The sequence below is a fragment of the Elaeis guineensis genome, chromosome 1 (assembly GCF_000442705.2).
Source record: "Elaeis guineensis isolate ETL-2024a chromosome 1, EG11, whole genome shotgun sequence".
Classification (NCBI taxonomy): Eukaryota; Viridiplantae; Streptophyta; class Magnoliopsida; order Arecales; family Arecaceae; genus Elaeis; species Elaeis guineensis.
In genome coordinates this window covers 107,061,009-107,124,526 of record NC_025993.2, presented here as the reverse complement: position 1 = coordinate 107,124,526, position 63,518 = coordinate 107,061,009, and the positions used below count along the sequence as shown (strand labels likewise).

Sequence of the window (63,518 nt, the reverse complement as noted above, 5' to 3'; positions counted from 1 at the left end):
AACAAACCCCACCCCAAAATAAAAAAGGTTTCTAAATCTACTTCACCCTTCATGTTGTATTTAAGATGAGATGCTTCCTGCAGGAGCAAGTAGTATTTTTTATAGACGATGCCTGAACCTTGGAATCCAACCGTATACTATGCTCAATTTTTACTCATAAGCTTTGTCACAGTTTAATATTCTGCGCAATATGTATCTTATCAATCTGCATTAAGTCTCAGTGACAGTAAAGTAGTTTGGTTGGGAAATCTTTGTATCACTGTATTCCTAATACACATTCTCAATTCCTCCATGTGTAACAGATTTTAATCCCATACTGTGACAAGTTTTATGAAAAAGAAGCACGCATAAATTTTAATTGTCATAAAATTTTAATTCTATTTACTATAGGGTAAAACTATAAGAACAACAATAAAGTTACTTAAATTTCAAATCAATCTATTTAAATACGATCATTCTTCTCCAAAAAGTATTGCCAACATTTCTTATCGGAACAATAAGCCTTCATTAATTCCCTTCAATGACATCAACTCCAATTTAAGGCACAATATCTAGCAAAGCTCAGCTCTCTTGAATCTCCTCTTACATCTTTGTTCCAAACTATCTACAAGTCTTTGTCTTGTGTTTACAGACATGCTTATAATATTCAGCCATTCCCCTTAATAGAATCTCCTTTCAATAATGCTGCACATTTCTATGCCATCTCAGTTACTGCTGCTTCAGTCTCTGTTAATAGGAGCCATAAGCTTTTGAAACCAGATCTTTCCATATTACTGCACATTTACCTCAATATTCTTATATCAATAATGGCTGTTTGGACCATTCTATTATCCAACACTCATCAGTCTACAATAGTTTAGGCCCTCATAGTAGCCTTCTAATATTTTCACCCAAGTTTCCAAGGCACCAAATGCTTAGCAAAACCAAAATGCACCTCTCCACTAAATCAAACCCATTTTGTTTCTGTCAGATATTTCACATCTCATTCTTCTATACATTAGTGTATCCAACATTACAAATACAATCACATGAAGGAATCTTTAGGCTGCAATTTTGATTGTAGCCCAATTATCATCTGTCTGCCAAAATAACAGGGGATATCAGTCCTGCCAGTATTTAGATCTTTATCCTCTGTTCTCCTTCACAATATCAATTTAGCATTCAATGCTAGCATTTTTTTCATTATACATAATCTTATCTCATAACTTCAACAATATTCAACAATGATAAGTGTAAAGGTAGTGCTGTAAGTGAATTTCCGCAAAACTTAATTTGCAGACTGCTACACTGTTTGAACTCATGTCTGCACTTGCATACATGTTCTTAGCTTTTTCATCTTAAATCTCTCTATTACACTTCTCTCCTTAAACCACAAATTACACTCTCTGATCCTTTCCAAGTTAATAACAAAACCCTTGTAGAATTTTTCTTTTCCTAAAATTTTTTCAATAGTCATACAAGGAAGAAAATAGCCTGCACAGTTCACCATAGCATAAACCAAAATTATTTCTATAGATTATTGCTACATGTTCTCTAAGAAATTAGACCTATATTGAAGTTTAATAAAAAAATATCCAAAAAAATCATATAATCTTAGCCAAAGTGACATGTAATGCATGCAATCCATATAGCCAGACAAAACAATGGCTACATAAACAAGGCAAACATAGCCTACCCAACAAGCAACATTACAACAGCGAAGAACACTAAAAGAAAGCCAATTCCTATCGTCTGGAATACCCAACACACTGCTTTAATGCCTTCCACAATAACCCCCCACATATTATGTGCTAAGGTCCGGCAACAAGACAAGCTCCCCATGTCAACATTTTTTGCAAATTGTATCCAAGATTTGTGCACTTTTCTAGGTTTCCACTCTCCCAAATGATTGGAATATGTTCACCTTGTACTTTCTATTTTTTTGGTGTAGGATAATTACCTCACTTTCATAAGCAAATTTTCCAAAGGACCAAAATAGTACAAAATTAATTCATTTTACAACAATGTTCAAATCACTCATTTCCTTGCACTCCTCAAATAGTCCAAAAACTAATATACGGTATAATGATCCCAAAAGATACACCATTAAAAGCCCAATTATTGCCACTCTACATTGTTTTGTCAAACTAGTATCTCACAGTTTTTTTGTGAAGTTTGTCTCGTTTCATTATCTATAATAAAGGATTCACTAATAGACCAAAGCTTTCCTTCAATTTATTCATGATTATCATCAACAAGATATGTAATTTGATCCCATAGACCCTCTAAAAGTTAAACGTACTCCATCCCTTGTCAAGATTTTAACCTTATCAACACACGAATCTAAGAAATGGGTTTTCCAAGACCTTGGAATTATAGTTCTTCTGCACTGCTCCTGTAATCCTCCATAACCATTTCACAATCAAATCCTAAGTCCATCCTCCTACCACTTTGGTCTTAAAGTCCACTTCTCATGATTAGCTTGCACATGTTGCATCATCTAATTGGCCATAACTCTTGATCCTAACTAAATATCCAACTAAGATATTTGGTTAACTGCTCCAAAGTTCCACAGTTTAATTTGATGCCCGTAATAAGAAAACATGAGAAATTTAAATATCACAAGCTGACTCATTGACATGTAGCTTCTTTTTCCTCATTTCACTAGTTCATACATTCAGATTACATGGTCTTCTAGCAAATTAGAACAAGTAAAATTGTTTTCATGTCCAGATAACCACTATGCAGAAGCAAAAAGGAGATGAAGATATCAACAATATCCTAGAGAGAGAGATGTTCTGATTCCTTAGAGAGAAGCCAATATTCAAGTTGAGAGCTCTAGGGTTCTTTTCATGAAACTGTGACAGTCATCATATGAATCTAGAGGTTTACTGGATTCACTGCCTAATTCATCTATTATTTGGTGTATAAAAAGAAATGGTAACACTTGGAGGATAAGCTCTGGAATTCTATTCGGATTCTCATCATTTTCTAGTTAACAATTGATGCTTAATGTTTGCTCATAAAATTGCTTTACAAACTGCATTTATGGCAAGGATGTATCTTTTAGACACTTTATTTCTTTCCCTACCATCTTGATACCATGAACAGGTTCACCCAGGGTTTACTTATGGACCAATTTAACTCAACCTCATCTAAATGGTTTACTTTTACAGGTAATAATGTCTGCACAAATCATTGTCAACTCCCTTTACTAGACTGTATCTACACAGGCTCGTATGCTGTTCTATTAAACCAAATGATTTACAAACTCAAGAAAGCAGTCATTTGGGATTGCAATTACAACCACAAATATAGGATAGCATGAGACAGGAGCATGAATGGCTGAGCAAAATATTGTCACAAACATCAGAACCGCATTACATTGTGATAAGATATGCATCCTGTATAATGAAAATCGCCCATCCTAAGCAGCACATTGATTAATATTTCGGATGCAAAAGTAAACAGATCTGCCCACCTTTTAATCACTTTCCATTTAAACATTTTTATCACATCTTCACTTTTTAGAATTAAAAAATGAAATGCAAGATTCGCAACACAACTCATGCAATACAAAATTTGTCAAGGACATGAAGTACAATTTTTTACAAGGTAAAAGAGCAGTCCTGCAATTGGCTATTTTCATGGAGGATCCAAGAACTCAGAAAATCAATGGAAAATTATATAGGAAAGACAGCAAAGCTAGACATGGCGCCACCAGTAACAGACATTTCAATCCAATCCTTCTTTTCTACAGAACGTATTTGAGGTAAATACACAAGCATTACCTGATTAACTTATTTGGGTGCTGAGACATTTGATCTGTCTCTTCCATCACTTATCCCTCGATGGCCACCCTCTCCGCCTAGCAACTAAACACACCCCATGGAATCCAGAAACAAGAAACGTGATATCTTGATCCCATTCTGAAGGAATCCCGAACTAGGGATTTCACTCAGGATTGTGAGACAAGCAATCAAGCCCCTCAGTTCGGCTGCGTACAATCCTATGGAACACCTCCCTCACCTGGCGTTCCAGGGGGTCCAGCCCTCCCTTCATGGACTCGCAAACCTGGGCCAGCTCCTCCAACCAGTGCCGTATCCCTGCTTCCTTCTCCTCCGTCACTGGAAACTTGATTGCATCCATCAATTCCGTCAGGTGGTGCGTGCACTTCTCAATCTGTTGGATTTCCTTCAATAGACCGCTAGAATTCTTCCGGTCCTTCTTCTTGGACTCCTCAACGATTCGCTCGTGGAGCGACAGGATGGGGGCCGCCCACGGGTAGCTACGGGGGACGGAGAAGTGGATACCAAGGCCACGGTCCTGGCAAGGGATTGCGGCAACAAGCGCCCACATCACGAAGAGGAGCACCGAGCTCATGGTGAAGACACCGACTGCGAGACCGCTGGTGGCCACGACCTCGTGCCCGCGGGGGGCGGCGAGGTTGCCCGCGATGGCCTGGAGCTGACGGGCAGCGGACCATGAACGGGAGACGCTCCAGGACAGGGAGCGGAAGTGGCCACCGGATGAGCGGTGGTGCTGATGGTGGTCGCGGCTGGAGGAGCCGCTGCTGCGGCCGAAGGAGCGGTTACGGTTGGAGAGCACGCAGCCGGCGGCGTCCTTCTCGTCGAGCATGAGGAGGGTGAGGTCGGTGAGGGACTTCCGGGCCCTTCGGAGCTGGCCCTCCCCGAGGGTCCCCCGCCGTTGCTGCCGGGGGTCGGCGAGCGCGACAAGAACGATCTCTAAATGTTTCCTCCATTGCCGGAAATGATCGATCCCGTCACGGATGGCGTTGCAGACGTCGAGTGCCTTGACGCTGCGCTCGAAAAAGTCGGCGATCATCCGGTCGAGCGGCGGCCGGCCAACAGCGGCGCGGTGGTTGAAGAGGATGACGCAGAACTCCTCTTGGCACCCAAGAAAGGTATCCAGGAGCTTCCGGACCCACGAGATGGACAGAAGTTCATCGCCGCCGTCGGAGGCGGCGAGGTCTTGGAAGAGCACGGCGACGCGGCGCTGGAAGGCATCGAGCTCCTGGTCCAGGCCGGCGTCGTAGTGGTGGCCGGTGTCCATGGCGTGGACCTGATCCCGCCGTATGCTCAAGATCGAACGGCCAATCAACGAGTACGGCGCCGACGATCCCTGGTATTCGATGGCGGGCATTGTCACATTCCCACGAGCCCTAGCTCAGTCTCTCCCCCCACCCAGCAAACCACCAATGGAATCCTAAAATTCGCCGGAACCACGGCAATATCGAATACAAAAACCCTTGAACAAAATCGAAACCCTAGAAGCCCAGAATCCGATCGCAATCGAGGAGGAAATGGAAGGAATATGTTGGAGGACCAGAATCCCTAGGCGGAGCAGGATTTAATGGCTCTCGGCCGACCGGCGCTTCGGACAGTGAGAGATGAGAGATTTATACCCTTTTTTACGCAATTAATAAAATGGTAAAAATAAATCTAACTAAACAAGTTTTAATTAGACCGCGGAGTGACCGCGGGAGGAGGGAAAAGGTCTGGGCCGGGCGGACGCGGGCGAGACGCGATGGGGACGCGAGAGGACACGTGGCTGAAGGAGGGAGCGCCCCAGGGCGGCGCACGCCTGCGTGGCGGGAAGAAGAAGTCCCGGAAGCGGGGGTTCACACGTGTACGGGCTAACCCGGGACGGGGAGGTGCAAGAGGACCGGGTCCGGATCGCCGCTCGTGCGTGGAATGTTGAAGGAGTTTATGACGGCAATGCCCCCGCTGGTCCGCCGGCACTGGGGTTTAAAATATCGCCGTTATATTACTGCTGACGAACCGGTGCCATAAGAAAATAATATTACAGAGAGGCCCATACCTCACTGTCTGGCATATAAAATACGGATTCTCTTGTCATACGTGATGTGCCAGCAGTGAGGTAGTCAAAAAAAAAAAAAAAAAAAACTAATATGATTGCATCATGTAAAATTTAATTCTAAAATTTTTTGAAGCAATATAATAATATTAAATTTATAATTATTTTATTATAAAATTAAATTTTATCAAAGTTTTTTCATTCTTGAAAAAGATGCTTTCTGTGTTTGTCCCCTAATGAAAGCTCCAATTTTGGACTATCATCTTGATTGTCTGAAATAACTGCACATCCCAAAGAGTGGATTTCAAGATATATCAATAGTTAATACAATCTCTCACTACTTAAAAAAATATAAAATATTAGATATTTTTTTATTTCTTATAGCTATTGAGGTTTCCATCACGTGATTGAGTTTAGTAGCCAACATAGTGATTAGAGTTAGTCTCAAATTTGGATGTTTCTTGGTATGTATTAACATCACAGTATAGCCAAGCCAACATGCATCTCGAGATAATAATTTTGGTACAAATTGATTGATTAACAAATATTATCAACGGGCACCTAATTAATCTGACTAACCAATATGGGTCATCTTCAACTATGTTACAACAATAGCTTTATAATTTAAATCTGTTTCAGTTTAAAAATATTATATTATCCTGTAAATAGTGACACAAGGATATAGCGGTCAATAAGATATTCTCTGTTCTCGTTTAAACCCAGGAAAACGGGCGTCAAGGGCAGTTTAGGAAGAAAATAATTTGGCTGCCGCGGTTAAGAAGAATGGAGAGCAGTCTACGATACCGTGTTAGCTCGAGGACCGGTGCACAGACCACCGACTGGACCACGCTAAAAGATTGGAGGTGCGGGGGTGCATGTTACTGTGGACGAGATGACGTCAGGCTTCCCGAGACTAAGTTCATCCCCCCCCGGCTCCAACGCTACCGTACCAAAATAGGTAGGTCCACGAGATGACAGGTCACGGGGCCATCCACGTCAGCAACTGGGAATAAAGTAAGAATAAGAGCGGATAACCCGGTGCCACGTGGATTCTCGCAGTTGTGATTATAGGAGATGGATTCTCTGTTCCTCGCTGCCGTCCAGAATCGTTTTTCGAGGGAACCGAAGGGGTCAACGCGGACGGGCTTCCCGGACGTTTTGTCCAGTAGCGGCGACGAGGTGGCGTTTCCTCACGGTATATTAAGATTTATTTGATTTCAAATAATAATAATAATAATAATATTTTTAAAAAAAATATAATATCTAAAAATTTATTTTGATATGTGTAATTGATCATAAAAAAAAAATTATATATTTTAAAATAATCTAATAATCTATTTTTTTAAAAATATTATATAAAATATTTATTATATATGTAATAAAAAAATTTTATCTATTAATTTAAAAAAAATAATTTAAAAAATAAAAATTTATATTCTATATGATTTTTTTCCGTCAAATATAAAAAATTTATGCCCATGATAATTTTCGATCTCTCATATTTAAAAATTTTAATTAATTTTAAAAAAATTATATTTTAAGTATTTTTTCCTTTTCAATTTTCGCCAACTAAATGGGGCTCTCTGACTCCTCGTCTTTCTGACTCTTATTCCCGTCAACCAAATGAGTCGCTGATATTATCGTGGGGAGGAGTTTGAAATATGACAATCGTAGTTATTAGCAGGGGCTTCATCAAGCCCGTTTAAGGGTGACGGGGCGTGCGTTCACATTGGCAGGGCAATGATTGGTGTTTTTCCTTTCAACTTTTTATGAATATAGGTAAACATGATCGTAGAGTCATCAAGAGATGGCGACGTTTTTTCTATTGAAAAAGATATGGGGCCTAATTCTGGTGTGGTACCAAATATTCTCTCCACAATTGGCACGTCATGCGGCGCGATGAGAGTGACATTTGATCTCATGTCCTTCGTCAATCCCCTCACGATCATAAGTTGCGTATTGGAACATTTCTACTTTCTTAAATTATCTTAAATCTGCTTGGTAATTAGCCTTGGTTTAGATCCCCACTTTTGGACTTTCCTTAATTATATCAATCTCAAAAAATGAAAATTAAACTGGCAAAGGAAAAGAAGACTACATGATTTATTTGTCTTGAATTGAAATGAGCAGAAATGAATTGAGGCTCGTCTAGTGTTCACCCACTTGGAGGGTTAGCCTTTAGATTTTTAGATCAATTTATGAATCGTGCAAGTCTAAAAACTTGAAGATGGGGAAGAAAAAAAAAAATAAATCCTATTTGGCACTTATACCATCTACTGTCTGATTTTTCTAGCTAAGTAGAGCGTGAGACCCTTCACATATAAGATCTAGTTTTCAAACTCTCAACAGCAACATATTTCAAAATTTATTTCAGAATAATAAGTTGTGTAAATGTTTTTCTCACAAAATAGTTGGGAAATAAATGAACACCTTGAGCAAGTCATGCAAGCGAAGAGCGATTATTCAAATTGAGTGCGGATCCCTTATAGTGCTGCAGAATGTCGCGTATCCATGGATGCTGTCCATCTTGTGATGGATGGCTATGCATATGCACCGACCATGAAATGCATACTATGTATGTTGTCTACTGGCTGTCCATCCCGTGATGGATGGCATCCATGGGTGCATTATATGCTATAGTGCCACGTGCACACCATAGGGGACCATCCTCAATCAAAATAAATGTTATCATCCATGAAGCCAGATGCAACACACTGATAAGAGTATCCATTTGTGTTATGACTCATAGGAGTCATTACAAGTGCATGAAGCCAAACAAATCATTTGCAGGTCAAATGACATTAACAATGAACAAATAAAAGCTAAAACTTGCACATATAGAAGCATTGCGACTAAGATACGTCTCTTTATTTTGTGGATATTACAATACTTTCTAGAAGCTGATGTTACAAGCATGATTTTTTAAAAAAAATTTCTTGTTTAATTATGTGGACCAATAGGCCGGGATGTCACATAGCAATGCTTGATAAGTCAACAGACACCGGCCACATAATTGCAGACTTTTGTTGCAAGGTGCCATCATTCAGACCATCCACTTCCATCACCACCATGCATCCATCTTCTAAATGATATCGTGGGTCTCAATCCATTTTTCTCCAAAGCAAGTAGGCATCCGTTAGCATCAAGCGCAAGAACGTGCAATCTAGTTCAAGTAAATATCTAGTTGGTTCACTCATGATTCAATGCAATTTGGGCATGGTTCACTATCGGTGGCTCAATTAGATTTGGTCAAATATCTAGTTTGGTTGTGTACCAAAAAAAAATTATCTAGTTTGGTTCACCGACGATTCAATGCAATCTGGTCTCTTCAGAGACGTCCAATAAAATTGGAATAATGGGACAATCCAGTGCAATCTGAGCGCGGTTTGGCATAAGTGGCTTTGATACCATTTAATACAATTTAAGTGTTGTTTCACATGGACATGCACACTTGCAAGTTGCTCTAACACTACAACATTAGTGAAACTATTAGGTCAATATGCAATTTATGGAGTTGGTCCTTTACCATCTCTAACATCACAATGCAAACTTCTCTAAGCCTTAACTAACCGACGGCGAATCCCGTTACCAATACTTTCTTCATTTAAAAATTATGTCCTTCCATCAAGTTCACTCATTAAATAACTATAATAAATAAACAAAATAGTCTGTATATTTTTTTCAAATCCATAATGAGCATCTCAATGGATGGAACTATAACTATCCATCAAATGAGCCTAGAGTAAGCCACCTGATTGGCATGCACCAAGATACATAACCAATAATCACACAAGCTTCTTAAGCCGCATAACTCATCAATAAAGAAGCCCAAAACTTTCCGATTCCCTTGCCAAGTGATCAGAGTTTTGTGTCATCATTCTCATTTAAGAGAAGAATACCCATACTTGTTACTTTCTAGTGAAGTCATGCTGGACCGACAATACAAATATACCATCATATAAAGTCTTTCTTGATCTTGATCAGAAAAATGATGATTTCTTTGAGTCGCCGCCTAAACCTTCGCCTTGAGTTAAAACATCCAATTCAATTAACATTTTGTAGACATCCAATGCTTTTGTAAGTCACCAAAAATGGCTGAAGTGCCTTCTCCATTCCCTAATTGACCTTGCTCCAAAAGTCACATCAGATTATTAATAATGCACAAACTATACACAAGTCCTTACCTTTCTCTTCTGTTTGATCTTATCCATCCATGAACTCCAAGTTGCAGGAAAAAAAATGCTACAACTAAATGCAAGTTGTTGCTGACTTTGATAAGCAAATGGGCACGATCCGTTGAAACATGGAACACTTTTAAAAGGCTAATCAAATTTAATAAGTTGGCTAATCAGTGTTCGTAGACTTTCTCTCTCTGGTTTTTTCTAATGCACATCTAACATCATTGGGGATTGTAACCATGACCTCAGTCACCCATTCCTAGGTCATCCAGATTGTTTGCGGGCGTCAGTCTCAAAGACTGGTGATGCAGGCCATGAGGACTCACCAAAGGATTCCAAGTTGGAAGAGGGAGTTCAGACAATTATATCCACAGCCAGAACTACTGAATTTATTGTGATTGGGCTGCTATTGAGGGACCACCTATACAACCAAATAAATTAGTGTTAATATATCTAGTAGTTGAAGCAAACCATTATAGAAGGCATGAGTTGTCATGAGTATAGTCTGATAAAGAATGCATGAGCTAAACAAAATAGTGAATCAGAAATATATGATACAAACAAGACAAATAAACTGCAGGCTAGAAGCAGGGTGGTCTAGTTTTTAAGCTAGAGCAGTAAATTCAACTACACAAATTGATTTTTGGTGTACTTTTGTGCTAAATTACCTTGGTTTGGATCATTCCCGTCCCATTAGTCATTGCATAATTCCATGCCTGCAGCCACAGCAGAATTTTACTGCATCTGAACAATTGATTGAAAAATCTTTATTTGCTTTACCAACAAATGACCTTTGACCTGATTTATATGTTATTACAGATCCAAAACTGAGAAACCAAGCAACAAACGAACTTTGAATCGCTTTTCGGTTATAAATATTATTGGAATAGGTTGGAAGTGTGAACAGGAATGCTTTAACAAGAATTATGGTGGGGAACAAAGCATTTCCTTAGCTATGCTTTAGTGGACTTAGACAAATGAAATTGAAGGAAATTGAGGGTTTGTACCACTGAAAAATGGATCACCTATGCATGACTAGATCTCAGGAAAAATGCTTGTGAAGAAATGCACTGTATCATGTGCTGTTCCTGGATGGGCCAAGAAAAATGTAAAGGTTCAACAAACAAGCTGTTGAGGTCATCACATACATAACCAATACATCTTGGGCTTAGCTAGAACTTGCAATCTAAGAAAAATATGAATATAGTTGCCTACAAATACCTGAAAATCGATAGTTGAGACCAAATGGTTATGGAAGTTGATCGAAATCAACTAACAATGTTCAACTTCATGGAGTTCAGTTCCATTGAACTGAACAATGGAATTGTCAATGCAACCACAAATCAACCATGAGATTGAACATATGGTTCCAACTTGCAGACCCATGGTTCAAACTCATGAGAACAATAACCCGGTGTCTTGTGATCCATGCAATTCTGACCAACCACTGGACAAAGTATTTCCTAGCCTACAGCCACTCCAGAAAAGCATTAGTTGCCATCATCTAAGTTGGAGAAGCCCCACCAAATAAACACTAAGAAAACCTGCTGAAAGTTTGGTGAATAAGATGTTTAATAATCATTAAAAAGAAAAATGACATCATAAAGATTTGAACGTTTGGATAATGGACTGCTGATTTAAGACCTAATATCAAGAAAAAAATTTCAAAATGGTTATAGTTAGAAGTGTCAAGGAGCAACATGAAAAGCCTTTTGTATTCAGAATGTAAACAAACCGTTTCATTGTCTCGTGAAAAGAATGGATGGGAAATCCCATTTTACCAAGCAAAAAGCATGTGAACAAAGCCCCCCGCCCCCCCCCCCCCCCCCCCCCCCCGCCCCACGTAAACAAAACCAACCAGAAGAAAAAAAAAAAAAAAAAAGGAAAAGAAAAGACAAGAAAAGAAAAGAAAAAAAAAAATCTACTGTCCTTATTTTACCTATTCTTTTTAAAATGGGGAAAATGCCCTGTGAAAGTCATGAATTGTGAGTAACTAAAAGCTTTTCATCTGAATTATCAAAGAAATGTAAATAATTAGTTAATTTTGCCAAAAAAAAAAAAAAACAACCAAACTACCATAATTTATAATTTTAATTTCATAAATAAAGGATATGTGGACTTTGGTGTTAGGAAATGCTTCTTCTGAAACTAAGGTAAAGGGCTTAGAAACATCGTGTAATGGAACATGTTCTTCGGAAACAGAGTTAGTGCCATGACTTTCTTTGTTGTACACGCCCCACGTTATTCACGGTAGTTTTAGGAATGTAGAGGCATCTATAACAATCTAATATATATATATATATAAATAAAAATTGGAAGGAGATGAATTAGTCATTTAGATTGTTCACACAAACAACATATTATCACTTATGATTATCATTTGGATCAAAATCAATCTGCAATATGCCACATATCTAAACTCTCCTATCTAATAATTCTTAATTTTTTAAGTGTTGAATTAAAGAATGATATTATTAAATTCCACTTATATGACTTAAATGATATTCTTAAAGTTTGATATTATTATTCTCTTACAATAAAAATTCACTCATATATATAGTTGAGAATGTGAATAGATATCAAAAATTTGGATGGATATTATTTTATTATTTATATATAATTTTTTTTAAAATAATTTATTATATGATTTAAAATTCGTATACAATGCGCGGGCTCAAAACTAGTTTATGAAATAAAATTATGAAAATATTGCTTTAACCTTTTGCGTGTCGACACAAACAAACGGTGCAATGTATACTCTTGTTTTGATAAGTCATTCTTAATTTACAATGCCTATTTCCATGATGCACAGTTATTGACGTAGATTATGTTCTGATATAGTACAACATTAAAAATATTTTGTGATTTTAGTTTTCTTTTCCCTTGGAATACAAACTGTGTCTTTAAAGAGTCAAGCATTTGTTTTTTTAAAGAATTCTGTATAAGTTCTAAAACCATGAAACTAGAATTTCCTAATTTTATTTGAATATTTCAAATTCATTTTTTAGCTCTCCTTATCTTACATTTCTGAAGATAGTAATTATGCTTGAAATTCAAGGATTTGCCAATGGAAGTGGTGATTAGTGTTATGGTTTTTCCTAGAGCTAGTCATGTCATTTTGATTTTTTGTTATAAAAAATGTTATCAGCAAACGATTTGCCTTTCTATCATCCATGTGATACCTAAACTCTAACCAAATTCAATGGTGAAAAAAAAAATTGAGGGCCCATGCTTGCGTATAATAGTTCATGTTTATCTAATGGCAACACCTTTTTTTTTTTGGAAGGAGGTTTCATTTTTAAACTCCGAAGGTGCTTTTTTTTCTTTTTGGTTGGCATGATCTTCTTTTTTTATAAAAATAAAAATATTAACTCAATTTAAAATAAATACATTTATGAACATCAAAAAATAAAATAAATAGCAACTCAGAAGGGTATCCACTATAGCCATCCACAACCTAGACCCTATGTAATGTGGCATGATGATTCTTAATTCTTTTCTACAAACGAGTGGTGTTGCTCCCACCTATAACTCAAATTTTTTCAAGAAAAATGATTGACGCTGATGGCCACAGTAGATAAATAACCTAGAAGTAGTTAAAATACTTTCTCTCATTGTTTTAGAGCGACACTTCATAGTTTCCTTCATAACATCATTCGTTTAATTTAATTAGTATGTAACATCAGTGCTGTAGTTTTTCTTTCTTTTTTCCTTAATTTTGTCTGAATCTACAATGTTCTTAGGTACTATTTGGCAGGGGGTGATATTTCACACCGTCCCAGTGATGTAAGTTAGGTGATGTGATCATTTTGTTTGGTATTACAAAATCTCATCTAGTGATGAAGAATCTAGTGATAAATTCGATGATAGCATTACTGCATTGTACAGTGATGCTATCACCATATATGTCCTAGATGATAGCACATCATGAGGTATTAGTGATGTGCTGAAGTTATTTTGGGATAAAAATATCTCTAGTCACTAAATTGAGAAGAAAAAAAAAATCTCTATCATCTTTTTCTTTTCTTCAACCCTTCATCTTAAATAACATCTTCTATAAAAGAAAATCAGGATGGTTTTCTTTTTTTTGATCTTTCATTTTTAATAAAACCCTTTTACATTTATCTACTGGATGCCTATTTTATTTTTATTAATAGATTTTATTAAATAGCATGAATACCTTTTATTTATTTACTAGATACCTATTTTATTTTTATAGACAGGTAATTGACATGCATGGATCATACTAAACCCTTCAAAATTGGCTAAGTCTAACCAAGTTCGATTATATATAATATTATTGTAATATCATTTTAATAGCCTAATCAAAATAAATACGTATAATAATAATAATAATAATAATAATAATAATAATAATAATAATAATAATAATAATAATAATAATAATAATAATAATAATAATAATAAATATTATTATTGTTACTACTACTACAATACAACATGTTTTTATGAAGAGTTGTAAATGAAGAATATTTAATCAAGTTGTAGAGTAATTATTGCATACTAATATATAAGATTATTTATGATATTTTATATGTTATTACTATCACTATTTGTGATATATCCGACAACAATAAAATTTTATTTTTAATGATATTTTAATAATATATCAAATATAATAATCATATATTATTTCAATGATCCTATTATTTCAATGATCATATTATTTTGATTATCATATCATTGATGATATATCAAGGAGCACCTTAGACGCTGCAGGTATCCAAACTAACAGCCAGCGAGAGGAAACCACAAAGCGAACAAACTTGTATTATTGAGTTAATGATGATGTGCGGGTGATATGCCCAGTGTCCACCATGTTCCTCTCTGTGGTAAGACTGGAGAATGTTACCTTCTTGGGCCCCTCTGGCTCTCTCTCTCTCTCTCTCTCTCTCTTTTATATAGATAGATATATATAGATATTTTATCTTTCTGCCTCGTGACTGCAGCCAAGCACTTTTCAGCAGGAATGCCAATGAGGAGGAAGTGTTCAATTCTGTGCCTCTGTCAAGGTGTCAATGCAAACAACTCCTGTGGAGTCAGGGTGAGGTTGCAACACAGTCCTACTGAGGCAAACTGGCTTGCTTGGGCATGGAAAGGACAGCTCATAAAGTGCTTCTACGTGATGCTTCTTGGCAGCATCTATCCTCTAATCGCAAATCCTTATCCCTGTGGGCCTTCTTCAGCCCCAAAAAAATCAAAAAATCTTTGCGCATGGCTGACACCGAATCGATCCATGTTGAATTCTTACGTTTTATTTTTGGTAGATCACATCTTGCATGCGCGTAGTTTAATCATAGCTTGATCTGAATTATGTGTAATTGATGATATGCGATTAGGTTCCAGGTTCCAAGAGTAACATTGTTGATTTAACCTTTGGTGAACAGTTTTGTTCCCAGAATTTTGAAGGTAGAAGCTAATGCTGTTTGCCAGGCGATCATGTGACCTACCGTCCCCATCAAGGTCTCTTTAAACAGGCGCACAGTTTCCTCACAGAAGCCTATCAAACAACAGTTGCCTTGTTTCCAGCGTAGAAATAACACAGGCAATTACTGGGGCCTTTTATAGCAGATCCATAAAACTGATTAGCTCTTTGGTTTTGGTTTTATGTTGACTGCCGACCGAGCAACATCGAGGACCTCCACCTGGTCGCCGTCAAACAGTAATGGTCCCCCAAGATATTCCCCTGCATTCCGCTTTTTAATTTTTGTCATCAGAGATGAGCTACCACCTGGCGTGGTCCAAACCAACCGTACACTGCCTCGATCCAAAACCACCACCGTCCATCCGTCAAAGGCAACATTAGAAATTTTAAAAAACTGCATTGGTTTAAAGAGAGAAAATGCGATGAGGCATCCAATGGAATATTTCATACAGAACGTGTTACAGAAACACAGAAAAGAGGGGTTTGTTGGGGGTGGGGGGAGAGGTTAAGAGGGCAAATAAATGCTGCAACACAGTAGAAAGTTAAATTGATGCATCGACAGCTGCCATCAATAGCAAACAGACACCAAGAATTTCTAACCGTCATATTAGTTTTCCAGCATTCTTCTAACGGCTCTATTCACAAGCCAGCTTGGTGTCAAAGCTACTCAAGCAGATGGCAAAAGCCTGGAAGGCTGACAGCGGATACCGATAATCCATGGTGAACATGTCCTTGGCAACCTTCCCAAACTGCAGTAAGATCTTATCATGCTCTGGTGGTGCGGGCTGCGACGGAGTTGGAGCTCCCGCAGCAGGCTGTGTTGCAGCAATAAGCTGGAAGTTCTTGACAGATGCAACGGTCACACGACCTCGGAAGTTGAGGCACCAGCATTGCAACTGCTCGTGCCATCTTGGGGCCTTGTTCCGAAGGATCAGAGGCCTCTCTTTAGCCTCATCTTCCTCATCACCAATACCCCTGGGTCCTCCGGCAATCTCAGAGAAGCGAGAACTGCTGAAATCCATGGATCGGTCCATGATGGATGACTTCGAGAAGGACATACTGCGAAAGGAGTCATCCAAAGAGCGAGGGAGCAGATGATCGGGCTGACCAGGGACGGTCCCTCCAGCATCGAGGGCTGAGGCAGGAATAGAATGCATGATACAGTGCATCCGCCTGGGTCCCCGGGTGCCCAGGACGTTCAGCTCGTATGTCACTTGTGCTATGACGTAGCTTCCAGACGGAACTTTAGGAGACACTTTCTTGGAGTAAAATCTCCTGCTTGTTTTCCCTGGTTGGGAGAGGGCTGCTCCATTGTGTGGGGGTTGGATGTCGTAGATTAGGAACTTAGTGCCAAGAAAATTAGACCTGAGAAGAAACTCAATCAGGTTTGCAGCTTTTTAAACTAACTCATAATGAAAAGAATAATCTCAAGTCTTCACAGTTGTAATCACCTTAGTTTCCCAATGTAAGTGTTGTTTGATCTTGATATATTGTCAGCATCCATAGATATTACGTATTCTGTACAGGTTGTGCGGCGAGTTCTTTTAGCTGATAGGAGGAACTTCCCATTTTCAACAAGTACAGCTGCAATAAGGGGACCAAAATAGATACAAATTAAAGGACACATCATAATCATCTCAAAAGTCCAATAAAACAAACTCTACCACCTCAAAAACACCTAATAGTGAATCAAGTGCGCCCGAGGTCCCCAAAACAGAAAGAACCAGAAGGGGGGTAAAAAATTCAAAAGCAGAAAAGAGAGAAAAGAAACAACGGAAAAATATTGGAAATGCTAGGATAGGTAAGACACTGTACAAATGAGTATTGTTTAATGTGAGAGTACAATTGAAATGTAATTGCAACCGATTTATAAACTATTGAAGCAGGAAAGACATGGCCAACACAAAAACAATCCTCAACTTAGAATTGTAAAAACACCAACATCGGCCAAAGCACTACCAAATACGCAGCAGAAAACAGCTCCGATGTTAGTGAAATTTCTCCAGCAATGGAAGCAACTTATTTTAAACAAATTTCTCAGTTGTACAGGGAAAACAGTCAATCTCATTAAACACGTAGGAAAATACTAAATTCTCCATCATCTGGATGGAAGAGGCAAACAGACTTGCAATTGAAAAAGTTCCTCCAAAGAATAGAAATTGAAAAAAGCAGCAGAACGATAACAAATAATCAACACATTGCAGAGAGGATTAAGATCATAAATTCTAGCAAAATTTAGTGTTTCAAGAAAGTTGAGCCCACAGAGTATGACACTCATCAGGATATACACAAATAAACCCAATTTAGCATTTACGGAAACAGTAATTAGAGAGAATAAATTCATTAACAAAAAAGACATCAGTTGTATGGATTGATATAACGGAAACAAGCTCACCGGAGCTAAGGCATAGATAGAGATGATAAGTTAGAGTTGATTTGTCCCTCTTGATAAAGCATTGAATAGTGCCATCTCGAGGTCCAGGCTGTAAAAAGCAACACAACTATAAGATACATTAACATCAAATATCACTAGCACCACTAATTTTCTGTCATATGTGTCACCAGTGACAAAATCTCTCTGACCACAAAATCAATAAATAAACAAAATGCAAGGAATGCATCATAATGGTACGAACTGAATAACAAGGTAATGATTAACAAAATAAAAGCAAAGGGAATTAAGGACACAACCTGCTTCAGGGATACTGGAAAAGTAAGCTTTCCACAAAATTCTGGGCTTCTAACAATCTCTTTACACATTTCCCTCCATGACCTACAAACAGCTGCACAGGCAACTACATTTTTGCGGGAAGGCCAAGTACTCTCACTCTCCTCCAACCTTTTGATCACATCACGAAGTAGTTCAGGAGGAAGACTAGCCCAACAGCTGCTCTGGACTACTACAGTATGGTCATGCACTTCGTGCACAGCACCCTGAGATCTCCCCCTGTGATGACCTGAGAGCCTCACCTCAAAGCCCCGGCGAGATAAGCTGCCAATGCCATCTCTCAAATCACGAACAATGCTACGGAACGACATCTAAGCCAGCCCAAACTCAAAAGACAGTCCCCTCCAACAGGCATATAATTGGTAGCCCACTATTATGCAAACAGCAGATACCAGAGATTCCGAGTTTGGGAATGACAACCTGCACAGACAGTAATAATCTCATACCACAGCTCTCACACACCTCTTAAAGCACTACACTGAATCATGTTATGAAAAGAGAAATAGTGAGAAGCAACACCACTACCTATTCTCCTAATTTTATTGTCCTGTTACATGTTGAGGAACTTGACAGGACCTCAGATACACCAAAAGTGATGCAAATCCCTGTAAAACAATAGTTATTAGTAAAGAAAAGCAAGTACAACGCCCATATATAAACCAATTAACTCCACAACCAATTAACTCCACAACCCATCCGGTGAAGAACTTAAAAAGTCCACGGAAATGTGTAGTTCCTTTATACGTGCCTATGAACGCAGTCACCATAGAAAACAACTTTAGCATAACTTTTTCTAGACCCATTTAAATCATATGCTGACACCATTAATTGAGAAGAAGTAATTAGATTTGATTAAATTACTCCACATCCACGGACCAGACGTCAATACAAAGTTTTTTAGCGATTCCTATTTAGGGTACACCACAGGCTTCAAATGCTTATAAATAGACAACCAGTCTCCAGGTCCAGATGATGAATATAAGTGCAAAACTAACTTGAGAAACTCTGCAGAAGAAAAAAGGGAAAACCCCCGCCGTCGCAACTGAGTAGCTCCTCTAATGGCATTCGGCAAAAGGAAGTAGATCTTCGCGATAGAATGGGACACCCAGTAAAAAGTACGTCCCAGAGACATCTAAGTACCCGAAGAGAAGTGGAGAATATAGAGAGGAGCTTGTTCGAGAAGAGCAATCCATAAAAAAGCATTAAAAATGAGATTTTTCTCTAGCGCATCCACCAAAAGGAAGAAAGAAAAGGACGAGACCAACAAACAAAGAAAAGAACTTTCATCTTAAATAGCGAAAACAGTGATTGATAAACCAAAAAAGAGTCTTCTTCTGTCTCGAACTATACACGGGACAGCATTCCTTCATAATCTCACGACAACTTGGAAGAAACCCAGATCTTTACAAAGATTCATACAGAGAACCTCCCAACAAACCCAAAATGCCTCAAAAGAACTCGAAATTCAAGCCCTACCGGCCGAAATATCTAAACTTTTGGTCATTTCTGGAACCCCCCATCCTCGAATCTAAAATATAACAAAAGAAACACCTAAAATCACAGATCTACCACGATTCCATGCAAAAAAACGGCCCAAATTCCCCGAGATCCCATACAAGCCAGCCAAAACTCAACAACCATCGTCAAATCACAAAACAATGCGAGAAAAAAAAAAAATCAAGAATCTGGCGTTGACCTCTCAATTTGAAGCGGAAAAAAACAATGAAGGCCTCAGAGACACAAGCTTTAAACCCCAGACCACGAAGAGAGGGCAAGAAAGGCATCAAATACCCAGCATCAATCTCGGCCGTGCTAAGATCTCGGCCCGATCCCTTCCTTCCATGCCGCCGGCACCACCGCTTTTGTTCGCCTCTCTCTCTGTCCTCCTCCGCCTTTGGGTTTCAAGAAGCCATCCGGATCTCAAATCCTCGTGAAATCCACTTCAGAACGAGTGGAAAGTGGGCGGAAGAAGAAAAGAATTAAAAATGGAAACGACTCGAACTTTTAATTTATTATTATTTTATCCACCCGCGGTCCATCCACGCTCGCCCGGCCGCTTCGACTTTCCGTTCCGTTACGTGACGGCAGCTCTTAACGCCGTCTCCATTCATCGTTCCCGTGTACCTTCGGAACCTTCTAAGGTTAGATACGGTGCTCGTAAAGTTGCAGAAAAGAGCTGAGCGATCTCTATATTTCCGAAGTTACGTAAAAAATACCTATATTTTTTTTTTCTTAAAAAGTTTGGACGTGATTTAGGCTTAAATATATAGGTTTTTTTTTTTTGAATCGGATTCCAATATACCATTCGCCTAGCCCAACCCTGAATCCATACAAGATCCAATAGAAAGCTTGAATGAAGGGCCGGATCTAGTCCAATTAAATTACAAAATGGATCCGACATGATGTGGTTTGATTAGCTCCATTTTATTGGCCCAAGCCATCCTCCTCAAATTGTTCTTAAGATGGTGAGGCCGGCACTGATAAGATGATAGAATTACCACCATCTTGTTTCTGATGTCTGTTTTGACAGGAGCAGATGATGACATCGATACTATTATCGTCCGTCCTCTTCTCGGCTTCAAAAAATTTTAGTTCATCGTTAGCTAGAAGATCAGGACTGCTTTCCTTCCTTCCAAACTATATCAGTTGAAAGAGAGCCTGTATTTACCAACGGTCTATTGCAACGTACAATAGATGAGTCCTCTGACTTCACTATGTTGTGAATGTGACTGCTTCAATCTCATCGTCCTCCGATCACTCACATCTAGTAACAAGGAATGCCACCAAAGCCGGTGGAGAGGCAGATATCTATCAATAAGCTTGACCTTGTCAAAGCTCGCGATCTATTTCCTAATTTTCTCACTGCCAAATCGAATAATTTGCCATTCATCAATCGACACTACAAGTGAAAACTCTAATAACGTGGTTCGTAGCTAAATCCGATACAAGGCCTCATTATCAATTCTCCGACCGTCATCCCTATCAAATTGGATATCTTTCTTGACGTTCTTTGAGCTCGCCTCCTGGCAACCATAGAACCCAAACAAAAGCTTCATAACATTGTTTCTGAATTTTTTCACCATCGACTGTGGTCATCATCATCGCCAAAGACCTGATAAGCTTAGACGAAGTTGTCCATTGGAGGCAGAGTAGGAGTTGGAGGGTGTCGTGATGTGGGAAAGAAGAAATGGTTTGGATTAGGATTGGGGTTGCCGCTGCTGCTGCTTCTTCTTCTTCTTCCTTTTCTTTAAGAGAGGAGATAGTTGGCAAAATTAGAATCTGATTGAGCTGATGCAATCGGAGTCCAAATGAACTTCAATCTCGATTTTTTAAAAAACTTTTGAATCCAAGTCTGGTCGAATGCCCGGGAAGAATTTCTGATTGGATCAGCTAGGGATGTGGCCCGGCTTACTTCGAGCGTTAGTCATGTTTGGACTACTGTTAAGATGACACATGCGCACGGTTAGGTAAAAAGTATAATTGATGGGATGGTGGTGATCTATATAGCCGGTCATGGCAGAGACATCCTATGGAATTTTTTCTCCCCTTCGAAGAAATTTTGCCCTGGGATACTTGTGACGTATTTATTATCACAAAAACAAAAAGAAAGTATGGAAAATCATGCAAAAATACTATTTAATCGGACTTGAGTGAGGAGTAATTGGGAATTTGCCCTCCGAGGTTTGAGAATTTTTCAGAATCCCCAGAGGTATAACTTAACAAACCATCACGGCTTCCTTTGAGGGGCGTGTAGATTATTAAAGAAAAGAATATGTCGGAAAATTATGATGATTGGCCGCACGCTCCATCATGAAAGCTTAGGTCCGCGAAAATGACTCATTACGCCCATATAAATTTGGTACCATCAGAGCCAAAGTTTATCTTTTTTTTTTTTTTTTTTTTGGACGAAGACTTAGTCTAGAAAGTCAGAGTGCCAAACCATCAAAATTACGACACAGATTTTACTCAATTTGTTTGCATTAACGCTTTCAGGGGTCCATTTGGATCTATGTTTCATTGTGAGTGTAAAAAGACAGGATCTCTAGTTTTCTTGGCATTCAAATGGGAGATATGGACAAGGTAGGTTTCCTTAGCTGCTTTTCCACTGTCATGAAGCATTGGATAAGTTGGACGGTAGTGGCATGTTGGATTTGTGATTAAGACCAGGCCTAATTCATGGGCCCCTTCCTATGGCTTTGAATGGACTCAAAGATTTAAGATTTTGGACTCGTTGCGTGTGTTACGTTCTTAAAAGTACTCTGTGGTGCTGTGCACTTGGAAACATAAAAAACTTGGTTTGTTTTGATCTAGGTCTCAAATTGTGAGAACTTTGGCCCAGCTTCTGTTATTCCTTTTAGCTTTTCCTTTTTCTTTTTTCCCCCTTCAGACCCCTTTTTTTTCAATGGTCCAACCTTCAGAATAGTTACTGAGAAATAACATAATTAATCTTTACCAAAAAAACATAATTAATCATTTAAAATGAGGAATTTAAATGGGTTCGCATATTTGTTCCATTGATGTTGGGATATTTTGAAGTGGACCCCATCTAGTTGAGAAGTTCCATCAACATGATGGATAAATCCCCACTGCGTGTCCCTCAAGAATGAAAGCATGATGGCGATGACACAGAGATGGCAAGGAACCATGTTTCAGAACCGATTGGATTTGATGATGGGAATTGGATACCAAATTCCAACACCATCAAAGTTACAAGGTGAGAGAAGATTGGTTATTAATGCGGTAATGTTATTTCGGGATTTGTGTGCACCAACTCAACATGCTCATATGGCCGAATCATCTTGCTTTAGATTTTTTTTTTTCTTTTTCTTTTCATAATCTTGATATGCTTGTTGCTTGCTTATTTTCCTCTGAATTAATAATACCAGTCTTTAGCAATGTAGATACTGATAATTTGGCTCAAAAATATAAAAACTGCATAACTGCACAAATAAGCGGAGGCAACGCAATATTACATTCTCATGACAAGTTGGCAAGTGATTTTTCACTTCAAAACTTCTCATTGAATTTAGGTTGTAAATTTTGTTGTGCCATATGGAATCAGAAATAAATCTGGATTTCACACATTTGATTGATTGAAACTGATGCAATAAAATTTATAACTTTTTACTAAACTCAATTGGATGTTGAAGACTATGATAATTTGTAATTATGCTGTCTAACTAGTTGAAGACTCGCATGTTGCGTAAGATCGGATGTACGAAATAATTATTTTCTAAATCTAATTAAATTAAAAAAATTATATATAAATAATAAAAAATATTTATTTAAATTCTTAAAATCACTTCATATTGTTAACTATCTATATAAATAGATTTTAATTATAAAAATATAATAATATCATACATTAATAATATAATATGAAGAGGTGTTCTTTTTAGATAGTATAACAAAACTCATTTGAAAAATTGAATTGGCAATACTTCAATATTTCTTCATAAAATATTATTATATATATATATATATATATATATATATATATATATATATATATATGTATGTGTGTATGTGATAATTTTTTATTTTTTTAATGATCTAGCTTGTTTAGAATTATGTCTTTCTTAAAAATTAAAATTTTTCTTTCTATCAAAAAGAAAAAAATTTAAGTTTTTGTGTCTCATTTTTTTGTTTTATTGGTTATTTTTCAGCAAATTGATGGAGCTCTGAGATCGACAAACCAGTGATCGGAGCCGGGGAAGAACTTTTGCAGGAGGCATGTGTATCTTGTTCTCACACAGGAGGCACCTGGTCTGATTCATGTCTGACATTAAATAATTAATGTACAAGCTATAAATAAAGACAAGCAACAAAGGCCGTGACCTTTGAGTGCTCCTGGTTGCGGCACTCTTTGCATTGCGCGGGGAAGGCAAACCATCATTCTCAATGAAAAAATAAAAATTCTAATGCATGCGCATCGGGGGAGAAATAATATCCTCCACCGTCTACACCAATATGATCATACACCATGCTAACCATATTATTTTATTTTTATAGGTCAATCACCAAGATGATATGATTAATAAGATCTATAAAAATAAAATAATCGAATAAATATGATAGACAATCATATAGTATACATGATGCAGGATATAATTTTTTAAAAAATTTTAATTTACCATATTAACATTACATCATTAAATTTGGAGAACATTTTAAATTACCAACTTATCCAATTTACATCCTCAAATGTGGCATGCCTCTTTCACATAAGATTTGAAAAATTTGAAATGCCTAGAAAATTGAAGGCACAGATCTTCACAAAAAGCACCCTTAACTCTTAAGCCAAGTGTCTCTTACCCTACCCATGCTGTCTCTATGGGCAGAATAATAGCATAAGTCCAGTGAGTTTTTCCTTTTATTGAGTTTTCATGTATTATTCGGAGGCTTTGAGTCCAGGCTCCCATGTTCACCTTTAAAAGTTCTTTCTATATCTAAAATCAAAATGATCCTTGAGCTTTATGGCTTGCCATTACGTGGGAGTTGACCTAATGACCGTTTTATATATGCACACTTTGTGGGGCCAATTGACCATCTAACCTTCGTTCGCATGGGTCTGAATTGGTTAGTCTTGGCCTGGGTCCGAGTAGGAGAATGTAACTGGGCCTGGAACCGTGATTGAAGCCTTGGGTTTGGACCTAACAACGTAAAAAACACAAGGAAGGGACGGATTGAACTATGACCCAAGTTTTCCTGCCGGCACACGAAATGTGATTGTGCCGCACGGTACCAATATGGTAGCTGTATGGGATCGTGGTTTGGTTCGGCATATAAGTCGAACTGATTCATACCAATTCGAATCAAGTAGAATCATCCGATATTATTTAGTTTAAAATTATATCATAGTTGGAAATGAAAAAAAAAATATCGAAAGTTATTTTGGTATAAAATATATTTATATCATAATAATATTGGACCACGTAGCCATCGCTTTCCAATACATATTTAATATCTATAATTCTACTTTTTCGTTTAAAATTTTAAATGATGAAAATATTTTTTTTAAAAATTATGATATATTTTCTTAAAAATTATGACATCTCTTCACAAAAATTATGATATCTTTTTCCTTCCGAAAAAATTATAACATTCTTTCATAGAATTAGGACACTCTATCATAAAAATTATGACATATTTTTCTCACAGAATTATAACATCCCTTCATAAAAATGATTACACTCCTTCACAAAAATTTTCGTGAAGAGATGCCATAATTTTAAAAAAATAGTATCATAATTTTTATGAAGGAACGTTATAATTCTGTGAAAGAAGAATGTCACAATTTTTATGAAGGGTGTCATAATTCTGTGAAGGAGTGTCATAATTTTTTCAGAAGGAAAGGGATATCATGATTTTTGTGAACGGATGTCATAATTTTTAAGAAAGGCATTTTCATCATTCAAAATTTCAAACAAAAAAGTAGAACTGCGGACATTAAATGCACGTTAGAAAGCGATGGCTACGTGATCTGTTGTGCTTGTTCCTGATTGATGCCGGAAGACAAGGAGGCATAGTGCTAGAGCAACCTGCAAAAAAATTCAGACCGGAGGATTGTGCTCCGACGAGAATCCTCCGATGCTTAAGTCAGAATGTACAAAAAGAGAAGCAGAGTTTTTAGCTCTCTGAGATGAATTACTTATCTGGATCTTCGAAATTTGAGTATTTATAGAGGAGATGGCTGTGTAACCATTCTTGAAAGATAGGTTGGCCGAATCTGGTGCAGTTATTTGGTCATAATTCTCAAGATCAAGCGGTTGCACATGCAAGATTCTCAGGATCAGGCGGTTGCACCCAGATAGGATTGATAGTTGTGGTCCGTTGGTGCCTGCCTTTTGAACCTGAGCTTGGTTAATCTACTTCCAAGGAGAGATCAAAGAGTGTGGTGTGCCGACTAAGGTTTGGAGCCAGTTACCAACCGACTAGAAGTTGGGACTGATAGTTTTTCGATCAAAACTCGGTTAGATGGATTGATCGAAAGACTAGTCGACTCGCAGTTGTTATGCTGACCAAAAATTATTCCGATATGCAAGCCAAGTAGGGATCGGATGCGACTGGAGATCGACCAACAAATTCTCTGATCAAAGGTCGAACCAAATCTTTTCCATCCAAGATTCGGACAAAAAACCATCCGACTAGGGGTCGGATCAAAGTTTGGCCGATTAGGGGTCGAACTAGGCACATGCCGACTAGGAGTCGGACGAGTCATAATCAATCATGTGATTGCACTGTTTAAGGTATGCACTTCGACTAGCTCTTTTAGATCAGAAGTCGGATCAAGAACATGCCAATGAGAGGTCAGACAGCATAGCCTTTGATCAAGGGTCGGGACAGACATTTGCCAACCAGGGATCGGGCAAACCACAATAATTAGGTTGCTTGAAAGGCACTGATAAAGATCCGATGGATCATAATGGGCTTGAATCTTCATACATCATCGGTCCATTCCAAATTACTCCTAACAAATACCTCTTACTCTCTAGTCCGAGCTCTGATCGAGCTATATGTGACGGATTGAACTATGACCCAAGTTTTCCTGCCGGCACACGAAATGTGATTGTGCCGCACGGTATCAATAAGGTAGCTGTATGGGATCGTGGTTTGGTTCGGCATATAAGTCGAACTGATTCATACCAATTCAAATCAAGTAGAAACGTCCGATATTTTTTAGTTTAAAATTATATCAGGGTTGGAAATGAAAAAAAAAAAATATCGAAAGCTATTTTAGTACAAAATATATTTGTATCATAATAATATTGGACCACGTAACCATCGCTTTCCAATACATATTTAATATCTATAATTCTACTTTTTCGTTTGAAATTTTGAATGACAAAAATATTTTTCTTAAAAATTATGATATATTTTCTTAAAAATTATGACATCCCTTCACAAAAATTATGATACTTTTTTCTTTCGAAAAAATTATGATATTTTTTTACAGAATTAGGACACTCTTTCATAAAAATTATGACATATTTTCCTCACAGAATTATAACATCCCTTCATAAAAATGATTACACTCCTTCACAAAAATTTTCATGAAGAGATACTATAATTTTTAAAAAATAGTATCATAATTTTTATGAAGAAATGTTATAATTCTGTAAAAGAGGAATGTCACAATTTTTATGAAGGGTGTCATAATTCTGTGAAGGAGTGTCATAATTTTTTCAGAAGGAAAGGGATGTCATGATTTTTGTGAATGGATGTCATAATTTTTAAGAAAAGCATTTTCATCATTCAAAATTTCAAACAAAAAAGTAGAACTGCGGACATTAAATGTACGTTAGAAAGCGATGGCTACGTGATCTGTTGCAGCTTGTTCCTGATTGATGCCGGAAGACAAGGAGGCACAGCGCTGGAGCAACCTGCAAAAAAATTCAGATCGAAAGATTGTGCTTCGACGAGAATCCTCCGATGCTTAAGTCAGAATGTACAAAAAGAGAACCAGAGTTTTTAGCTCTCTGAGATGAATTACTTACCTGGATCCTCAGAATTTGAGTATTTATAGAGGAGATGGCTGTGTAACCATTCTTGGAAGACAGGCTGGCCGAATCTGATGCAGTTATTTGGTCATAATTCTTAAGATCAAGCGGTTGCACATGCAAGATTCCCAGGATCAGACGGTTGCACCCAGATAGGATTGATAGTTGTGGTCAGTTGGTTCCTGCCTTTTGAATCTGAGCCTGGTTAATCTACTTTCAAGGAGAGATCAGAGAGTGTGGTGTGCCGACTAAGGTTTGGAGCCAGTTACCAACCGACTAGAAGTTGGGACTGATAGTTTTTCGATCAAGACTCGGTTAGATGGATTGATCGAAAGACTAGTCGACTTGCAGTTGTTATGCTGATAAAAAATTATTCCGATATGCAAGCCAAGTAGGGATCGGATGCGACTGGAGATCGACCAACAAATTCTCTGACCAAAGGTCGAACCAAATCTTTTCCATCCAAGATTCGGACAAAAAACCATCCGACTAGGGGTCAGATCAAAGTCTGGCCGACTAGGGGTTGGATCAGAGTAGGCACATGCCGACTAGGAGTCGGACGAGTCATAATCAATCATGCGATTGCACTGTTTAAGGTATGTACTTCGACTAGCTCTTTTAGATCAGAAGTCGGATCAAGAACATGCCAATGAGAGGTCAGACAGAATAGCCTCCGATCAAGGGTCGGGACAAACATTTGCCGACCAGGGGTCGGGCAAACCACAATAATTAGGTTGCTTGAAAGGCACTGATAAAGATCCGATGGATCATAATGGGCTTGAATCTTCATACATCATCGGTCCATTCCAAATTACTCCTAACAAATACCTCTTACTCTCTAGTCCGAGCTCTGATCGAGCTATAGGAGTATTTATTTTGGTATTCTGAATGGTCAGAAATGTGAAAAGTTTTTTTTAAAACAAATATCTATATGCGATGTTTCAGATAAAAAAAATATCGAACTAATGATGAAATTTTCAAAATCTGTACAGACGTCACTCTTTTTTGCTGAGACGCATTAAATGTGGAGACCATCGACTAGTTTTGAGCTAATGAAGGCTTGACGCATGGTCCATTTTAGAAATTCGTTCTCTCTTTTGTGGCTTCACTTCATCTCAAGCTTTTAGAATTTTTAGGCCGACTAAAGATCGAATTTAAATATAAGCTGATTAAAGGCTTTTAATATCTCAAGGTCAATCGAAGGTCGAGTTTCAATATAAGCCGATCAAAAATTTTCAGCATCTCAAGATCGATCAAAGGTCGAGTTTCAATATAAGCTGATAAAAGGCTTTTAATATCTCAAGACCGATCAAAAGTCAAATTTCAATATAAGCCGATCAAAGGCTTTTAACATCTCAAGATCAATCAAAGGTCGAGTTTCAATATAAACTGATCAAAGACTTTTAATATCTCAAGACCGATCAAAGACTGAGTTTAAATATAAGTCGATCAAAGACTTTTAATATCTCAAGGTTAATCAAAGGCTTTTAACATCTCAAGATCGATCAAAGATCGAATTTTAATATAAATCGATCAAAGACTTTTAACATCTCAAGGTCGATCAAAGGTCGAGTTTCAATATAAGCCAATCAAAGATTTTTACATCTCAAAGTCGATCAAAGGCCGAGTTTAAATATAAGCCGATCAAAGATTTTTAATATCTCAAGTCCGATCAAAGATCAAGTTTCAATAAAAACTCCCTATTGGTATTACTCTCATTTATATGTGGAAGTACCAACGTTGACAAATTGGAGCATTCATTCATGCATATACTTTAGTAAAATTATAATATCATTGATAATACATACGGAGGTTAGCTGAGTTCCACAGTCTTTAGAGTGGAGTGAAGCGAAAATTTAGTGCAGGGGCAAAATGGTAATTTTAAAATTTTTTTAAAATTACTATTTTACAGCAGAATTATTAATTAATCTCATTAATTAATACTAATTAACCCTACACTAGGATCTAAATATGATACAACAGCATGCATTTAAATTTGAAATTCAAATTTGAATCTGTAAACCTTTTACAGTACTGTGTTCAGAACACATCACCTTTTGCGGGTAGTCGATCACCGCAATCTGATCATCGTCGGAGGGCTCTGATCATCACGTCGCAGCCACACAAATATTTGACCTCTGCGGATCGTCCACACGAAGCTCCCGTCTGATCAGCTCCTCGCGAATGCTAGTTCGTGATTTCACCCTTTTGATGGCAGATGTTGATCGAACTCCTTCGATCGATATGTACCGACTTCTTGGATGCTCTGGATCATCTGCACAGTTGCTTGAGAGGCTGATGGATCTCTCCCTGAAATTTGGTGGACTCACGACACTCGTGGCACACCAATCTCACTTCCCGATCCCTAGGTAGAAACCCTAGGGTACACACCAAAAATCCTGCACCCAATGTTCTCTTTTTTCTTTCTTTTTCTCTCGGAAGGTTTTGGACCTTCACCTCACACACAAGCCTTCCTCACGCCCCACTTTCTTTCTTTTAATTTTTTTGTGCACGCCCCACCTTTCTTCCATTTTTAAAACAACGTCGAACGTGTCTTATCCGTGTGAGAGGATAAAGACAAGAGGTTACACATTTGAATTCAAATCAAATTTGAATTCAAACGAAAATCAACTTATCCCTATCCTTTTGGGAGTGAGAAGAGAAGGGGCATGGCTCTTTGTGCGTGGAAAATATTTCACGAGAAACCTTTTCTCGTGTAAGTAATATGGCGCACAAAATGGATAAGGATGAAGGGGCAAGTGATAAGTTATCCATTCAAATTCAAACATGCTTTGAATTTGAATGGCTAACTAATTATTTTATCCATCCATATGGCGCACAAATGAGGGCGTGGGGAAGGGTTTTGCGTGAGAAAAATTTTACGAGAAGTTTCTTCTCGTGAATTCAAATGGATGCAAGGAAGTTGGGTGTCGCAGGGAATTTAAAACAAGGTGGTTTGATTCAAATTGAGCCAACCTAATCTAAATAGGTTAAGCACAATTAGAATAGATTAAACCCAACATAATTAGGCTTAATTAGGCTCAATAAAATTCTAATTAAATCAGAAATTAACTAAGCCTAACCCCTGTCAAATCAGAAACTAAACCACCTTAGCGATTAGGTCAACATTTAACCTAATCGGGTCAATCCAAACTGAATCCAATTCAATTGGACTTGATCCAAAAATAATTACTCAATCAAATTGAGTTAATTAGCGATCAAATCACTAATTAAACCTCTCATAAATATTGAGTCCAAATCCGATGGGCAATCAAGCATCAGAGACCATCGATATGAAACCCTGATCAAAGAGTTCAAATTTCAAATTCAAAATTTAAAATTCAAAATTTTGACCCCGATACCCAAAATGTGTGGAACTCATGATCAGAGAATCCTAATTCTCAATCATAGAGTCCCAGACAGATAAGACTCATAATCAGCCATTAGATCAGAAAGGAACCTCTAATGTGTGTGACCCCGCAGGTTCGAACCTAAGCCGGTAGCACAGGAACCAATTCCTGTACTAATCGAAGTGACCATCTAGCAATGGTACCCGACGATCGGATAGGTCGAATAATCGCAATCGCAACATTCAGAACCTACGTGAATATGATTACCGTATAATTCATCCCTTTTGACCCCTGTGTTTAGGACGACTCAGGGTTAAACTGTCAACCCTGATGATGTCATCCGAATTGTGCTCAACTCAATTAGTCCTGTGACTCCTCACTAGGACTACCCTGGCCAAAGTTTTGCTAAATTGAAACACGACTGTACACAGCTCCTAAACTGGAGTGGTCAATCCCATCTTGACACACGCACCGACAAGTCAAGTACTTGACTACACCCAGCAGCCTTCCGTTATTGAATTAGAAATTCAGGTAGTCCAGTGCCTAAGTGCAGTGAGTTGCTTGCAAGTCATCGTGGCGATCTTAGGTCGGAGGGACATTTATACCCATATCCCATCGGAGCAAATCTTGACAGCAGAAATAGCTCCAGAGTTGGTCACGTTCAGTGCAGATATACCATTACATCTCACTTGTATGCCATACCAGTGTCTCCACACTCTTTGGTTATGAGGACAACCAACCCATATGGCACACAACGACCTATGCTCGATAAACGTTGTCATCCTTGGTAACAACGTATCATTTGGTCACGAACATGTTTAAGGACTAAGCGACAAATCCTCCTTTGTCGAGTCTAAATAGTCCTAAGGACTTCACCACAACACAGGAGTTCATTAGAAGATGAAACATTTGTGATGAAAAAATATCAAAATAACTTTTATTTATTTATGATTCATGTACTAATACAAAAGGAGCACAACCGTCAATAGGCTGACGATTGGCTTTGGGACACTATTCCCAACATGGAGTTCCATCAAGCTACCTCAGTTTATAAGTTTCAGAGCATATCATCTCATCCACTTGATAAAGAGCTTCCCAATTAGGCGATAGCTTTTCCCGCTCTATAGACTGTGAGATTTCGGTGCATCGCAGCACCAGATCGCCGACTCGAAATTTCTCAGACTTGACTCGAGAATTATAGTATTTGACCATCCTTTATCGGTAGGAGGCCATTCGCACGATAGCTCGTTCCCTACTCTCCTCAACCAAGTCAAGATTGGTTCACAACAATTTTGAGTTGGTGTCCTTGTTGCACTCCATCTTGAGGAAAGGAAGTCCGATCTCAATCGGTATAACTGCTTCAGTTCTGAATGCAAGGTTGAATGGAGTTTCTCTGATCGAAATTTTTTAAGTTGTTCGGTATACTCATAATACATGATACAGCTCGTCCGCCCAAGACCTCTCAGTCTGATTAAGTCTAGCCTTTAGGCCTTACAAGAGAGTCCTGTTCGTCACTTCAGCCTCTCCATTTGCTTGTGGGTGTCCAACTGAAGTGAAGCATTATTCAATTCTAAGGTCTTCACAGAATTCTCGGAGTCGGAAGCTGCTAAACTGCCTGTCGTTGTCAGTTACTAGTGCTCTCGGGAGACCATAGCGGCAAATAATGAATTTTCAGATGAAGTCTTTAACCTTAACCTCTATTATATGGGCTAGGGGCTTGGCCTCCACCCACTTTGTGAAGTAATCAATGGCCACTGGGAGGAATTTGCATTAACTTAAGGCTTCAGGAAAAAGATCCAAAATCAGAGGCATGGAGCGGCGATAGGAGCAAGGGGCACCACTGGTTGATGTTGAATATTGAAAATCCTCTGATAACGATCACACCTTCTGACAAAATCAGAGGCATCCTTTTGCATCGAAGGCCAATAATAGCCTTGCCGAAGGATTTTGTAAGAAAGAGTCTTTGCGACCACATGATTTCCACAAATCTCTTCATAGACCTCTCTTAGTGCATAGTCTACTTCGGACGGTTGCAGACACCTCAAAAGTGGAAGAGAAAAAGACCGTTTATACAGCTTGTCATCATGAAGCACACAGCAGGCAGCCTGCTTACAGATTTTTCGAGCTTTCCAGCTGTCAGATGGTAATTTGTCCGACCTGAGGTACTTTAGCAAGGGGTTGATCCAGCAAGGCTCTTCATCAATCTGCGGGACAGCAAGAGGTTCTTTCAAGCTTAAGGTTCCCAGTATCTCAATGTAAGTTTTTTTTTGAAATTCGAATGGTAGAGAGGCTGTTAGCTTTGATAGTGCATCCACCCGTGTATTTTATGTTCGAGGTACCTGCTGGATATTAAAGCTTAGAAAAGATGTGGTCAGTTCTTTCACCTTTTTGAGATATCTCTTCATATTTTTCTCTCAAGCTTTATATTTGCCCTTGACTTGTCCCGTCATCAGTTGAGAGTCACTGAAGACCTTCAAGTATTTGGCTCTCACATCCTTTGCAAGTCTGAGCCTGACAATTAAAGCCTCATACTCTACTTCGCTGTTGGTGGCTGAAAATTCAAATCGTAAAGCGTACTCCACCATATCACCTTGCAGCCCAGTTAAGATGATCCCAGCTCCTGATCCCGATGAATTGGAAGATCCATCTACATAAAAAAATCACTAGTCTTTAGAATTAGGGTTCATATTTATTTATTCCTCTAGTGCCATTGAGCTACCCTCCGTAGCCTCCGAGCCCTTCTCGTTAGGGATGGTGCACTCAAGGACAAAATCCATTAAGACTTGAGCTTTAATTGAAGGCCTTAGGCAGAACTTAATGTCGATCTCGGAGAGTTGTAAGGCCCATCTTGCAGCCCGTCCCGACGTATCCGGACAGTGGAAGACTGCTTTGTTCAGTTGATCCATAAGCAGTACTATTGTATGAGCTTGAAAAAAGAGTCAGAGTTTCTTTACCATGATGACCAGAGTGAATATTAATTTTTTTAATTTTATGTATCTGGTCTCTGCATATTGAAGGACCTTACTTGAGTAATACATTAATTTTTGGATTCCTCCTTCTTCCCCGATAAGAACCGAACTAATTGCTGTCGGAGATACGGCAAGGTAGAGTAGCAATTCTTCTCCAAGTTGGGACTTTGTAAGCAAGGGTGCTGAGCTAAGGTATTGCTTCAACTCCTCAAATGCTTTCTGACACTCAATCATCCATTAGAAGTCCTTCGGCTGCTTAAGAGTTTGAAAGAAGGACAAACATCTCTTAGCCGATTTGGAGATGAAACGATTGAGTGAGACGATCCTTCCGATGAGGCACTGGATTTTTTTATATTTTTTGGTAGAGACATCTCTAGAATCATCTTAATCTTCTCTAGATTTGCCTCAATTCTTCGTCGAGAGACCATAAATCCGAGAAACTTTCTAGAGCTAACTCCAAAGGCACATTTTATAGGATTCAACCGTATCTAGAATCGATGTAGGGTGCTGAAGGTTTCTTGGAGGTCGGCTATGTGATCTAGGGTGGCTCGACTTTTTATCAATATATCATCCACAAAGATCTCCATGTTATGATCAATTTGATCTTTGAATACCTTATTCACTAGTTGCTGGTATGTTGTCTCGGCATTCTTTAGCGTAAAGAATATCATCCTGTAATAGTAGAGCCCAGAGTCAGTAATAAAGGCTATTTTCTCCTCATCCTCAGGTGCCATCCGGATTTGGTTATAACCGAAGAAGGCATTTTTGAAGGTGAGGAGCTCGTGCCAAGAAGTGGCATTCACTAATTAATCTATCCGAGGGAGAGGATAGCTATCTTTGGGGCAAACTTTATTCAGATTAGTGAAGCCGATGTACGTGCGCCATTTTTTGTTTGCCTTCTTGACTAGTACCATATTGGCGAGCTAGTGAGGGTACATTGCTTTTCGGATGAAGCTAGCCTTGACCAGCTTGTCCACTTCCTCAGCAATTGCTTTCTGACGCTTTGGGGCAAAGCTTCTCTTCTTCTACTTTATAGGACGGAAGGTCAGATCCACTCTCAAGTGATGGATCATCACCTCCGGATCTATGCCAGGCATATCTGTCGCTGTCCAAGCGAACAGGTCCGTATTATTCTATAAAAGAGTAGTTAGCCGAGCTTTGGTTACTTGATCTATGGATGACCCAATTTTCATAGTTTGATGAAGATTTTTTTTCTCAGAGGGACCTCCACTAGATTCTCGGACAGCCAAGCATGCTCTCAAGCCATATCATTGCAGGCATCCAAACCTATTAGGAGTTTAGGCTGGGGCACTGCCGGCTGTTGCTCCACCCACAGCTTAGTAAAAAAACACTATCGGGCTATAGTTTGATTGCCTCAGACTTGTCCCACTCCAGCTTCCATTGGAAACTTCATCATCAAGTGGTAGCTCGACACCACTGCTTTTAGCGCCCCTAGATTTGGTCGGTCAAGTATTGCATTGTAAGCTGATGATAAGTTAAGCACAAGGAAATCAACATGGATGGTCACCTGTCTAGGTTTGGTTCTCACCATAAGGGGCAGTCTGATGGTTCCTTCTGGAATCAACAAACTCCTAGAGAAATCTTGGATCGAAGTACTGAATTTATTTAACTATTCTGGAGCAAACTCCATTACAGTGAAAGCAGCAATGTACAAAATATTGACAGAACTTTCATTATCAATAAAAATATGGTGTACATTATAATCAAAGATATTAGTAGTAATAACCACCACATCATTGTGTGGAGTTTATACACCTTCAGCATCTTGTTCAGTGAAGATTATTGGCTCCTCGAGCCGAGGCTTCTTCACTGCATGTGGCTCCATCGATCCAAACGACCCCCTAGTTATCATGTGAATTTCACCTTGTAGGGATCGATCTTCTGCTACCGCCTACCCCTCCACCTGTGGTTGCACTAGTGCCGGTTGGGTTTGAGACTGAAGGGGCAGACGCTGTCGCTGCTGAAGTGCGGGACGTCTCCGTTGCTGCTGTCCGACCCTTGAAGGGTATCGGCGTGGAGGATCTTGTCATCGGATGAATCGATCCAACCTCCATTCTTGGATCAAACGCTCAATTTTCTCTTTGAGTTGGTGACAATCTTCGGTATCGTGACTGTGGTCATGATAATAAAGGCAATACTTGTCTGGATCGTGGTGCCTCGAGCTTGTCTGCATCTTTGGAGGCGGAGGCAGCTCGATTCGCACCTCCATCAAAATATCTCTCCTAGAAATATTCAAAGGAGTGAGATTGTCGAATCACTTCGAAGATGAACGATTCATCCTCGGTGAAATATTCCTTCTCCTCAATGAGGATCTTGAACGGCAGTGATTTCCACCATTTCGTTTGGGCGAGCGAGCCTCGCTCTCCTCTTGATTCCCTACAGTTGAGGTTATTCAGACAGTTTCTTCCATCAGAGAATCTTCTAATCAGACATATTTCTCTATCCGAACCAGTATTTCTGAAAAATCTTGGGGAAAGATCTTCAACAGCAACTTTTTGAAGTTGCCTATCAATAATCCACCCTTTAGAGTAGATATTATGATCGAGTGATCTAGGTCGTGGACTTCCAACATAGCTCTATTGAACCGAGCTACGTAAGATTGAATGGACTCATCCTCCTTCTATTTGATGATCTAAAGGTAGTTGGAGTGCTTCTGTTGTCATCGACTGATGATAAAATGGGCAGCAAAGACTTGGCTCAGCTATCAGAAAGAGTGAATAGAAGCTAGCTTCAGATTGAAATACCAATATCGGGCTGCCCACTTCAAAGTGGAGAAAAAGGCTCGATACAGAAAAGCGTCGGAGGCTTTCTGAAGAAGCATGAGTGCTCGAAAGCTGTTAACATGATCGATTAGGTCTGTGGTCCCATCGTAGCTCTCCAGCTGAGGAACCTTAAAGTTTGGTGGGATAGGTTCCTAGAGAATACTCGCCACAAAAGGCAATTTGGAATCGAACCCATCGGATGGTGCTGATGGATTGTTGCAAATTTGCTGAAATTTTTGATCCATTTCTCGAAGTCTTCACTTGACTTCCACATCTCGATTGGTATGCATTTCAAAGCACGAAGGAGATCGTCGGTCGGAGGTTGAATCATGCCCTGACTGAGGACTCAAAGATTGTCGTCTCCTTGATTCTTGGGTCTAATCCACTGTCAGTAGCTGGACCAGAGGGATTTGAGTTTGAATCATCGACTATGGTGCCGACGGAGGTTGATCGCTGTCTGAATGACAGACGTGAGTTGTTGCACCTGCCAGAAAAGCAGGTTGAATTGCTCTACGATCACCGCCGTAGGTTGCTGTACCAGTGCAGGAACTTTCACCATCGTTGGAGGTGCAGGAGTAAAGTGGTTTACTTCACTCTGCACCTATCGGGAGGTAGAGGCATTGGTTCGCCAAGAGGAAGTCCTGCATGGAGCCATCATTAAGAGTTTCTAACTTGTTTGTTTCTTTTTATAGGATTTGAGATTCGGTCTTTCCTCTATCTATTGTCGCTTGTTTTTGGTTGATACTAGAAGACAAGGAGGCACAGTGCTGGAGCAACTTGCAAAAAAATCCGGGCTGGAGGATTGTGCTATGGCGAAGACCCTCCGATACTCAAGTCAGAACGTGCAAACAGAGAAGCAGAGTTTTTAGCTCTCTGAAATAGATTACTTACCTGAATCCTCGAGATTTGAGTATTTATAGAGGAGACGGCTATGTAACCGTTCTTGAAAGACAGGCTGGTCGAATCTGGTGCGGTTATTTAGTTGTGATTTTTAAGATCAAGCGGTTGCACCTACAAGATTTTCAGGATCAGGTGGTTGCACTCAGATAGGATTGACAGCTGTGGTCAGTTGGTGCCTGCCTTTTGAACCTAAGCCTGGTCAATCTATTTTCGAGGAGAGATCAAAGAGTGTGGTGTGCCGACTAAGGCTCAGAGTCAGTTGCCAACCGCTAGGAGTTAGGACTGATAGTTTTTTGATCAAAACTCGGTTAGATGGATTGATCGGAAGACTAGCCGATTCGCAGTTGTTTTGCTGACCAGTGATTATTCCGATATGCAAGCGGAGTAGGGATTGGGTGCGACTGGAGATCGACTAGCAAATTCTCCGATCAAGAGTTGGACCAAACTTTTTCCATCTAGGATTCGGACAAAGAACCATCCGACTAAGGGTCAGATCAAAGTTTGATCGATTAGGGGTCAGACCTGGCACATGCCGACTAGGGGTCGGACGAGTCATAATCAATCATGCAACTGTAATGTTTAAGGTGTGCACTCCGATTTGCTCTTTTAGATCAGAAGTCGGATCAAGAATATGCGATGAGGGGTCGAACAAAATAGCCTCCAATCAAAGGTCAGACAGATATTTGCCGATCATGGGTCAGACAAACCACAGCAATTAGATCGTTTGAGAGGCGCTAATATAGATTCGATGAGTCATAATGGGTTTGAATCTTTATACATCATCGGTCCATTCCAAATTACTTCTAACGTGATCTAATCGAACGAAGCAGTGTGCTCTACATCAATTTTCTACAATGCGGGCCGTGCACAAAGAATTTCTAAAGGTCGGATATACCTCCAGGAACTTCAATTGGACCCAGGTGATGGGCTCAATTTTGAAATACCAGCATTCCTTAGCTGGATACATGCACATGACTTTGTTGGAAGGCTTAACTCTTCCTATCATTCATCACCTAACAATGTGAAGTACGATAGGAAAAGATCAACACAACAGGCTCCAATAAGATGGTCGCCTATAAGTTAGTCGGTAATTTACAACGGGCTACATGCGGGTACAAAGGACGGAAGAGAAGGAAGTGAGAGTCCTCTGTAATCTCAGTTTCGTTCTGAAATTCCGACAGTCAGATGATATCATCGATTTTTGAGCAAAATATAAAATTTTTTTGAGATTAAAATTAAATTATACTTATATTTAATAATTTAAAAAATTTATATTTATTCTCTTAATATTTATTTTTATCTAATACTCCGATCCATAACTTAATAGAATATTAGTTAAACTGTCAATCTTAAATAAAATCTAAATGCTATGTCACATAAATTTTTAAAATGACTAAAATAATCTTTAGTGGCATAACACTCATCCAGAGATATTAAAAAAAGAAAATTGTATCTCCTTCTCTATTTTGAAAACTAAATAGTTTCACAAATGTTATCATTTTAACTATATGCAACGTATGTTTTATAAATTATTCGTTGTAGACCGCGTTTATGGGGAACTGTACCTGGACAGCCCTTCGCAAGCCTGTCTGTCAGTAGGCCAGACCTTGGCCCAATTGCTTGGCTCAGTTACAATCCGTTGTGGATGGAATTTTTTCTGCAGCAGACCAGGTTGCAATGTAATGCGCAGCAGTCCTTGAGATTCGGGTTTGGATAAGATATTGCTGTCTTAATTCACTGTCTACATGTTAACACCCATGGCTCAGTCTCAAAGTCCTGGGCGCCGCGTCAAAGACAAAATCTCCAACTCCAATCTCGTTGTTGCAAGACTACTTGCCTTCTCCATCTCATGTCTCCAAAAAATACATTTAATAGCTTGTTGCTTAATGTCCCAAGTACCATGATGAGACAATATTATTGCCCAAAATATCCATGTTTGAGATGAATAGTCATGTACTTGGATAGTTATGGAGGGAACTTGGATTGGTCATACCCCACCCCCACACAGCCACCCGCAACCTCCCTCCTTCCTCTTTCAAGGTGTCTGAAGGGCCCTCCATCCAGGCTTCCAGATAATTTGACACTAATATTGATTTTGTTAGAAATGTTCAGGGATGTTTTCATGATTTGAGGCCCGAGGCTCATCGCTGTGGAGAGGGATCATCTGGTAGATGTCATTGTCTCCGAGGCAAAACTTGGGGTCGCCTGGACAGGTATCATGTATGGGAGGTTGATCCTGAGCTAATCTGATCCGTTTAACCTATTTAAAATAGAATCTGTTAGCCTAACCCAATCCAATTTGATCCAACCTATTTAATACATCCAATAGTAAAAAAAAATAGAAATCAGAATATACAAACATTGCATTTAATTTTTTTAGATAACTTTTACATTCAAGAAGCATTTACATTCACTTTTTTGTGGGGTTTACAATTTACATTCAATCTTTACAAAAAAATAAATATTGAAAATATTTCAAAAATCTGATATAGCATTTATATTCAAGAATAGACATAGTGAATAGAATTCAGCATACTAATTTATGTCACAATAAGTGAAAAAACAATACAACAAACTTCACCATAACATGCTAATATATCTGGCAATATATAAAACTTGGAAAGCTAAACCATAACTTCTGAGCATTTCTTGATCCTAAAACAAAGTGCTGCTATAGGATCTATATTCTACTAGCTTATTTTGTGTAGATGACTAAAATAAATTTGCATTCTATAAATTATCAACTGTGCTCATTGCATAAAATAATATTCCACAATATTAGAGTTGTTGCTCCTTTTGCACTTGAATAGGAGCTTGACCATACCTATACTGTAATAAAAAATTATCAAATTAAGAATAATTGAAAGAAAAATATTTCATTACTTATAATAGTTTAGCTTACTTGTAAGCAGAAATCCATATATATGGATTGTCAGATATGGTGAAAAGAATGAACGTTTGATATAATGTAACACTATAGGAATAGAAAATGATCCTTCCTTGTCTTCAAATATCATGTATGCTAAATAGCTAGAGAGTAAAAAAAACAAAAGCCGAAGAGCCTACACTTATAAGAGTAAGCCAAGCACCCAGTAGATAAGAAAAATTTGCTATATTTCTAGATTATACTTTACAAGAATATGACAGAATTCATGGCAAGCAAGGATAAATGCATACATTTTGATAGATAGAATAAGGAAATAAATTATAAACTTACCAAGACATAATTATGATCATATTTTGATCTATCAATCACATATGTCAAATTATACTCTACCTTCTGAATATCATGATCTTCCTTTGTAGAAATAGGATTTTAAAATTTAAGATATATTTTAATACGATCAGTATATAAAAGAATATATGCATAGATAAATTGAATTTCTTCAATCCGAACTGATACTGAAATATGAATGATCAATAAAATATAATAGAGATGTACACCTTAAGCAGGAAGAGACGCCATCCCTCTACGTGAAAGCAATAAAGGCTAGATAAAGAAGATATACCCAGTAAGAAACTATATAATCAAAAAGGAGGAGACCTTGATCTCAAGATTTCATGCTTTTTGCCTATGAATACGTAACCATTAGAGCTGGACACAAGAACTTAAACAAAATATGTTATATAGAATAATTTGGACATAATCACATAGTAGATAACTTAAAATAAAACAAAGTATAAAAACTATAATGAAATTATAATTTGAAATTGTAAAATGCATATACTTAAAAATTAATTTCATTATGAAACAAGAACCTAAACTATAACCATCACATAATTAGCCACCATCATAACTCCATCAATCAATCGACAACATCCATAGTCAAACAAAAAAAAAAGTCCCAAACTATAACAACATTCATATTCCAATAAAAATAAAAAAAAGAGTTCCAAACAAAATGCAACATAATGATATAATTTATCCAACAAATATTAGCAACACAATCCAAAAAATATATCCATGACCATGATTTATCTCATTATGGATCGACATCAATATTGACCGAGCATTGAATTGGTTGGGCTTCATTAATGAAACTTGAGTTCATCACATCTTCTACAATCTTATCTAACTTGAGTTTCAAAATATCTACATTGAAATATTGTAATAGTTAATAATAAATCCATTCAAAATATAATAGCAATGTAACTAATAAAATATATACCTTCATTTAAACAACCAATCTTGAGTGCAAATCAACATCTCAATAATTTTTGATTTAAGTAAACCAGATACTTATCAAGTACTCACCTACTAACACTAAAAGTAGACTCAGAGGATACTATAGATATTAGAATAGTTAAAATATCACGAGCTATAATAGAAAGTTTTGTAAATCAAAACTGATTCACTTTTCAAAAATCTAAGATATCTAGATTAGATTTTCTATCAACTCTAGGCTTATCCAAATATAATTTCAATTGAGATTTTTGTATAGTATTCATAAAATCAAAACTTTCAAATATATCATAGTCCTACATCATTGAAAAAAAGAGTTAATTATCAAAAATAATATCATATACTAGCACAATACATTATTTTAGTTTAAAGTTATCTTAAAAGTAATCGGCTTTATAAATGGTTCAGAAGCTTCATGAGAAGTATTGCTCTCCATGTCTCCATAGTTGAGGTCGTAGTACTTAAAAAGCTTTAGAAGAAGCTAGCAAATATTGATTGAAGAGAAAAAATATATAATTACAGATGTGCATGCTCTCAGTACAACCATATCTATTTAATTTTTTATAATAGCACTGTATAAAATGAAATTTATACCAAGGATCTAAAATGACTATCATTATCAAGATTAAACTATGATCTGATCAATATTTTTCAAATTTCTCATACATCTATCATACCATTCTTTATATGAAAGTATCTACACTCAATCTCTTACCTCAAAGTAAGCTTAATTAAAAAAATTTGAAAAAAATATAAGTTCGATGTAGGATATTTAACTCCTAAAAATATTAAAGTAGCATCATAAAATATACTTAATAACTTGCTAATCTTTTTAACTTTTTTTCAATCCTCTTTAGATGGATAATGCTTATAATTAGAGTCATTGAGTAAAATATATTCTTCAAATTAAGTTGGATCTTTAGCATGTCAACAAATACATCATTTACCAATGTATTATTTAAAGTCATACAGTACAATTTCTTTTCAATCCTCCAATCAATTAACAAATTATAAATTACTGTATACAAAGATGTGCCATTATGTAGAGGAGGCATGAAACGAAAGTTGAGAATTTTTTTTCATAATACCCATTCTTCATCAATAAAATAGTGGTTAAACATAAATGCCAATCAGTAGTGATAGAAGTCCACAAATCCGAAGTCAAACTTATCATAATAAGAATTGAATGTAGCCACAATACTATTTTTTTTTCTCTTTTTTATACAACTTTTGTAAATCAGCCTTTAGAGTATTTCTTGATACCAACTTAGCATCCTCATAAACATAAGCAAATAATGATCTAATGCCTTAATATTCAACAAATTGAAATGATAGATCATGCTTGATAATTGCAAGTGTAAACAATTGATAAACTTTTTTAGGATCCAATTTACTAGAACTATTGACACTGACCCTTCAGATTATGATGAGATCATTTGTCCTATGTCACGATTCTTTCTGCAACTCTCTATATAATGTTTCAGATTTTTGATCTTAGCTTTACCACTATATAGATATTCTATACCATACCTTTTACACTTATACTTTCGAGTTACCTCATTAATATGAAAAAATTGATAAATAGGTAAAGTTACTTTTTTTTTTTAATGTTTGCTTTGTATAGAGTCACTTGCTATAATTGTATTATAATCTAGAGGCACCAATTCATTTATCCTATAATCATCACTATCCAACTTTACATTCACATTGATCTCTTTATCTATCTATATCATATAATTTAAAAGAGAATTAATAGACCAATCTAGAAAGAAACAAACATACATAATCAATAAATATTTAGACAAGCAAAATAAAAAGGAAGAGAAGGCTCAGATTCATCATTTTATATGCTAAATCAAAATGGCTACAATTGATTTTCTACAAAAATAGAGCATCCAAGATTGCTTGCCATTAGAAATAGCTAATTATTGCTTCATAAATCATTAAAAACTCATCCAAAAGAATTATCCTAGCTTTTTCATATAAACATAAAATTGATAAAAGCAAAGGAAAGAGGAAGAGGAGGCTCACTTTTATCATTGTAGCTAAATTAAAATAGTTGCAATTGGTTGCCTACGAAAGTAGGTCATCCAAGATTGCTTATCATTGAAAATAATTGATTTTTCATGAATTAATAAAAACTCATCAAAGAATCATCCTAGTCTATTCATACAAACAAATAAGAAAATAAATTAAGCATATAAATCATTAGCATAAAACAAACAAGTAAAAAAGTTTACATGACCGACATGAGTGGACATCACCAAGGGTCCATGAATTAATAATATCATAGAATTAATAATGAACAACAAGTATCAGTCTGTCACCATCAAAACAAACAATAAGGAATAACCTAATATGAGTTTTCTAATTGTATAAGTCTATCACCATCACAACAAATAATAATGGCTTTCTAATTGTGTCAAGTGTCGGGTCATAATGAAAGTACTTAAAAACTATAATATAGATAACACATGCTTCTAAATTATTTTTTAATATAATTTTTTTTAAGATTAGACAATATTTTTTAATTAAAAAAATAAATTTAAAAAAATTCAAAAATTGAGTATATAGATTTCATCAATTGTCTCAGTTACAACATAGAACAATAAATTTTTGATTTTTGTCTCAGTGTAAATAAATAAATAAGAAATCTGAAATATCGCAAGTATAGTAAAACAGATATTCTCAATTGCCACTCAATACAAAATGCAACGAAACGCAGCATGGCTACATGCAATTGCAACAATGGTTCAGAAAAAGAAGAATATTTTAGGAACAAAACTAAAACAAAAAAGAAGAAAATAAAGATCATTGCCTTACTGTCCTGCTATCTTTGGATATTCTCTTATGTTGATAACACTGCAATAGAACATTAAGCCAACCATAAGTCTAATAAGAAAAGAAAATAAGAAGCAAGTTGAGCTTGAATTGAGGAAAAGAATGGAGATTTTAAAGGAGTTATGGTTTGAGATAGAGGATTAGATCTAGTCCTCCTCAAGCAAGAATATCAGAAAAAGAGGTCGCTCATTGGCCAAATAGAGGTGAGAAAGTATATACCATAATATCTAACTAAGAACAGCGAAGAAAAAGATCGTTTGCTGGCTAAATCGAAACTTTAGAGACATCGAGAGTTGAGGAAGAGATGGCCATCTCGTCACTACTTGCTCGATCGATAAGAGAACAAGAGGTCATTTGGTCAGCCAACAGGAAGAGGAAGCGAACCAGAAAACTAAGAGATGGTCGATGGGGTCTTGGGGAAGGCTGGATGGGATGGGCGAAATAGTGGGCCATGTGGCAAAGTTTCGGGAGTTTCCAATCCATGGTCATGATTTGTGAATAGAAGCATCGGTTTTGAATTTTAAATGGGCCCTCCTCAGATCTATTCACCTAGGGAACCATGCACATATTAAATAAGTTATTCGATATGACTCAAAAAGTAAATAAGTTAAATAGGTTAAACAGATTAGACATCTGAAATCTGAATCCGATCCAAATATTAAACAGGTTAAATAGATCAACCTACTTATGTTCTAATCTATTTAGCCAAAATCCAAATATATTTATGGCGGATTGAATTTGGGCCGGATTATATTTAGACACCCCTGACCTACTTTGAGTGGATCTTATCGTCATTGAGAGGGACTCAACTACTATTGTGGACTGGTTGCAGGGGGGTGAGGGTAGCTCAGGTCCACTTCTTGTCGTATGATGCTTGGAGAGAGTAAAGGGTGCTCCATCCTATACATCCGATATATTTATCGAAAGACGAACACTGTCGCTGACTGGATTACCTCATTATCATGAAGTATTCTATTGGAGTCGTGTGGACTGATGCTCATAACACTTCTTTTTTTCTTTCATGATGTTTTATTTTTTGATTTTGATAGTTGTATTCATTCTAAACTTGTATAATTATCCCATCTTATCAAAATAAAAAGAAGCTTCCTATTATTTATTATCTTATTTCTCTTGATGGTGTCGGGACCCAAGTTGACACTTTAAAATATAATAATATTTTTGTGAAAAAGACAGACAATGTTAGCATTTGTTTCTTTTACTTTATAACTTCGATGAGCATAAGATTAAGGCCTACTTTTGAGTTTTTGGGTTTTCATAAAAAAAGTTTACAAAAGCAATTTCTTTTTTCTTTTAAGAACTATAAGTGACTAGACCTTTCCTATCCCAAATAGGTTTCTGGTCTAAAAGTTGATCAACATCCAACCCATTATACATCAAATTCAGAATATAATGCCTCCACATTTTCCTTGTTTCCATCAGAATCATAACGTTTGAGCCTTGTTGAAAGAAAAATTAGTAGATGCAAACTTAGACCGAACTCAATTTGGTGTTTGAGTCTTGATCTAGGTTTGATGTCATTGGGACCAATACAATCAGATTTAGTATATACTTTTCAGGGTGCGAGTTTGGATTCAGGTCTTGTCAACAAACTTGTGCGCCTGGATTCATAAGATCTTTGGTTTGGGAATCTTTGTGCATGTCAGACTGATGGGACAGATACCACCCGCTCTGAAATTGAGCTAAAGCTGTCAGTTTTCTTAGCTATTTGGAAAGGTTAAAAGCCAGAATGGGACACGGGTGATGCTACTTTGGTTCTAATAGAATCTTGAGCTTTTAGAGCTACTTTTGATGCTTGTGGCTATAAACCTCATTTCCAGAGATAGTTTCTTTGAGCAGCATCCGTTCTTTTTGAATTTTTCTCTTTTGAAACTTGCTAGCTCTTCTTGTCATGTCCACCTTAAACTATTACTGATACACAAAAAGGTCTACATGTGTTGCTTCACCATTGGACCAGTTTCAATTATAGATTGTTTTCTATGGTATCTTATGGCTAGACTATCGAGGATTCGTCAACAACGTGCAACTCTTGGTACTGGTAATGGAACATGTGCGCTGTGCTCAAAGCAATTCTAATACAGAACGATGTAACGTTCTAGCTTTCCGCAATTCCACATCACTCATTAAAGTTGCAGCTGTGATTGTACTTTTTCTTTTTTTCTTTTTAATTTGTTTGGGACAAGTTGTAGTCATGAGAGGAAAATACACTCAAACAAGGAATTTCTCCAGCAGGGGAACACCCTCTTTGCTTATAATTGATGGAAAAGAAATGGAGAATGGTTAGCAAAACAGTCTCCGAATATCTTGCTGGTCACAGTCATGCCATACTCATCCACCCTCAAGAGCAAAGTATAAGTCTACAAAAAAGTTTATCTGACTGGCTTTTGAGTTGTAGAACTTTGAAAATTAGGAAACGGGTGTTTTTTAAAATTGTACATGTTTTTTCTTCTTTTGAAAGTTTACAAAAAGTTTATCCGATTGGCTTTTGAATCGAAGAACTTTAAAAATTAGGAAACAGATATTTTCTAAAATGGTACATGCTTTATGTTCTTTTTAGAGAAGAAATTATATCTTATGCAGCATGCATCACATGACTGTGCATGTGGTCAATCACAACTGCTTGTTCCCACAGTATTTGATGAATGAGATTCATAGAAATAAGAGGCTGTGATTGGTGACATGTGCAACTATGTCATGCATAATGTGTAGGATATAATTGTTTCTTAGAGAGGGATAGGACCACTATCACTTTATTTTTTTTCATTGAGTTGGTTCAATTTAGAAACATGCGGTTATGATCGATGGCATATATGATCACGTGATGTATGTAGTATATAATATAATTTATTTCTTTGAGAGGGACAGGATTATACTATTTTTTATTTCTTTGTTGAGTAGTTCACACTTAAAAATGAGCAATTATGATTGGTGGCATGCACAATCACGAGATGCATGATACGAGTGGTCCAAATGTGAACGGTCCACTAATGAAAGCTAGCTTTCTCGAAATGGTGACTAAATGACCACCAGGTCATTGAAATTGTTTATAAGACATGACTTTATGGATCGCTTGCATTTTCTTTTTTCCTTTTTCTAGGAAGGAGAACAATCATTTAGATGTTGTTTCTTAAATGATTCATTTGGTGTAGTTTTGTTGAAACAAAATGACACTCCCCTCCATGTTTATGCAAATCCATGCTTGCATTTGCATCTATGACAGGGTAGGTTCACAATCTTTGGGGTGAAGTAGTGGCTCAAAGTTGCATGGTCAAGATACCACTGAGGCAGGGCAAAAATTTTTGGAGGGAAAGAGGGTGTTTAAATAATATTTTAGACTATTATATAAATGTTATCCGATCATAAGTTGCATATTTGCATGCTAAAGTTCCGCATTGAGGCATGACAAAAATTTTTGAGGATACCACAAGGTTTAATGAAATGAAATAAGAAGATCTAGCAATGTTTAAATAGTACTTTATACTATAGTGTAAACAGTAATGTTTCATGATCAAAAGTTGCAGGTTCAACATACACATTGAGGTGCGCAGAAATTTTTCATGGGAACGAGGATGTTTAAATAATAAATTAGACAATAGAATAAAGAGTAATTTTTAATCTCAAGTTGCATGCTCAAGATGCATATTGAGGCAAGGAAAAAAAAAATTCAAGAGAAAGAGGTGGGGCAAAATTGATAGGCCAGTTGGATAAAAGAAAAATATAGTTCTCTTCTGACATACTAATTAATCTCAACAAATAGATTTTCTTACCAATAATTTGAGCTCTTGGCATCCTTTTGAGGGAAAGGTTTTAGGAGAGATGCCGATTCGGAATATAGAAAAATTATTCTAAAACTATCCGCATATAAGCAAATAATTAAACTAGTCCTTGTATCTCTCGTTCCAAAATTATATCATTTATATGAAAGGATGATTGATCTGCTTTCACCATATGAATCATTGGATCGCTCTTTGCATAGCTTTTAAGGTTCTCCGGTCTTTCTCTTCCATGCACTAAAATTGATCACAAGAAATGCTTTTAAAAGCTGTGTAAAGTATGATTCAACAATTCATGGTGTAAAAAAAAAAAGATGTTCCATCATGCAAAAGATACAATCGGCACTCTTTTTTACTGTCCACACATGTTACGTTACTCGAATGATATCAAATATTATATTTTTGTATCAGTGCACAGTTGATTTCAACTTTGTGAACTATGATAAAGACATGCCAATCAAAAAGGATAACTTTGAGTTCAACCCACCGTCCCCCCATCCTCCCAAAAAAACAAAAGCCAACCAAAAAGAACAACTTTGAGTTCATCATCCCCCCCCCCAAAAAAAGAGAAAAAATAATTTTGGATGGCAAAATATCTGCAGAATAAGTCATTGAGGTGACATCCCAGCGAAATATGATCCGGATTCGAGTCACGACAGATATCAAATTATGATTAAATGTCAAGACGTGAATGATGCTCAAATGAAGCATATCCGGAGGGTTCATTGGATTCGTCCATATGATAAAAAAAGAGTCATTTATTCATCTAAATTTGATTTCGAATCGAATATTTTTTTAGTAGAGGCTGAGATTTTATGATCACGTTGAAAGGGATAGATGCATCTGATAATTCTCTCTAATTTTTATTGAAAAATAAAATAAGAAAAATTCACTGCGGAATACGGATACAATTTTTGTGAGTAAAGCTACTGGAATATTAGAAAGGTGGCCAACCTACTCATTGCCAAAGTCAGAGGTCGCCATGGCATTGGCCGGTCCAGCGAAAGCGGCCCCACGGATTCTCCAAGCGGACCAAGTTATCCAGCGAAAGCGGCCCCACGGATTCTCCAAGCCGACCAAGTTATTGAATGCGCCACTGTATTTTGTCTGGCGTCTTATACAGTAACTTGTTGGGACTCTTAGGTGCAGCCATTTAGGAGAGATCTATATTCCCTCTCTTCATTATAACAACCCTTAGATTTTTGACATAGTGGATCATAAAAATGTGGACGAAATATAGAATGCCATCAAACAAGCTAGATACATATTGGTAGAGATGGGACAGGATATACATTTTTTTGTGGTGATTCTATCTAGATCTCCTCTCCTCATTATGACATCTCTTAGATTCTTAAACAGTGGATCATAAAAAAGAGGATGAAATATAGAATGCCATTAAACAAGCTAGATATATTATTGGTAGAGATGGGACAGTTTTTCTTTTTTTTTTTTTTTGGTGTTTCTACATCCAGGGGGCTCAAACGGGATCCAGCTTCCATGCTTGATGCGAGTGAAAGGGTCCCAACCACTAAATGGAGTTACATGCAACTTTTTGATTGAGAAATACGAGCCTCCCACGTACCAATGTGGTTGTATGATTCTAGAAACTCCTGTTCCATTTTGAAAACCAACATGAGAAGTGTGGGACAACTAGCATGTGGTGTTTCTCCTCCCTCCCCCACATTTCCCAACCTTCCCCTCCTTTTTTTTCCCCATTTTTGATGTGCCTACAGTTGGAACACTAAGGATGCATGTGCACGGTTTTGATTAGATAAATTTAAGATTATTCTAATAATCAAATCTATTTAAATTGATTTTTGGAAATCAAAATCAAAATCGAACCAACCTATTAAAAAATTTGGTTCAAACCAATCTGAAACATACTGTTCATTTTATCAGATTGGTGTTCAATAGGTTGGACTACATGAACTAGATTAAGTCTAAACATAAACATTCTATGTTATATAAAATTAATATTCAATGAGTTGGACTAAATGAATTGGATTAAATCTAACAAATAAAAAGTTTAAAAGTAAAAAAAAATATAAACACACATGGATCGGATTGGTCTGAATGTATATACTTATATATATGTAAAGGTTGGACTGATTTAAATCAGTTTTCTAAAATTTCAAACTAAAGCCAAGCTATTTTTTTTTATTCAAGATTTTTTCAAACCGATAACAAACTGATTTTTTTTTAAAAGCCAATATAAATCAAAACAAAAAAATCATTTTGGATTAGATTTATGGTTTGACCCTTTTTTTTTTCTTTTTTCTTTTTTTTTTCTTTTTATTTTTAGGCATCCCTTACGGAGACACAAAAATATGGTGAGAAGTGCCTCAGTAATGCTAAATGTCACACAAAAATGTCATATGGTTGGTATGTAACCTTTCTCTTGGTCCGCTGTGGGGGTTCTACAAAAAGAAGCAATAGGAAACTAATGCACCAGAGCCCATGGTTTTTTAGAGGAGGTTTTCATGTTACCATAGAACCGCTCATGGAAGGAGGCAGTCACCACCTAATTGGGAGTTCCAACAGCCTTGACCAAAAATACTACAACAAAAAACAGTTAAGAGGATAACAAAAACAGTACAAGCAACCTAAAAGCAAGATTGCAAAGGACAACTAAAAGAAGTCAATGAGCACTCCCTTCTTTGTCACTTCGTCCATTTTCTCCAAATCATATCCATTTCCTAGATTATACTCTGAATGCAATTTTCATCCAAAAAAATAAAAAATCTGAATGCTACCAGCTTCCTCTCTCTCCATGGAGCTGTTTGGAGCCAAGTACAGCCAGCTTGTTTTAGTTATCTGAAGAGCAGAGTTACTTGAGCCAAGACAAGGTATTCTTGCACCGCTAAGAGCCCAAACAGCTCAAGCAAAGAGAGAATAATAAGAATTTATTAATAAAGGGAGGCTAAAAGGTGTTGTGGGATGGGCATCAGGGGCATTGAGCCCGAAAGTCTCATACTGGATACAATCAAGGGACTCTACTGCTTAAGTACTACCATTCTCCCTCTCCCATGTGAGGTGCCTTTTGCGGGGCAAAACCATGCAGGACGGGGTGCTGACCGGGTCAAAGGCCCGGGCCCCATTCCAGAGCGGACAATACCTCACGCTGGGTGGAGGAGATGTGGTGTGTACGACTGGGCACGTAGATCTCAACAATTGGCGCCGTCTGTGGGAACCTGTCCCCTACCTGCGCAGTAGACCTTCTTTGCTAGGGGGCTCTGTTGTGGAATGGGCATCGGGGGCATTGAGCCCGAAAGTTCCATACCGGATACAATCAAGGGACTCTACTGCTTAAGTACTACCACTCTCCCTCTCCCACGTGAGGCGTCTTTTGCGGGGCAAAACCGTGCGGGGCGAGGTACTGACCGGGTCAAAAGTTCGAGTCCCGTTCCAGAGCGGACAATACGTTGAAAGAGAGAACAAGATCAGTTAAAGAGATTAAAGGGATGAATGATAAGAATCTTAATGAAAATCAAATAATAAAAAAAAAATAAAAAATATTCTTGATTTTGTTTCAAATTCCGCTGAAAGATAATAGCTTTTATTAAAACTTACCAACCTAAAAGACAATATACAATATAGTATGCATATTTAGAACTTGATGGACCAGGTCCATTCAAATTCAAATAATAGTACTAATAATGTCCTGATCGTTACACACTCCTCACTAGCTAGAGGAGTCCTTTAAATGAGAATGACAAAAATAGACGATTCTAAGTATCAATTACAAATGTACCCTTAAAAAGTGTTGAGAAAAATTATCTTCGCGAACGATAAAGCTATAAACTTCTTTTCCTTCTTTGTATAATTAAATAAGATATCGTAAAGCAATAATAATCTTTACAATTTACTCAGATAATTAATAAGTAAAATTAATCAAGCAACTCATAAAAAGAAATCATAATTTTGATATAAATCTTATACTATTTAGAATAATGGAATTACTATAAGTCTTCTCTAGATTAACCAAAGATTATACAAATACATAATCCTTAAGAATAAATCTTGGGATTCATAATAAAAATAATCACCATCAATAAAATAGATTTCAATAATAAATAAGGATAGATCTCATAAAATATATAGATGCTTGAAATAATTAATGAAGAAGATTTTTCAAAGATCAAAACTGTTCAACTTGTAGTTCTCGATGTCAGAAATATCATACCAAAATTTTATTAAAAGTGAGATATAATCAACCACCGAACATTTGATAAAGTAGCACCAAAATTCTTTTTTTTCTTCTTCCTTGTTGCCGTCATCTGATTTTTTTCATACCTCACTTTTTCCACACCACTGCTGGTTTCCATGCACAATACAAAAACTTTGTTGCCCAAATTAAATAGGCCCAACCAATATGAGTCCTACTTGAACTCTCCTCTTTTTTTTTTATTTATTTTAAAGGGGTGTGGATCCCACATGAAGAGGGACTACACTAAATTTCCCCCTTCTGACTTATGTGGGAGGTTCCACTAAGTCTACTTTATCTTTGCAAGCAATCAATTTTTCTATGGATAAGATTTTATTCATTCCGATTCATTGTTATTGGTATGGATTTTCTTAAGAGAAAATAATTTTATCTCCAAAGCATCTCAAATCCAATGATATCTCATATTTATATGCTTAGATCTCAAATAAAATATTAGATTCTTTGAAAGATGGACGACGCTTTGACTGTTACAATAAAATATATACTTTTTTTATATTCTAGGCCCAACTTTTGCAAAAAAATTTTCATCCATAAAAATTCTTTGTAAGCTTCTGTGACTACAATATATTCAACCTCTATAGTGGATAAAGTAATATATTTTTATAATTAAGATTATCATGACACTACTCTTTCTGAAAAGATCATCAAGTATCCTATCAGCCATATCTATATCTATGTACCCATTCAACACATATTTGCTTTTACCAAAGCATAAACAAACTGTAGAAATACCTCTGAGATATCTGAGGATCCATTTAACAGCTACCAAATGTTCATCATCAGGATTAGAGAAAAATTGACTTACAACACCAACTATATGAGCAATATTTGACCTTATACAATACCAACTAACTTACATCAAACAATAAACTGCGAATGCATAAGAAATTTTCTTCATTTCTTTTTTATCTTTCTCACTTATAGGACATTGTTTGAAACTTAATTTGAAGTGATTTGTAAATGGAGAAGAAACTTATTTGGACTTGCTCATATAGAACCTTTTAAGTATTTTTTCGATATATCTCTCTTAAGATAATCAAAGTTTTTTTCTTTTCTTATCATGGATAATTTTTATGTCAAGAATTTGTTTAGCCAGCCCCAAATCCTTTATAACAAAGAATTTGCTTCTCTTTTTTTAAGCTTTCAACCTTTTTAGCATAATGGCTAATAAGCAACATATCATCCATATAAAGTAAGAGAATAATAAAGTCTTCATCAAATTTTTTTTTTATAAATACATAATGATCAGAAGTGATTTTGTTGTACCCATGATTCATCATGAAGGAATCAAACTTTTTATACCACTACCGAGGTATTTGCTTGAGTCCATACAAGTTTTTTTTAATCTGCATATAAGATGCTATTTGCCTGTCAATATAAATTTCTCTGACTGCTCTATATAAATTTTCTCCTCTAAGTTTTTATGGAGAAAAGTAGTTTTCACATCAAGTTGTTCAATTTTCAAATTCATACTTGCAGCTAAATCAAAAATAATTCGGATTGAGGACATCTTTACCACAGATAAAAAATTTCTTCAAAATCAATATCTTTTTTCTGGTTAAATTTTTTTACAATCTTATACCTTGGTTGTAAGCTCTTTTCTTCAATCTTCAATCTGAACATCCACTTATTTTTGAGTACTCTCTTATCCTTAGATAGTCCACTAACTCAAATGTATAGTTCTCATGTAAAGAATTTATCTCCTCCATGATTTTTAACCACTCTTTCTTTTACTCATGATTTATAGCCTCTTCGTAGCATTCTAGTTCTCCCCCCATCAGTGATCATCACATACTGATAAGGAGAATATCTCTAGAAAAGACGATACTTTCTAATAAATTTTTTCAATTGAGGCTCAACTGGTGGTTTTAAAAGAGCTTGCTGAGCATACTCATCTGACATATCATTATAAGATATGGACTCATCAGCTGCATTAGCACCATCTTTTTGTACATCTCCTCCATTATCATTATTCATTATGATAGGAGGCACTAGATCTAGATCAACATAATTTCTAGTAATAGACATTGGCTTTTAAATCTTTTCAAAATCTTCAATAGTCTAATCTTCTAAAAATACAACATCTTTACTTTTGATAATCTTTTTATTAATTGGATTCTATAATCTATAATCAAACTCTTTATATGCATAACCTAAGAAGATATGCTGTTTAGACTTTCTATCAAACTTTGATCTATCATTTTTAGATATGTAAATAAATACCCTATAACCAAACACCCTCAAGTGATCATATAAAGTATCTTTCCCAATTCATACTCTTTCCGGCATATCATTTTGAAGAGAAATTGAAAAAGAAAGGTTGATCAAATCCACTATAGTTCTTATCGCTTCACCCCAAAAGAATATAAATAATTTAACATAAGAGAGTATACATCAAATCCTTTCACAAATAGTATGATTCATTCTCTCGGCAACTCTATTATATTGAGATGTTTTAGAAACAATTTTCTCAAGCCTGATATATACAATGATTCTTGCGACATTTCTCAAATGGACCCCTATATTGACCATCATTTTCTGCTCGAACATACTTTTATTGCCTTCCTATTTCTCTTTCAACATTAGCATGAAAATACTTAAACAAATTGAGCACCTGATCTTTAGATTTCAAAATAAAAGTCCATACTTTTTTAGAATAATCATCAATAAAAGTAACAAAATATATAGCACCACTAAGAGTTCTAGCATTCATAGTGCAAACATCAGTATGAATCAAATCCAAAACATGTAATCTTCTATATGGAGGAAAATTATGAAATATAACTTTATGTTGTTTGTCAGTTAAATAATCAGTGCATGTCTTCAGAGATATACTTTTGATAGAAAGGAGTTTTTTTTTCTAGTAAGGATGTCAAGTCTCTTCTTGCTTATATGGCCAAGCCACTTACGCCATAATTCAGTGGATGAATTTTTAGCTGTATTCATCTTCACCTTATATAATTTTGCTAGCTTTATATAAAATGTGCTTAATTTCTTTCCTCTTACTATCACTAGAGAATCTTTGATGAGCTTTTATTTTTCTTCACTGAAGTAGCTGTAGTAACCTTCATCATCAAGTATTCTAGTGGAACTCAAGTGGTGACAGATATCTAAAATATGTCTCATATTTTTCAGCAATAGTTGGCATCTAAAAATGATTTTCAAGTAGATATCTCCTATGCCCATAATCTTAGTTGCTTCATCATTTTCCATCCTGAGACTACAAAAATTATCGCTATAGTGTAAGACGTGAAGAAGTCTTACCAAAAAATAGCATGAAAAAAGGAGTCAACAACTCAAGTACAATCATGGTATATAAGATTCACAAAATCATTATCACAAATAATAGCGATATCAACATCAAATGCAATTGTTGTTGTATCATTTGTTTCTCTCTTTTCTTCATCTCTCTCCCTTGGTTGCTTTCTTTTAAATTTTTTGCACTCCTTTTCTATATACCCTGACTTGCCACAATAAAAATATTTGATCTCTTTTTTAAATTTAGATATTTCTCTTGATTTATCATGATTATTAAAATTTTATGAGTTTTTGATTTTATTCCTCCCCATCTTTCTATAATCAATATCTCTGATTGTGTAGTCATATCCTATTCTCTTCTTCAGATCTCCTCATTAAGCATATTACCTTTTATCATTCCAAATATCACCATACCATTAGGAGCTGAATTACTAGTGATGCAATCAAAATTTCTCAATTGTCAAGTAGAGAACTGAGTAACAATAATATTTACAACTCATCATTTAGCATCATCTTCTTGGCAACTAACTAATTTACTGTATTTTGAAATCTACTCGAATGCTCGATAACTGAATTTTTTTTCTTATACTTTATATTCACAAGCTTTCTGATCATGAATGCTTTATTCTGTGCAGTCTTCCGTTCATAGAGGCTCTTTAGTTTCTTCCATAAATTATGAGTATTAGTCTCCATCACAACATGATGAAAAACACATCATCTATCCATTACTTGATTAATTTAACTATCTTTTCTATTTATTTTCTACCATCATTGCTAAATTTTCTCACTTTATTTGACATTATCTCCTTTAATGAGATCATACAAATCTTTACAGAATAATAAATCTTCTATTCAAAATTTTTAAATTGAATAATTAGAAGATGTAAGTTTAGCCATTCTTCCATTCGAATGTTCTTCTATTTAATTAATATATACAAAAAAATTCAATCAGTAACAACCTTTCTCTGATGCCATTTTGTTGGAAAAAACTATGTTGCACAGATAATAAAATTGTAAACTTCTTTTCCTTTTTTATGTAATTAAATGAGATATCGCAAAATAATAATAATCTCTACGATCTACTCAGGTAATTAATTATAAGCAAAAATAATCAAGCAACCCATTAAAAGAATCATAATTTTGATGTGAATCTTCCACTTTTAGAATAATAGGATTACTGTATGTCTTCTCTAGATCAACTAGAGGTGACACAAATATACAATCATCAAGAATAAAGCTTGGATTTCACAATTAAAATAATCATCACTAATAAGTAGATTCTAACAATAAATAGGGATAAATCTCATCAAATATGTGAATGCTTGAAATAATTAATGAAGAAGACTTTTTAAAGATAAAAAATATTCAACTTATAGCTCTCAATGTCAGAAATAATATACCAAAATTTTATCAAAATCGGGATACGATTAACAATCCAATCATCTGATAAAATAGCACAAAGATTCTTTTTTTCTTTCTTCTTCTTTCTTGTTGCCACATGTTACGGTGGTATTATGGATGCCTCGGATTCATATCCGGGATGTGGATTTGGAGGCATACTGAACCATATGCATGCTGTAAAGAGCTGAACCATAGGCATGCTGTGAAGAGCTGAGCTATATCTATGCTGACATGAGCTATCCTGATATGAGTTGAACTATCTTGAGTTATGTACTGAGCTAAGCTATTCTTCTTTACTTAGTTATCTTCATGCGATGGCAGCCACCCACATTATACAGAAAAGGCCAAAAACAATAAATATCCCCACATGGAAAGCATATAAAGGCTAAGATCCCACATACTCTCAACTCCTGATTGACAACCCATGTAATTAAGAAGTGGGACCCTTATGTACCATGAGATGACACCACTCATCCAATTTAAGAAAGTTAGTAGGTCAAGCACCATCTTCGAGAATATTCAAATCCTCCGATTAATATATTGCCAGTACCAGCCTTCTCACTCCACGGGAGCGATTAAGGTTTGGATTATCTCATCCATAATGGCATGTGCAATAGCTCTGCAATCTCAGGATTACACAATCTCATAGCTGTTTGACCAGCCGTTCAACAGTCTTCTATATAAGAAATCAAAGTCCGAGGATCAAAGTAAGTCAATCAATCCCTCTCAGAGAATTCGTTGCTATTCCTGTTATTTTCTGAATCTGATTTGAGCATCGGAGGATCCTCGCTGGAGTGAAAACTTTCGATTTAGATTTGTTTTGCAGGTCACTTCAGTGCCATTATCCCTGCGCGAGGTTCAGTTGCCTTCTCTCCGATCTTAATCAAATCGAGCAGTAACAGATAGAGGAAGGATCTACTTTCATATTATACTACAAATGAAAACTACCACCAAATATTATCCTCTTTTTTCAAGATGAGGATGATTTTTATCACAAAAAGAAAAAAATGATAAGAATGATTAAGTACTAAAAATATCTGAAGTGGCCGTAGCATTACACTTTTGCTGAAAGCATCGATAGGTACGTAAGAACCTCATCAGATCCACAAAAGCACGCCCCAGTTCAATTATTCTCCATTCATATTTTCCAGTACCGGCCACCTTCGTAAAGCAAGTATCCTCTTCGTTAGGTGGCCTAGTTCCTCGTGTAGGGACACGTAGATAGCTACTTCTCAGTGCCCTTACGATAGCGCATCTTTGTATCCATATAAACAAGGGTACCCATACTCATCTCAAGGGCATCTTGCTCAACCTCCTTAGCAGAACTATTGAGGCCACTTGAGTGTTATGGATCGGAAGAAGCCTTATATGGTTCTGATCTTCATACAATTAATATATACTGGGATGTATGTGATCTCCAAGGCTGCATTTGACAATGGTCTGAACTCATATGTGTTCGTCTTCTACCGACAAGTGGCCGCCTCCATGCTGCTGGTGCCGCTTGCCATTATTTTTGAGAGGTAAAAATCAACCTCAATAAGCTTCTTTCCTTTTGCTTCTTGTGATCACTTCTGAAAGATATGCACCATCTTTAGTTTGTTGTTAATGTCTTATTCAATGATATTTAGGAAAAGTGCTCCACCGCTATCATTCCTTGTATTGCTCAAGATCTTCATGCATGCATTGGTGGGGTATGTTTTGATTACAAGTTGGTGTTTCTTTCTGTAGATTTTTCAGTATGACAATATATATTAACTCCTTGGGAGTTTCAGGATTACACTGAGTTTGAACATATATAACATCGGGCTGATATACACGTCGGCGACGGTGGCCTCTGCAACAACAAACTCGGTACCGGTGATCACCTTCTTCTTAGCCGTTCTACTCCGGTAGGCCTCCATCATGCTCAGTTTTGATGATACCTGACTACAAAAGGAAAAATATATGATCATATTATTTTATGCATACATAATATTCAGTTAAAAAGTTAAATAAAGACACCTTCTTGTTTTTGAAAAGAAGTTGTTATTGGCAAACATCAACAAAAGTGACATGATTAGCCTTTCCTTCATAGGATATATTAACATTTTAGGGGATAAGATGGTGGATGCGTATGGGGCCAAAACTGTTATCTTTTTTCCGTGCACTTTGAGTTAAACCCAATCAGATGTTGTAACTATTCTTGGCACTACCACTGGGTCAGTGTCTCAGGCAATTGGGAATAGTCTCTTGTTAATAATGAAAGTCTCAGAATGGGATGGCCATCGTTCCTTCGATACGTGTATTTTACGATTAAAGCCTTGAACAAGGCACAATCCAATAGCATAAAAGGTCAGAGGACACGTTGCAAAAGAAGATTCCTTGTTTCACCAAAAAAAAAAAAAGGAGAAGATTCCTTTGGCTAAGATAAACTTCTTTGCTATGCAAAGTTAATTATCAACAGCAGAGTGAGTTATCAATTGTAATGGCTAGGCCAGCTTATCAGGGTTTTAATTGCCTAAGTTTCAGGTGATGGTGCAACACTGCAAGCTAATTACTTCCTCTTTCTAGTAACTTTTTCTTGTACACACATATATTCATTCATATGCACCATGTGTTTCACATGGATCAATGGGCACAAAGGATCTGCCATCTGCTAAATTTCCTCTTGAGTAGATCACTGTTATAGCTCATGTACAGTATTCAATCTTGTAATAGTTTTGAAGGATAGATTCACCATGAGTTTAGCTGAAGTTCTGAACAGTGACAAAGCTGTTCAAGCTTCTCAGAAAAGTGGAAAAAATGTGGGAAAGAAGATACAACAGTCTTCCTCATAAAATAAATATAGAGCAATTCAATCCAAACTTGGTCAATCAGACAGAACAATGCAGGACTTTCATATTCACTTCTCTTTTTTCATAAAAAAGAGACTTGTAGGGAATAGGCTATAAAAAAAGGAGGCTAATCTCCCACAATATCTCGTCCCTTTAACCCTGATGAAGGCACCATTTTGACTTGTATCTGGTTACCATGATTGTCAATCACACTATATATGGTTATGAGCCAATGAATTATTAAAGACAGCACCAAAAAAATAAAAAAGAAATACAAGCATGTTGTGTGCACCTTGGATCAAGTAAATATGAGAAATGAAGGACACACTAGTTTTGATATGTGAAATGATAAGACACCTACGCTATTACCTCAACTAGTTTGCACCCCTTTCTTGATGGCTTGTCCTTGGAAGAGGCCCAGGCTTTGTACAATAGAGGAGAGAAATGAAGAATATCATTTCTAATTCTAGCATCCATTAGAGTACGGCTTAAACAATATGATATCAGCTGGCAAACTGGCTAGCTTTTTGTGATTCCAGAAATTTTTGGTCTGTAATATATATATATATATATATATATATATATATATATATGCTCTGATACGCCTAAGCCATGAAAGGCATAGGTATGCTCTATCGTAGTATCCACCTGTGGCCATTTTAATTCATTGCATTCATCATTGGTCATCATCTCTAACATCAGATATTCAGATGTGTGTATGAAAGAAAATTTACATTTTTTTTTGTGTGTGTTTGTGTACATATACATGGGTGATCAACCATTTAAATAACTATCTCATAAAATTTGACTTACGTTTTGTCAAATGAAACAGTGTTAAAATTATTTTTCTAATTCCTCTCTACAAAGTTCAGATATGCTGGTTTAATTTGGCAATTCATGTTCTTTAACTGGAAACAAAAGAACCGAAAGGTGCTTCGAGAGAGAGATATCACTAATTTTTGCTGATCATGGTTGTCCAACAACATATCACAGAATGGAAAGAGTCAACCTGAAGAGCCTCACAGGAGTAGCTAAGGCCTCAGGTGTAGCACTTTGCTTGGCTGGAGTCATGACCATCGCCTTCTACACAGGTCCTCATCTAAATCCCTTGACCCATTATCACCCCTTCGGCCACAAAACAAGCTCCACCAGCATTGGTCATGCCCATTCAAAGCAGAACTGGATAAAAGGATCCTTCATCATGGTCGCTTCCAACATACTTTGGTCTCTTTGGCTTGTTCTCCAGGTACACGGTAACAAGATTGCTCTTAATCCTGTCATACTTAACACTCACCATTTCCAATATCGCTGCTTCTTTTGGACAGGGAATTGTATTAAAAGAGTACCCTTCGAAGCTTCTTCTCACAACTCTCCAATGCTCGTTTAGCTCAGTTCAGTCTTTCATTGTTGCCATGGTATTTGAGAGAGACACCTCGAGATGGAAGCTAAGATTAGATACAGGGCTGCTTGCTGTCTTATATTGTGTGAGTATATCAATTGTTTTTTCCCTCTTACGTAGATTCCTATAGGTGGTATCAATCTTTCCAAATAATGTGTGTAGATATACATGTTGTGATTCATTAGCTATGCATCTTCATGCATGCATTCTTTGCTTATTTTTCTTTGTAAATACAAATATTTTATGATATCAAACCATTACATTGATAAATTCACTAGTCAAATGAGATTTTCTAACTGATAAGAATAACGATTTCTTCTTATTAATCAAATGGCAGGGATTTATTGTTACTGGTGTTTCCTTCTACTTGCAAACTTGGTGCATTGAGAAGGAGGGCCCCGTTTTCCTAGCCATGTCCACCCCACTGGCCCTTATTTTCACCATAATTTGTTCATCATGTTTCTTAGGCGAGCTGATTCATTTGGGAAGGTAACCTATCTTTATCTAATAGGGTTGTGTTTGAGTGAGTTGCATTAGATACACATGGCCTTGCACTACGATAACTAGTATTTTGGATGCAGTGTTCTAGGTGGAGTTTTGATGGTAGCAGGCCTCTATAGTGTTCTCTGGGGAAAGAGCAAGGAGAATGTGGTATGTGAGCCAGTGAATGAAGATGGAAAGGATAGCGTTGAAGAGAGAGGAGCCACATCACCGTTTCACCGAGTCTGAACTTATTTTATATGCCAATACCAGGACTCCTAAGTCCATATATGCTTGCAATCTATTATGTTTTGTAATTTTATATCATGTAAGCTCTTTTATGACTTGTGGTGCTACTTCAGTGGTATGGTAATTTAGAAAAAAAAATAGCTATTGATATTTTTAAAGCCATATATCAATATCGAACCTACTATATTACCTCATTCAATGCTTGTAACATCATGTAGTTAGCAGCATCATGAAGTGCTTCTACCCAGTGATTATAATGGAATAATTAATAGCATGCTCCCAAACCACATGACAGAATTCAAAAGAATTGAAAGCAAATGTTTTCAGCTCAAACAATACCGGGATAACACTATAATCTCAAACGAAAATGATAAGTAGCTGATGTGTAAGTATCATATTTCCCGTTACTCTTCATATATACCTCTTTGAAATCTAAGATACGGTAACAGAGAAGTTACACATAAACCTAACCATTTTTTGTGCGAGATTTCTGTTTACCTTATCATATGACTGCTCCCTAGTGTTTCATAGTCTTTCATCACACCTACCATCTTATTGGGTCCAGAAAGCAACGCTCCATCTAAAATGGTACAAACTAAGTGCAGCGTGGCAGGTAGGCAGTCACCTTTTCTCACTGAATGCAGCGTCTGAATTTGAAAACTATTGGTTGAAGCAGGTCAATCATGTAATTTTTGAAGCAGGCAACCAAAACTCAATACATTGTAGGAGAAAAAATGGAGGAGAGGAAAAAAAAAAAAAATCACCGATATAGAAAGAGAGAGAATGGGATCATCACGATTTCACGATTTCATCTTGTAGCCCTCTTGTATCCAAAAAAAGAAAAGAAAAAAAAAAGTCTCATCCATCTCTTATTCTCTTGCCGTCTTCGTCGAGATTTTCTAAGCCAAGCAATTAATGAATCCCAGCAGAAATCCTCCCCTTCATAAGAACGTATAAGGATGGCCACATCGAACTTCTTCTCTCCGCCGACGTCGTAACTCCCTCACTTAATCCTCACCATCCCTCCGTCATACATGGTGATGCTGTGAGGATGCGCCGCCGTCGGGTCGGGCTCGTGGCCGGGCTCGACGAGGCGCTCTACGGCACGTCGGCCATCATCGCCGACGTCTCCATGGACTCCCTCGCCCGCTCTGCCTATGACGACTGCATGGAGCTCCTCGACGACTATCTCGACCAGCTCTCCCAG

The 63,518-nt window shown here is 36.9% G+C and overlaps 3 protein-coding genes across 4 annotated transcripts; 1 reads left to right on the top strand and 2 right to left on the bottom strand.

The window, feature by feature from the left end:
- Positions 1 to 3,640: 3,640 nt before the first annotated feature.
- On the bottom strand, positions 3,641 to 5,393 carry LOC105038349 (protein BYPASS1-LIKE). The gene has a single exon (XM_010914131.4). The coding sequence runs from the start codon at positions 5,140 to 5,142 to the stop codon at positions 3,934 to 3,936; it is 1,209 nt and encodes a 402-aa protein (XP_010912433.1). The 5' UTR covers positions 5,143 to 5,393; the 3' UTR covers positions 3,641 to 3,933.
- A 10,471-nt stretch (positions 5,394 to 15,864) lies between these two features.
- Positions 15,865 to 20,139, bottom strand: LOC105038348 (tubby-like F-box protein 14). 2 transcript variants are annotated; one of them, XM_010914130.4, is made up of 6 exons: positions 19,961 to 20,139; positions 18,695 to 18,774; positions 18,133 to 18,589; positions 17,837 to 17,924; positions 16,893 to 17,025; positions 15,865 to 16,806 (listed from the first exon to the last, which is right to left on the bottom strand). In XM_010914130.4, exons 3-6 carry the CDS (start codon positions 18,478 to 18,480, stop codon positions 16,077 to 16,079), a joined length of 1,299 nt encoding a protein of 432 aa, XP_010912432.1. In that variant the 5' UTR covers positions 18,481 to 18,589; positions 18,695 to 18,774; positions 19,961 to 20,139; the 3' UTR covers positions 15,865 to 16,076. The 2 variants fall into 2 exon arrangements, with proteins under 2 accessions (XP_010912432.1, XP_010912431.1); XM_010914129.4 differs by having other exon boundaries at positions 19,866 to 20,115.
- Positions 20,140 to 58,670: 38,531 nt separating this feature from the next.
- Positions 58,671 to 62,469, top strand: LOC105038347 (WAT1-related protein At5g64700). Its single transcript, XM_010914128.4, has 7 exons — positions 58,671 to 58,890; positions 58,999 to 59,061; positions 59,143 to 59,259; positions 61,177 to 61,429; positions 61,509 to 61,667; positions 61,920 to 62,071; positions 62,164 to 62,469. Exons 1-7 carry the CDS (start codon positions 58,718 to 58,720, stop codon positions 62,309 to 62,311), a joined length of 1,065 nt encoding a protein of 354 aa, XP_010912430.1. The 5' UTR covers positions 58,671 to 58,717; the 3' UTR covers positions 62,312 to 62,469.
- The last annotated feature ends 1,049 nt before the right edge of the window (positions 62,470 to 63,518 follow it).

Bases quoted from the DNA above. Each gene is read 5' to 3' on its own strand.
- LOC105038348 (XM_010914130.4), bottom strand. From the start codon at position 18,480: ATGTCGTTCCGTAGCATTGTTCGTGATTTGAGAGATGGCATTGGCAGC. The intron at 17,026-17,836 runs GTGAGCTTGTTT...CCCTTATTGCAG, and splicing joins CTATCTATGCCTTAGCTCCG to CTGTACTTGTTGAAAATGGG. The intron at 16,807-16,892 runs GTGATTACAACT...GTTTCTTCTCAG, and splicing joins ACTTACATTGGGAAACTAAG to GTCTAATTTTCTTGGCACTA.
- LOC105038349 (XM_010914131.4), bottom strand. From the start codon at position 5,142: ATGCCCGCCATCGAATACCAGGGATCGTCGGCGCCGTACTCGTTGATT.
- LOC105038347 (XM_010914128.4), top strand. From the start codon at position 58,718: ATGGATCGGAAGAAGCCTTATATGGTTCTGATCTTCATACAATTAATA. The intron at 58,891-58,998 runs GTAAAAATCAAC...AATGATATTTAG, and splicing joins CTTGCCATTATTTTTGAGAG to GAAAAGTGCTCCACCGCTAT. The intron at 62,072-62,163 runs GTAACCTATCTT...TTTTGGATGCAG, and splicing joins GAGCTGATTCATTTGGGAAG to TGTTCTAGGTGGAGTTTTGA.